Here is a 72089-nt window from a genome sequence, read left to right as displayed (position 1 = left end):
AAATAATTGTTGGCAAGAATGTGATGAAAGGGGAAGCCTTATAACCTGATGTGGAATATAAATTGGTGTTGTCATTATGTAAAACTTTACAGAAATTCCTGAAAAAAATTAAATATAGATCTGGGCATATATACAAAGTGATCTGGGCATATATACAAAGTATATGAAATCAGCATCTCATAGAGATGTCTGCATTTTGGTGTTAATTTTCACCATTACTCATAACATCCCAGATTAATAAACAAGTTAAGTATCTGAAAACAGATAAATGAATAAAGAAATCCTCATCTGTACATATGGCAGAGTGTTATTCATCCTTAAAGAGATCCTGATATTTGTAACACCATAGATGAAGTTTCAGGACAATATTTTAAGTGAAATAAATCAGACACAGAACAAAGCTTCTACATGATCTCTCTTTTATGTGAAATTGAAAAAAAATAAGCTTGATATATAGATAATAAGACTGTGGTTACTAGAGTATGGGGTGTAAGAGAAATGGATAGATTCAATAAAAAGTAACAAAACTGCAGGTTTATGGAATGAATAACTATAGCAATCTAAAGTGCAGCTCAAGAACTGTAGTTAATAACATTGTATTATATACTGGAAATTTCCTAACAGAGTAGATTTCAGGTGATCTTATACTGGCACCCCCTTTCTCCACAGAAAAATCTTAGCTGGGTTTCTCCAGAAGTCTTCACCATGGCTGATTTTAGGACTTTCAGCAAAAGAGTCTCTGCAAAGGAGTTCAACGTAGATAAACTTCCTATTTTTGTGTTGCCCTGTTTTTCTTGGTCACTGGCCAGGAAGAAACCTGCACTTCAGGTTCTGGACAGCCCCTTACTAGTGTTTCACAAACGTATCCAGACTAGAAGTTCGAAGAAATGTGCAAACAAGGCCTCTGGCCTTGAGTTTTGCTTCACAGAGATATCCACATTTTTAAGATAAGTGACCAATTGGGCTCCATGGTAACAGCTGGTGGGGGGGTGAAGAAAGGAGAGAAGAAATTCTCCCCTTTTCAGGTATTTTCCTTGAAGGTTAACTGGCCCAAAATAGTTAAAGAAAAGCTGCTTTTATGTGTACTTTTGCAGACTGTGAACTTCTGAGTCCCTCTCCTTACATGCTGGGTATAAAACTCTGAAACTATCTGAACTCGGGGCTCAGGGGTATTGGTTAACTCCAGCAAAAGCTGTCCCCTCAGAACTTGCCTTCAGCCAAATAAAACTGTTTTTCTACTATCTTTGATGCCTTGCCTCATTTCTCCATACAACAATATAAAACTTAAAAAACTGTAATTGTACTAAGTGAGGGATATGTTAATTAGATTGACTATAGCAACCATATACAATATATACGTATATCAAAACATTGTACACCCTAAATATATACTATAAAAATATATTTAAAAAAAAGACTACCTCAGCATCACATAAAAATAAAAAAAATAAATAAAGATATTGTGTCTATCTTTAAGAAAATCTTAAGTAATAATAAGTTAAAAGGCTATCCATGTATTTCAGAGGGTAATTAGATGAAGTTGAGTGGTGAACATCTGCATTCATTGACATACAACTGTTAAATCATGCACACAACCGACACTCAGAGATATCTTTTTTATGTGTTTTTTTATTATATTTACAAAATGGACTGAAAAATGGTAAATGATATTGCTGTGAAATGATACTGGCCAAATTATATTGTTATATTGTTTGTATGTACAAATACATAACAACAAATCCCACCATTATGTGCAATTATAAGGCACCAATAAAAATGTGGAAAGAGAAATAAAAAAGAATGGTGAGCACATCTTTTCACTGAGATAATATTGTTCTGATTCACCTGCACAACTTAAATTCTGAGACAACTTTTGTACTTGAATTAGCAGAATGCATTATGCAGAGATAATAGTGCTGAAATTTTCCATTTACCAAAATAACACTGTTCTGAATCATCTGCACTATTTGTATTCACTTAAACATCTTTTCATGTATTTATTAGAATACAATGTCATAGGAGACTCAAACAAGAACCACTCAGATAAATCATTCCCCAAATTTAATTCATAGTGACTTTGAAGAAATTGAGGACTAGAGCAGTTATAGTTATTAGTTGATTTATACAAAGAGAATCTAATTAGAAGGACAAAGGCAAGAAAAAAGTATTAGTGAAATGAAATCATTCTCCCATCCCTTCCTCCTACTTTTATTAGGAATAGGGAGAAAATTTAAACAAATTCTTTATCTCCTCTTAACCAGTTCATGAGAAATAACATCAGTTTTGTCCTGTGAGAGTTCTTCTTCTGCCCCTGGAGTGAATCTCAGAAGTTAGGGTAGGAATTGTCTCCATCATGGAAGCTATTATGAAGCTCATTTTGTAAGTTCTTCTATACTCAGGAACAGATGGCTTTATTCCCTGTGGGCCAAGGGTTCAAAAGAACATCTTTTCCTCTGACTCTCAATGTTATGCCATCTTCTATTTACCATGTCAATGCTAGGTGCTATGTGGGAATGGGGTTTAAATCCCAATTTCCTCCACTTTTCTTCTATACTCCTTCCATCTCCACTCCCCCCCATACCTTAGTCCATAGTGTACCTCCCTTACCACTGAGACCTTTTATTGCCAAAGAAAAGATATTTGGAGAAGGAGGACTATGAATCCACCTATATGTTGGAAACATGTTTTTCTCTATAGAAACAAAATCCAATTTTGACCCCCAGAGTTAAGGTCAAAGACTAGGAAAACAAAGACTTTGTTCCCTTTTTATTCAATGACTCGCTCTTATCTGTGGACTTCTAAGAAATACAACTAGAAAATCCCATTGATCATGCAAAACTAATTTTACTATACATAATGCAGTAAGAGAAAACACCACCTTAGCATTAGGAGAGGAAAGTCAAGGGAAAACATTCATAGTGTTTTATCAGCTGAGCTATATTTTGTCAAGGTAAAGCAAAGGTCATGAAATGAGTCTTAAAGAATAAGCTGTCAGCTGTTATAAATAACCTATTTTAGTTGGTTTTCAATATTATCTTCTGGAAGCAGTATTTCCTTGGGTAAATATGTTCTACTTCCACTTGTTTTCAGTATGGTTGAATCCAAGAAAGTACATCTAATTCCATAGACAGACAACTATTTTGCTTTCTGTTTCCATAATATTAAAAATATATTCAAACATATCTCAGCAATTGTCCTGCCAGGGAAGGAAAGCATCATTCCCAGTTCATGTAGCCTTTCTCTGAATGATACTGTTACCACTTTCAGCTTCAAATTTCTATAATTGCATTTCTACAAAATAAACTTGCTATTAATAAAATGTACTGGAGTCAGTAAATAATTCTCTAAATTATTGAACTGAGAAGGAAAGAAATAGTTTTGAACCAGAAGCCAAACTGTCACTTCACTTCTCTCAGCTGTTTTTCTTACTTATATTACTATGATCACCACTGTAAGCATTAAATAGATTAATTCTGTTTGGCAAAATTTGGGGTTACCTCAATGTATTTTCCACTTTAAGAATTACTAGCTCCAAATTATTCCCACAACTCACAGTGATGTCATTAAGTTTCTAATTATTTTGCATAATGAAGCAAGGATCCCCCTAACATTATGATGGCTCACCAAGAGGTTTTTTGCTTTATGGAAGAAGGAGGAAATGAAGCAGCAGAAGAAAGGGAACCCTATCCTTTTAGAATAAGAGGTTATACAGGGAGATACAGGTCGGAATGAGAGCTAAGACTTGGACACTTCTTCAAATTTTTAAAAAATCTACATGGAAATGAGAGATTTTCAGAGAGAGAGGAAGGAGTGAGTTGAAGAAAGAAAGAAAAGTAGGTGAAAAATGAAAGAGGAAATCACTATGTGAGGTAATTGATGTGTTCACCTGTTTGTCATGATTATTTCACAATGTATATTAAGTCAACAAGTTGTCCACCTTAAATGTATACAATTTTAATTGCCAATAATAACACAGTATGCTAAGAAAGAAACAATTTGGGAGTGGCTTAGCTGGTCCCGAGTTTGTCTCAGGCTTACTTATGAGAATGTAGTCAAGATGCCAACCAAAACTAGCCATCTGGAGACATGATTGGGCTGGAAAATCCAATTCCAAGATGACTCACTCACATGGCTAGTAAGTCTGTTGGCAGGAGGTCTCTGTTCCCTCACTATATGGATTGTTTCATGGAGCAACTTGAATGACCTCACAACTTGGCAAATGCTTCCCCCAGAGGAAGTGACAATCACAATGTCTTTTATGACCTACACTTTCAAGTCACACGGTGTGTGGGGACAAGTGCATGGAGTTCTGTATACATGGCACATATTATGAGCATCTGAGTGGTGAACCACTCCCCTCGTGCTAGCTGTGTGAGCAGCAAAACACTTACCCAGTAGACAAAGCCCTGGGCATGAGGCCATATGTTGCAGTCCCTGCTCTTGCTTGGTAGCCCACTCCCCAGTTGGTCACTGAAAAGACAGCAAGAAATTGTATCGGTGGCTGCCTAAAATCTGCTTAGCTACTGCCTGAGTATATATACATGGTAACTGCACAATAAAATCAGAACTGCTTCCTGCTTGGTCTCCAGAGGTCTTGATTAGACACTCTGTAGCCACACTCTCCTCTACCCTGTTCCATGGACCTTGTCACTGGATGAGAGAGAGCCCCCCCACACACAGTGTTAGTTAACAAATCATACTAATTGTACACAGCATTCCTATTCACTGTATATTATAGGGTCTATGAAAGGTATAACAAAGGTATTTAAAACATTAATGAATATGTAATTATTAATAATTACTGTATTAAGGACTTAATTAGTTAATTAATATAATAAGGACTATACAAATGTATTGACAACAGGTAATGAGAATCACTGGGATTCATCCTGCAGACTGGCTACCCTCCTCCTGTACAATTTCAAAATATGCCCACAAGTCATTTCCAGACCTCACTTCCAAATGGAGATTAATCACCTTTCCTTAAAGTTAGTTTGACTTAAGAATTCATTTCCAAACACTAGAATATGGCAAAAGAGAAAGTGTGATTAGATTATGAAAACATGGTTTCCTCCCAACTCTCTCCTTCTTAGATCTTTTATTCTGGAAGAAGTCCGCAGACACATTGGGTGGACACTAACTGTTATCAGGTGACATTCACATGTCAGGTTACTAATTCCTATCGCCAAAAGCTTCCCTGAAAGTGAGGCCTTCAATCAACAGTCATATGAGTAAGTCATCTTTGGGATTGATTCTCCACTCCAGCCAAATCTTCAAGTGATTGTAACTCTAACCAACAGTTTATCTGCAACATTTTGAGGGATTCTGGGCAAGAATCACCCAGTTACACCACTCCTAGATTCCTTACTCACAGAAACTGTGAGATAATAAACATGTGTTGTTTAAGCCATATAATTTTAGTGCCATTTTTAATACAGCAATAGAAAAATGTATTTCTAGCATATATCAGGCTACCATCATACATAGGAATAACATTGGATGGGCATTTGTCTGGATCATCTTTACAGAGATTAATTTACCTAAGGGGACAGGTAATATTAATAAATCAAGCTAATATTACAATAGTTTAAGTCTAAGCTTCCAATCTTCACTGCAAATTCTAGTGGGTAGGAACTTACGAAAAAGACCAGTTATAAAGAAGTTAAAAACATTCATTTTCTTTACACAGAATGTTATGTGAATTAATTTTCTACCTTTCTATACATTTGAGACACTTAGCCTAATGCCTGTCAGATAATGAGTACTCAGTACAAATAAATACTTTTAATATCCATAAAGATGTATATTCTACATGACCATGGTCTATATTGGTTTTTGTGGTGTTGCTTGGATACTAACTTGTCCTTTTCAATACAAAAGGAAATAATGCTTAGTAGGGTTTACTCTGTGCTCTTCAGAGAAGATCTGGTCCTGTGGATCTCAACCTAGATCTTAATGATCATTCAGGCGCATTCTGGAAAATCATAGGGGCATATCTGTCATTGAGTAAGTGAGGATCAGGATGATAGATATTCCATAGTATTGGGGGACAGTATCTTTATTAGTTATCTACTGCTGCATAACATTACTTTAAAATTTAATGTTTTAAGGGACAATAAAATCTGATTATCTTATATTTCTATAGGCCAGGAATGTGGGAGCTGCTTAGGTGGGTGGTTCTGACTCAGGATCTATCAACATGTACTCATGTTGGCTGTGCCTAAAAGAAGACTTGACTGGGAACAGAATATCAATTTCCATAGACTCATTCACATGCTTGGAAAGTTGTTACTAGCTGTTGATAGGTAACTTTAGTTCCTCATCTTGCAAGACCTTTCTGGGGAGCTTCCTGAATATCCTCACCATCTGATAGCTGGCTTCTCCTAGACAGAGTGATGCATTCTTTACTAATCTGAAGAATCATACCATGTAACTTTTTAAAAATCAGACTGGAGCTATAGCTTAGTAGAGTGCTTGCTAGCATCTGAGGCCCTGGGTTCAACTACCAGCACCACAAATCAATGACAAAATTTACCTTTCTACTGAAATAGTCACAGTATTTAGAAATGTGGAAAGCCAGATACATAATAGGAAAATAAATGCTTACCCCCAATTTTCTTCCTTTTTAAAAAATTTAAATGAACAGTCATGAGAAACAGGGGTGGGCCTGTCTTTAACTTTTGGCCTGCCCTGATTGATCACTCCAGATTTTCATGCTTTTAAGGTATATTCTCTCCTCCTTCCTTGTTGCTCGTGTGAGATCTTCTCAATGATATGCAAGTTACTCACCACTGACAAAGTTTCTCTGGCTTCTGTTTCTAGTGCACAAAGGCCAAAAAACATTGCTGGTATTTTGAAGGACTCCATCCAACATATTAAATGTAAGTTTTGCCTCTCTGATGATTTGATTCTGGGTTCATCTCGTTTTCTGAGAATTATTTCTTTAATAAATAGTTGCCTGGGTTATGGGATGGGGAAAGCCCAGGCATGGCCCAACTTCCACCCCAGGATTTAGCCCTGCCTCAGCTCATGGACACCAGGTAGCCTCCCTGAGGGCATTCAGCCTACTCAGACCAGTCACTCTGAACACATGAAGTAATACTACATGCTCTGTTTGTGAGGTATCTGAGCTCCTCCTAAATGATTGGTTAAAAAGGTGCAAGGTGTTTTGGGAAGGCAAAACTTATGTCGGTTTATATTTTCCTAAGCAAAGGGAGAAGAACAATTGGAATAGATTTATGTCTTGAGCAAGACAAGAAGCAGTTTTCAGCTGAGCTCATGCTCATGTAGTATGTGCACTTGTATGGGGAGGAGGGATGAAAGAGAGAGAAGAGAGAGAGACAGAGAGAGAAAGAAAGACGAGAGAGAGAGAGAGAGAGAGAGAGGGAGAGAGAGAGAGAGAGAGAGAGAGAGAAATCACAACTTCAACTCCCTGAAACCCTGCCCTAGACAGGTGCAGCTGTAGGTCTGCTCTGCATAGCTCTCCCCTCAGGTGGCAGGGACTGTTCCTTCCAGTGCCCTCCTCAGTGTCTGTCAGGCTTATTCTTATGAAAGTATTGCTGGGCTTTCTCCCTATTACTATTATTAATATCTGCTGGGTTAGCCACAAACTACACAGCCACCTGCCTAGGTAACTGGATTACCTCTCCAGGATATCAATTACTGTTTTTTTTTTGTGTGTGTGTATTTTGAAATTCCATAGGTTTTGTGTGGACTGTTCCAAATAATTTTTTTTGCCAAAAGCTCTGATATCTTAATATAATTCTGTAAAACATCACATTTTTCAATAATATACATAAATTATATTATAGCAGAAGCACAGTACACTCCAGTATATAGACTAATTATACAGGAAATTCATACTACAGCCAGCCAGACATAGCCAGCCAAATTGTGTCTATTTTAAACTAATAGACATTTTCCTTGTCATTTTTTCCTAAACAATAGAGTGTAACTACTATTTACATAGAATTTGCATCAAATTTGGTATTATAAGCAATCCAGAGATGATTCAGAGAGATATGCATGACCTCTGTAAAAGTGCTAGGGTATTTTTTACGAGGGAGTTGAGCATCCTTCGATTTTGGTATCTGCAGGGATACTAGGATCAATCCCCTTAGGTTTCCGGAGACAACTGTAATAACTAAAAGTGTTGTTTCTTAATTTGTCCAGCTTGTACATTGTTTTATGTTATTCTTTCCTGTCTAGGGAGATCAATCTGAAAGGAGGAAGGCTTATGCATATGTAAAGCACAGGGAAATAGGCAATGTCTGACTTGGTTTCATACTGAAAAGCAGGAGTCCTTAACACCCCGTGTTGCATTGGTCCTGGCATAAAGCCTTTGCAACTGTAGAAAGACAAAGCCCACTTGTAAAATAAAGCAGCAGCATAAGGACTTTGATTCTAGTTACAGAGCTATCAGGTTGAAGAAAAACTATAATGAGATAACAGAGAGATCAAATATTTTGTTTCTTCTCTGTTTAATGAATATCCTTTAGTCTTCCTTTTTTCCTTGATACAGCTTCTTGCATCAAGGTGCATTACCTGCTTCTTCAAATGTGTTCTTCATTGAAAACAGATATTTCTCCAGTTGTTTTGTAGATCAATTTGTGAGAGTCAGCAGCTATTCTTATACTCATTCATTTATTTCTTTCTTTATTTTTACTACATATTTTGAGAGTGTTTTTGCATTGAGAGAGAACACAAAGACAAGTCCTGCTTTTATCATTCAGACCTGCTGTTTGGTTTCCTTTCCTCTTCTCCAGTGGTGAGAAGCACCCAGATGTACTATCTCAAAAGATGAAAAGTCAATTCACTTTAATGATTTAGGATACTGACAATAAAATACTGACACTCAACATAGAAATAATAGCAAGTAATACTTATTGCACCTAATATAGGCTAGGCATACCCTAGACTTGAATTAATGCCATTAATCTCATAGCCATTGGAAAATCCCAGCCACAACCACTCATCCTCTTGATTCTACCTCTGATCTTCCTGTATTTATATTGCCCTCATTTGAATCCAGTCCTCTCTAAATGCTCATGTGAATCAATACAGAAATTTTTGAATGTACCTTCTCTCCTCCAGATCTCATATCTTTTAAATTTTCATGTTCCTTTTATGAACATAAACATTAGGGACAAAGTTCAATTTTTTATCCTTATTTAAAACAGTAGATTTCCAAGATAATTGATACTTGTCTAGCTTGATCTATCTTTCTTCTGTCTTCTTTCTTTCTTTCTTTCTTTCTTTCTTTCTTTCTTTCTTTATTTCACATCTTCTTTCTTTATTTTGAATTCCATGAGAGCTATGACTTCACTTTTTGGAATTTCCTGTGCCTAGAATAGTGCCTGGAACATTCCTAAATGTTGAGGCAATGCCTGTCCTTCCAGTCCCCACTATGCACTTAGCAAGTGACTTTTTATTGAAGTCTTGGATGATTCAATTTCCCTTCTCCCAAGTCAGAACTTCTTCCTCGTTTCCCATTTGGCTCTGATATAGCACCCTGAATAGTCCTCACTAACATTAGTCCAACACATTGTGTGTTCCCTGAGTGCTCCCAGGAAGTGGCAGTGACATGTAAACTTATTTTACATACATAACTTTGTCCAATGCCTGACACAAGTCAATGTTTGTCCTCTTATTTGTGCAGCTTTCTATTCCTGTTATTATTTCTTATATGCTGGTATCCTTTCCCTAAGCATAGATTTTAAGTAGGTAAATAAGATCAGGAGTCAAATATTTGCTCATTTTTTTTTGAGGTGAAACTCACATAGCAAAATTAACCCTTTTAAGGTGAACTATGCAGTAGCACAGAGGAATATCCTCTGTGCTACTGTTCACCACCTCTATCCAGTTCTAAATAGTTCCATTACTTCATCCTATAATTTACCAACTCTTTGACCTTATTGATTTCCTCCTTTCTAAAACGTGAAGACAAGTTCTCACCTTCTGGATCATGGTCAAAATTGAAATCACATGTGAATATCTACATACTCAATGTTAATATACATTTCTATTATGTAGGTTCATGTGATTAATTCTTCCACAGACTAAATTTGCTACTTCTGTGCACATTTAAGGAATGTCAGAGTCCTGATATAATCTTGAGCCCATCATGATGCCAAGAAGAAGAGCTACTTAACTTCAGGCAACCAGCACTTGGGATAGTTAACACTCAAAAGGTGTTTTCCCTGATCTCTGACAAGTTGAATAATGAAACATTTTTATCCAAGGGGAGTGAGAAGAAATTTCTTATCTTCTATATCAAAGCTGGTCTTGCCCAAGGATAGATTTGCTGCAGGTCATGTGGTAGCCACAAAAGGCTCACAACACATACTAAAAGTGCTTGGGATTTCAGAAGACATGGCTATCCAATTAAGCCAATTCTGTTGATTCTGTGGAGCTGAAAGTGACAGGGGTGCAGGTAATGGAAGACTCCTAGCCAGTCTGGACTGATGGTGTTGTTCAGCACCAGGACAGGATCAAGCCTCTGGACTAGTGATATGTTTTTTTTACACTGCCCCTGACCTGGCCTCTCTACACATTTATGTGTAAGGTGCTCTCCTGAAGCAGTGACAGCTACTCTTCATTCTCTCAAACCCAAGTATTTGTTGAGTGTCTGCCACATGTCATTTGTGTGTTGCTGTGCTATACAGGGCAGGGAAGGTACTTGGGCCTCAGGGTTATTGTGTAATACTGTGAGACTGACTGGTTATTTCTGAAGCAACTCTAACATTACATTTAAAAACCTAAAAGTTATAGCAGATCTCATTTTAAAAATACATTTCCAATGTATTATTCCTTTCATTTCTTCTGGGTAAAGTGCTTTATATAAGACTCTCCAAAATGGATAATTCCTTAAAGATATGTTGATTCAAGTTGGGATAATTCCATGCTGTTAGAGATCAATTTTTGTCCCATGCAGGAAATATATTTCAAATAACACTGCTGTTTTGTGACTGTCACTTACCATGTAGAATTCACTGAGGGAAAGAACATCTAGGTTGCAAACTTGTCTTGGAAACTTTGCTTTTATATTTGAAAATCTAATTTCTTTTTGTCTCACCAGAAATCCCTTCTGACATTCTTCCTTCTTGCCTCTCTGCATGTCTCTTAATTTCATTTCAGTATTCTAAGCTCATAGAGGCTAATTTTTTATGATACTTAAGTTTCCATTGGAGATACCTAGACATATATCACTCTCACCTGTTCCTGATTTCATTATGCTAAATGTATCATTACTCTTTCTGCCCTCTCCTTTATATAGTTTTATTTCCATTTGATATTTTACCAGACTTGAGCTGAGAGACTACATATGTATATGTACCACCAAAAATCTTATTTTTGAAGAAAAAATTTGTCCTTTGGGATCCATAGAGAAACATATTTCAAGCCTCTCTCCTCTTTTTTTTCTTTCCCTACTTTTCACTTCATAACCTTTCTTTGCTGTTGCAGCTGCCCTTTAGAGAGCTCTTAATTAAAATGGGTATTTTTTTTGTACTTTTGTCCAGGGCTTACTAGATGTCTCCTCTTAGCAACAGTATGGTTTAAAAATAGCAACTGGTCATGTGGCTTCACCAAATTCTGTTTCTTTGCTCAAGTTTTGTACTTGAGTTTTCCTTCCACACAGGATTCCCTCACCCAACCCCTTGTGTGCAAGGCTTAGAACACAGTGTGAGCTGCCAAGAGGCAGGATATTAGAAGATAAAAATGGCCCTGCCAAGGAGCACAGCCAAGGACCCTGCAGGCATGGATCCAAAGGAGTACTCTTTCCTCCACGTCCAGAAAGTATAGCAGACAAAAGTGGCATTCATCAGAGAAGAGGCTAAATACAGTTTCATATCTGGGAGCTCACTTCCACACCCAAGTAGCTGAGGAAGCACTGTGACCTTCTCCCTCATCAGGCAATAGGGAGCTCCCACCCCTTGCAGGTTCTGCATCTGGTGCTTCTGCATGTGCAGAGCAGAAGCCATGTGGCACAGGGAGCAGTAGTCCCAGCTCCTTTTGTTGCTGTCACTGACTGAGTGATTGGCAGATTACTTAATCTATTTGAGTCACTTCTCTCTATAAGGTACTATGTGTCCATAGTACCTATCATCTTGGGTTGTTGTGCAGTGTATCATCAAGTTTGTGACCTATAGAGGAAGGACTCAGTAATAGTGTGTAATATTTGTACTGTGGGTAACACTTGTGATTTCATTATAGCAGATTCTCACACACACTGAATCTTGGAGAGGCAGGGTTTGTGAAGAGGAAAGGATGGAATTCTGACTGTTAAGAAAATCGGGGACTACCGCCCCGAGGACAGACCTGCATCATTGTAGGGAACTGATAATTCCGAGAGATCCCTGCCATTTACAGCATCTGCCAGAGGTTATTTGGAAGTCCCCTGGGTGCCTGAATTGATACCACATGGCAGTAACTGACCCCTTCACAAGAGTGGATAGATAAAGAGCAGTGTCTCTTGTCTACAAGAAATACACTTTCTAAAAGCTGAAGTTTGTGGTCTCAATTCACCAGAGGATGTCCTGTCCATAGTCATAATTAGGGAAAGATCTGGTGTCTGGAAGATGGCTTGGAAACAGCAGCAGGCAGAAGTGATCTGATCCATTTCAGTATTTCAGGCATATGATATGACACACAGCCCAGGAATAAGAAGAGGTGATGTTTACAGAGCGCCAACTCTGTGCAATGTACCTTCCTACTGATCATAAATATGTAATGCTCTTTAGAAATCCTTTGACAAGGGTCTTTCTCTCTTCCTTTCTCCCTGTTCTAGCTGAGGATTGTGTGTGTCTAAGAAGACCTCAGACCATGTTTCTTCATACGACTCACTGTTGATGAAATGAAAGTCTGTTGTCTCCTCCCTAGACTGGGAGTTCATCAAGGGCACAGGTTCAGTCTTGCTGAGTTGCCTATCTTCTGCACTAACATAGGACAGGCCCATAGAAAATATTCAATATATATTTAATAACTCAGGCAAATGGTAGCCTAGAGGAAGGATGGAAAATGGAGATGTGATTCAGGCAGCAGTCTTGGGTGTTGGAGAATGTTTTAGGGGCTGGAAATTAAGAGACTTTTGTGGTTCGGCTCTGCCATCAGGTTGCTTTGTGGTATTGGGCAAATCTCCTAACCTTTCTGGGCCCCAGTTCCCTATGCTGCATAGTCCTCAAGGATTCCTTGTGCTTGTTCCATGACACTCTAGCTGGCTGCTCACAATAATTTATAGACTAGAGATTAAAAGACAAATGATAGAAATGGTGCATGTGTTATAGCTGAGACCAGGAGCAAATGTGAGATGGATTTTTAGCTCATTAAGGGTCCACAAAATTACAAATTTCTTATATTTGATAAAGGGGCTAAAAACATGCAATGGAGGAAGGATAGCATCTTCAACAAATGGTGCTGGGAAAATTGGAAATCCATATGCAACAAAATGAAACTGAATCCCTTTCTCTCGCCATGCACAAAAGTTAACTCAAAATGGATCAAGGAGCTTGATATCAAAGCAGAGACCCTGCACCTGATAGAAGAAAAAGTTGGCTCCGATCTACATATTGTGGGATCAGGATCCAAATTCCTTAATATGACGCCCATAGCCCAAGAGTTAATAACAAGAATAAACAAATGGGACTTACTTAAACTAAAAAGTTTTTTCTCAGCAAGAGAAACAATAAAAGAAGTGAATAGGGAGCCTACATCCTGGGAACAAATCTTTACTCCTCACACTTCAGATAGAGCCCTAATTTCCAGAATATACAAAGAACTCAAAAAATTAAACAATAAGATAACAAATAACCCAATCAACAAATGGGCCAAGGACCTGAACAGACACTTCTCAGAAGAAGACATACAGTCAATTAATAAGTACATGAAAAAATGCTCACCTTCTCTAGCAGTCAGAGAAATGCAAATCAAAACCACCCTAAGATACCATCTCACTCCAGTAAGATTGGCAGCCATTAGGAAGTCAAACAACAATAAGTGCTGGCGAGGATGTGGGGAAAAGGGTACACTTGTACATTGCTGGTGGGACTGCAAAAGGGTGCAGCCAATATGGAAAGCAGTATGGAGATTCCTGGGAAAGCTGGGAATGGAACCACCATTTGACCCAGCTATCGCCCTCCTCGGACTATTCCCTGAGGACCTTAAAAGAGCATGCTATAGGGATACTGCCACATCCATGTTCATAGCAGCACAATTCACAATAGCCAGACTGTGGAACCAACCCAGATGCCCTTCAATAGATGAATGGATAAAAAAAATGTGGCATCTATACACAATGGAGTATTATGCAGCAATAAAAAATGACAAAATCATTGAATTTTCAGGGAAGTGGATGGCATTAGAGCAGATTATACTAAGTGAAGCTAGCCAATCCTTAAAAAACAAATGCCAAATGTCTTCTTTGATTTAAGGAGAGCAACTAAGAACTGAACAGAGGAAAAGAGCATGAGGAAAATATTAACATTAAACTGAGACGAGTGATAGGAGGGAAAGGGAGAGAGAAGGGAAAGTGCATGGAAACGGAAGGACACCCTCATTTTATACGAAATCACATATACAAGATTGTGAGGGGAAAGGGGGGGAAGGGAGAGAATGGAACAACAACAGATGAGATAGAGAGGGAAGATGAGAGGGGAGGGGAGGGGGGATAGTAGGGGATAGGAAAGTTAGCAGAATACAACAGTCACTAATATGGTATTATGTAAACATTGTGAATGTGTAACTGATGTGATTCTGCAATCTGTATTTGGGGTAAAAATGGAAATGCATAACTCATTTAAATCAAATGTATGGAAGATGAAAAAATAAAAAAAAAAATAAAAAAAAAATGTAAAAAAAAAAAAAAAAAAAAAAAGGGTCCAACCTACTTGCCAAATACAAATCTAGCACCGCATATTTTCCTTTCAAAGCTGTGAGTCTTCTGCAGGTCTGCATACTGACACAACTGTAGGAAAGGGTGTGAATTCCACAATTGGGTAGTTGGGTGGATCTGTGAGCCTGTGCCCACTCATTGGTCCAGATGTTGAAGTTCCTTAAACATCATATTAGATCTGAATTGGAGCTTTCAAACTATCAGGTACATAAATATTAATTTGAACAACAACTTTTCTTCATGCCAGAGAATGCTGATGATTTAGATGTGCAAGTTCCTTGTTCTCTTAATGAAATAGAAGAGATTCTGTCATCACCCAGACAATCAAGGGTAGATTAGAAATGGTTGAGCTTTTTGGACTGGACATCAGTGATTTAAAACAGTGAATAAACCCTAATCCCTTCTAAGGAGCTGGCAGGTAGAAAAGATTTTACCACGAAGATGATGCCTAACTTACCTTTATTCTCAGAATGCTGGGGATACCTTAAGACCATCACAATCTAATTTTTACTAACAAATGACACCAAGATACGCTCACCATTTCCCTGAATTTGAAGTATAATCAGTAGTCTTACATGACTGGACCACATCTTTGGTTGCCACGTGGATGGAGAAGAGGTACAGGGCTCAAATGAATTCTTGGTGTTCTGTTGGCTCACATATCTTAGTTGTTGGTTCAGCTATAAGTGCCCTGAAAAAAAAGAATGTGGAGAATCATTTTTGAAGTTAGCTTCATTGAGACTATAGGGAATCTGCATGTTCTGTTTTTGAAGGGAGAGAATGGAAGGGAACAAACAGGTGGACAATGCTTTAGTAAAGATAACAAATAGATAGTGTACATGAAGCAAATGAGGAATAGGTCCATCAAGGTCCTGCATTTCTGAGACCTGTTATTTCCAGATTACCATTAAAAGGGAGAGAGCCAGCAGAGATGGTGTGGAGTCAAAGACCAGGAAGGCAGGGCCTGCCCTTGGGGCACTCCTGGTCCCTGGCTTATTCAGCAGTGGACAGAGGCTCTTCTTTCTAGTATTACTCTTCTCCACTTATTAATTTCAACCAAACCATTCTCAGACCGTATTTCTAAATGGCTTGTTGGAGTGTGAAACTTCTTTTAAAGGACTTATATTACCCTATGTGGTTGTCTCTCTCTGGATTCATTTCTCTGCTGTGAATAAATAATGTCATGAGTGGCTAAAGTGATGTTCACAGGTATTAAATTAGGTTCCCCAAACAAGCTTTGCAGAGCCAGTGCCCTGCTGGGTCACTTTGCCTAGAATAGGAGGTGCCAGGATCAGATCCAGTGTCCCCAGATACAAGGCCACCTTTGACCAGTAGGAAACAGGTGTGAGCTCCCTCAGGGTCCCATAGTCAAAAACTGGGGCCTGATGGGTGCCATCTGCCAGGCTCTCCTTCTAGTGTGGAGAACTTTGGGGATGTACAGGGTGGAAAAGGTGGGTGGGGGAGGGGAGGAGTGCTTGCTTCACTCTGCACTCTTCCACGTGTCCCTTTTCAAACCTCTGCTGTTCTGTTCTAAGTGAGGAAAGGGTTAAGCAGTCTGGAGAGGCAGGATGGGAAACAGATATTCTAAATCAGAAATTCATTTCTCACTTTCAAGCTCTTATTGAGCTTATCAATGAAGATTCTTGGTATAAGATATATTTTCTGCTTCATAACAGAGAGAAACATTTTACTTGTAATCTTCCACTCAAGAGCAATAACTTGACGCCTAAAATGTGAACATTATATATATATATATATTGATTTTTTAAATTAATGATGCATAATACAATTCTTCTAATTCTGTATGCAAAGCAACCTCATCTTTTTTGGTAGTGATAGAGATATACCATGATTTATTTTCACATTCCCCTATGATTATTGTCAATTCAGGAAGAAACAGCTTTGGGGTTTTTTGTTTGCTTGTTTGTTTTATAGTGTTAGAGGTTCACATTTCCTTAACTGTATTCCTGAATTTAAAGCAGTGCTCATAAGTGAATTTTCAGTATTCTCTTGGCAGCAAGAACAGATTCAAACATACATGAAGCTTTTCAAAATTCTATTTAGAATGATGTTTTCTGTATCTCAAGGAAGATCCTGCTGGTGGTATTATATAACACATGGAGTTTCATCTCTTATCATTTGTGAATCAGTTCTGAGTCCAAGAAGTTGGAAAAGGATTACAGTATGCCCCAGTACTTAATAAAGGCATCTTCCTACATACTGTCTTTATGTACTAGAACTTATTTTTTGTCATGGGTTAGGTTGGCAGAAGTTGAATTGCTGAATCAAATATTATGCTTATTTTATCTCTGAATAAATACTGCCAGATTATTCTCCCTGAAGGTTGTCATGAGGTAATGAGCCATCCTTGTGTGAAAGCACCTGTATCAAATCGTCCTCACCAGCTTTGTGTATTAACATTGTAATCGCAGTGTGCTTTATACTCTTTGAGTTCATGTAAATTAATGAAGTGTTTCCATCTGTAGTGACTCTCTTTTCTGCTACAATATCACTTGTGCTTAAGGCAAAGCAGTTATGATGTGCCATGAACGATGGTAGGCCCCTGACTAGACAGAGAGGAGTGAGACAAGCTAGCTCTTCAGCTTGTGTCTGGTGTGGATGACGGATGCCTTTAACAATTCATGACAAAATCGTGCATGGTGAAAATTATAAATTGGAATTCTGAAAAGGAAACAAAAAACAAAAAACAAACAAACAAACAAAAACATAATGAATGAGGGAGGACATATGGCTTATGAGAAAGACCTCACAGACCTGATTTATATATATATATATATATATATATATATATATATATATATATATATATATATATATATATATATATATTTTTTTTTTTTTTCCCAGTGCTGGGCAAGGTTAGGCATGCTCTACCACTGAGCTAAACTCCCAGGTCACAGAGCTGACCTTTGAAGCATGAGGGGCACTTTCAGAGCATGTAAGAAACATGGAAGGCATGAAGTATGGAGACATATGGTATTTTGGGAGAATCATAGGCTAGATTGGTTGCAGGGTGATGGAGGAGAATGGAAAGTGAGGCTTAACCAGAAGGGTCTTGAGTGGCCTTCTGAGGAAACAGTACTTCCTTTTGCACTGAGCAAGGCAACACTTTCAGCTTGGTTTTTGATAAGGGTGTTTGGAAACAGGGTGGTACATATTACAAAATATGGAGAGTCTGATCTTTCAGTAGAAGGGAGCTGAGGAAGAGGGCTGTGGTTTGAAAAGTATTTCTTAAGATAACTGATATGAAGATACAGGGAGTCAAGTAATTCAGAAGTCTCTGGTTGGGCAGTTGAGAGAAATCTTGAAAAAAGCATGATGAGGGAATGCTTTAGCAGAACAGTGAGCAGAGAGAATATCATTTGTGTTTATGATGTTGAAGTTCTTGAAGAATATCATGGAAGTGGATCCATTGGAGAATTTGCTTTTGTAGCTCAGGAGAGAGTCAAAGCTAGTATGTGGATTTAAGAGTTCTTGGCAGGTAAATAATAGCTAAATAACTGCTATTCTCTGAGTGTATGTCCCTCCAAATTTACACATTGGAACCTAGTATTTAGTATAATACATCAACAGTTGGGCCTTTGGGAAGTGATAAGTGCCTTGAGAGTTACCTTGTCTTCTGCCTTGTGAAGTCAGAGCAATAAGATATCATCTATGAAGACCTCACCAGATAGGAATTTGCTAATGCCTCATCTTAGACTTTTCAGCCTCCAGAACTGTCAGCAATAAGTTTCTGTTATTTGCACAACACCCAGCCTGTGGTGTTGGTTAAAACAGCCTGAAAGGGCAAAGACATTGACCCAAACAGAAGTAGAGTTAAGAAAGTAAGCCAGGTGTCAACCTGATTATAAATTCACAGATTTGGGGGTACTAGACTCTGTCTCCCTTGCAGATCTCATTGCTAAACTCATATCATTCGGTTCATATTTATCATGCCTGTATGATTTCAAATATAGGAACATTACAGTCCAATTAAAATATTGTAAGATCATAGAATGACTGTTTTGTTGTTGTTTGTTTGGTTTTTTGTCATTGTTGTTTTTTACTATATTATCTTACTATTCTGGCCAGGGTTTATTTTTTTAATCTTATATGTAATCAGCTGAAAATTAGAAGGATTTTTTTTTCAGAATAGAATTAGATAGAACTGATTTTTACATGAAACCAACAATTTACTGAAACAACAACAACAACAACAAAATCTGTACCCCAGAAACACTAGGGTAGAATTTCAAAAACTGGAGTTAGCAAAGTACAGCTATAGTTTAAAAGCATGCCAGTCCATCTTGTCTCATCTCCTCACCTTGACTCTGGCTGCAGCTGGGCTATTCAAATGGTTAAAATGGCATGAAAATGAGCACTTTCTAATCTACTTGGTTTGTTAATTATAGGGTTTCTAATAAGCATTTATAGTACTTTCTTCCATGGTAGAAATAAAAAATAAAATTTTCCTAAATAAATCCAATATTCCACTATAAATACAGGCAGTTTGGGTTTATATTAGTTTGAGAAAGTGTCTTCTGTAATAAAGATATCTTCAAAGGAAGGACTGGCAGGGAAGCCTTATCTCCCCTCAAAGTTACTGTCAGGCCTCATCAGAGTCACTGTTGTTTCCTCCTAGAGCTCAGAGGTATTTAACTTTTCCGTGGGACATGTTGACCAAATAAAAATTAAAAGTTCATCAAAATATGTCTGTATGTCTATATAAACAAGCACACTTCTGCCTGTCAGGGAAACCACATCAAACTAGGAAGCAAGATTCTAATGTATGCATTGTCAAAGTTGAGAGAGAAAAAAAAGTGTCAGTTCATCCTTAGTCTGCAAAACTTTAGACTAATAGATAAAATGTCTAAAACTTTGTGTCTGCCAAAGTCTTTTAAAAATGTACCCTTTAACTTGGTGCAGTGGTGCACACCTGTAATCCCAGCAGCTGGAGAGGCTGAGGCAGGAGGATTATGAGTTCAAAGGCAGCTTCAGCAAAAGCGAGGCACCAAGCAACTCAATGAGACCCTGCCTCCAAATAAAACACACAAAAAAGTCTGGGGATGAGGTTCAGTAGTCCAAAGCCCCTAAATGTAATCCTCCTATAATATATATATATATATATATATATATATATATATATATATATATATATATATATACATTAAATATGCACAAATGCTGTGGTATCATGGCATTTGTATATATTCAAGCTCTTGGTATACTAATTATATCTTAATAAAGCTTAAAAAAATTGATCAGAAAAGAAAAACAACATTCCACACCTCAAACCCCACATATACCTACTGGGTATCCTGAGAAGAATAATGGGCAATAACCTCCAAATTTAGGTAATTTATTTTCAGCCCTGATGTGTAGTAGGATTGAGGAATGATTCCCAATCAACAGGCACCAGTTTTTTTTTTTTTTTTTTTTTTTTTTTTTTTTTTTACTGTGGAATTAGGATGAACAAAGGCCTCACATATGCTGGGCAATTGCTGTATCACTATGCACCATCCTTAGCCCTTTTTATGTTTTATTTTGAGACAGAAGTTTACTGTGATTCCCAGGTTGGCCTTGAACTTATGGTCATCCTCCCTCAGCCTCCCAAGTAACTGGGATGACAGGCATATGCCACTCAGCCAGCCTAGGCAGAGGTGTTTTGTAAAGCTCCCTGGTGATTCTAATGTGTCTTCAATGCTGAGAACACCACTTTCCAGAGTGCTCATCATGGAGCAAGAACATCTGAAGCTGCTGAGGTCTCACCTGACCTCCTTCTCCCTACTTGAGCTATGTCCACATATAAAGGATTCTGCAGGGGTGAGATTCACTGCTGCCTGGTTCAAATGGAGAGAACCTTCCTATGGTAGATTGGAATTCTAAAAGAAACACTGGAGATGTACTGTACAAGTGATGCCCTAATAAGACTAGAAATAATTACATTTTTGTGTAATGAAAAAGCTTGTAATAAAAAGTCAGAATTGATAGTAAGTGGTAGATTTTTGAGTAATAGACTCAGTATTAGGGAAGATTTGGGTGTGACTCTTTGATGTACATCTGAAAGAAAAGAGCTTAAGCTAGTTAGTGGGTAAATGTCACAATGCTGACAAATAACCTTTCTGTCGGATGGAAAAGACAGGAATACCCAGGACACCAGTATGCTCAGGAAGCAAGCAGCACACCATGCTGACTTTTCAGAAGTATATGTGTGAAAGATGGAATTCAAGCTCTTTGCTGTGGGAATTCAGGGGAGTGGTGGGGACCACTACAAAAGGGATGCTTTGTGATCATTTAAAACTAATTATGGTTTGCCCCTCTAGTCTTAAATCAAGTTGGTCATTTTTTTTCCCACCCCAATGGGACCACAAGACTGGGACATCTGTGACATGGCATGGAGTTATTTGATATTGTCTTATTCAAATCTCAGCTGATAGATAGAAATTCTAGTTTAAACAACTAGGCTAGTTAGGTGGATAGGTAACAGCAAATGACAATAAGTAAAATCCCAACATGGCAGGAAGATCTCTAATGGAATTCACCATCGGCTCCATCATTAACATTTTACCATTGATTTTAATACTGTGGGTTATCGATGATGAGTCCCACTTCCCCACATGTTGAGGCTTGAACATTAGAGAAGCACGCCAAGGCAAGCATATAGAGCAGGGTTTATTTAAAAGGGATACATAGACTTCTCCCAGGAGGTAGAAGCGGGCCATAGCTGGTATCCTGGTATCCGAAGAAATGAGGTGTTCTGCCCTTTTTATATGTCCTAGGATTGCTTTGTTCTCCTGCCTTTTCCCACTTACCTTTCTCCTTCCTGCATACCTGACTAGGCCCTGCACTAGACCCAGGAATGCTTGCTGGGTTGGCCCAAAAGTGAGAAACTAGTGGGATGAAGGGGGAAGGGCAGGATGGAGTAGAGAAGAACACATTAACAACCTTATAGCTCCTAGTAGGGAGGGGCAATTCCTGGAACAGGTTACCTTGTCAACAGGTAGGAGCAGGGGGAGGTTCTTGATAAGGGTGGAGGAAGAACTCAGAAGGAATTCACATTTCAATCTCTCAGGGAACAATCTCCAACTTCCCAGACTCAGTCAAAATTGGCCTCCTTGATCCGACCTGATTCTATTTACCTATTTATACTGACTGTGTTTCTAATTCTGGCTTCAATTTGAATGAAAATATGGAAGGCATGCTATGGCAGTCATCAGGAAAAGAGGTCTTGTCCATCATTCCTTCCCTCCCCCTCCTTCCCTCTCTCTTTTTCTTCCCTTTTTGTTTCTTCCTTCCTAAATTGAGATATAATTCACATTCCATAGAATTTATTTCCCCATTCATTTTACCAAGGTGAGACTTTACAAATGGTTTGCTCCATTTGCAGAGAAGACATCTAGCTGTGGGCTAGGCTGGGTTTTGTGAACTCATCTTCCTCTTCCTGTCTCACCCTCCCTTGCCATCTACACTCCTGGTGTCTTCCTCTCTGATACTTCATACAGCTAAGTGGACTCACTCTGTTATGTGGCATCTTTCTTTGATTTTGTTTCTACAGGTAACCTGCTTGACTTTAGGAAGCTCTCCTATTTTGTACCCCAGCTTTAGGTCAGGGAAAGATTCTACTTCATTTTCAGGCCCAAGTCTCATGTCCATCTGACTAGACTCTGGAGGCTTCAGACATTGTGCTAAGGCATCTGCCACAGAATCACTGCTGAAAGAGGAACAGAATTGACTGAGTGGCATTTGGAATTCCTGGCTCCCAACAAAACCTTAACTCTTATCCTTAAATGACAGAAATTGTAAGAAAAAGTGAATGTTTGAGTGACAGAATAGGATCCAAAAACTGTTGACAGGTGAAAATAATTGGTTAGATTTAATACATCAAAAAAATATGGAGAAGTGTAAGATACTAAACCTTACTGGATCAGTACAGGATGGGAGATAAAGATTATGGAGAAAATCTTGGATATTTTAGCTGATAGAAGGCTCATTACAATTCACCTATGTCATCGTTGATTAAAAAAAAAAAGTTAATACTGTCTGAGGCTGAAATAAATGTGGAAATGGAAGCCAACTGGTATTCTTCCTGATGATGGAAAACCTATATTGTACCCAAACTTGACAGTTTCTTTGGGGAGAAAACACTGAGGAAATCATGAGAGTCTCTTCAGACACTAAGAGGAATGGCTTTGTGTGTTGAGAATCAGACCAATTGTTGGCCAGTCTTGGATTCTGAACAAGAGGAATGCCCATTGACACAAGGCCTTGGGGATTCTCTGTCTGGCAGTGGACAGTCTCTGTGTGGGTAAGTTGAAAGTTCCTTCACTGAATGTAGTTGGAATAGATTCCTTGTTCCAAGGATGATGCAGAGTTCTTTAGGGTCTCATTATTTTTTCCCAGGCTGAAGAGATTTTCCTAGTATGTTAGATGAGCTAAGGATCGTCCTTTCTCCAAACTGTGGCTTTCCCTTTGGAATTTTCTACTGAAACATAACAGGGCTCTGTGTTTCATTTTTCCAGAACACTCAGTTTCTTATAGGTACTTAATTGATAATCCTATGGTAAACCTCATTGTATTTCCTGATCCTAACTCAAGAAGCATGGAAACATCTGACATAGGCCTACTTCTGTGGGAAATTCAGATGTTAATAAGAATAATGTAGATGATAGGCCCAGATATCAAACTAAAAAATCTTGATATTAGGCAGGAAAAGAAAAGTATTGTCCTGGCAGGAACACAAAGGAACATAGTATTCTATTTAGACTTAATCCTGCAGACAGGAGAAAGGATTGGAGTCTCGCTGTTGTTTGTTTGTTTGTTTAAACTGGGTCTCAGTATTTTGCCCATGCTGTCCTGGAACTGGGCTTAAATGAATCTCCTGCCTCATCCTCCTAAGAAATTGAGGCTACAGGTACATGGTACCATCCTGGCTCAAGATTAGATAGTAAATGGAATGATGTTGAAAGGAATTCACTTGAAATTCTAAGTTTTTTCCTTTTAGCCATACCTTCTTATTTAACACAAATAATATTAATGATTGTAATTATAATTATTATTATAATTATTTACAATCCTCACAAACCCTATCACTAGATATGCACGTTGAATACTTACATTATAGTTGTTCCATCAGATGCAGAATAAATTTCTTACTGATCAGTTTAAATATGACTGATTACTATTTAACATTGTCTTGTTCTGGACTACTGTAAGAATACCAAAGGATAAATAGCTTAAACAACACTCATTTATTTCTCACCATTCTGGAAGATGGAAGCCTGCAATCCAGGTACTGGTAGCTTGGGGTCCTGGGTTGAAGATACTGTAACTTCATAAGGTAGAGAGCAGAGAGATAAGGAAGCCCTTTTCTGCCTCTTGTTATAAAGCACTTCACTCTCATGACCTAATCACCTCCCAAGGCTCTTCCTCTTTATACTATTCGACTGGGGATTAGTGTTTCAACAAGTGAATCTGGCAGAAGGTGAGTGTACAGAAGCATTCAGTCCACAATGATATCTCATGAAACTGTTTACATGTCAACATTTGACTGTTATTAAAATAGAAATATTTTGTGACTTTATTAACATTGAAATTCCCTGACCTAATCTGTTTTTCTTTTCTTTTCTATGATTGTTTTTCTTTTCTACGTACTTATTTCTCAGGCTCCAAAATTTCCCAAAGGACCATCCAGTTATGTTTGCCTCTAATCATTGCTGTGACACATTTCTAACTTGTAGCTCATATGCTTCCAGACATGTGCTTCCTTGTACATTGTGCATCTTAAGGATTACCTATCGTTTATGAGAAAGGGGCTAGACACTTCTAATTTTATCTTTGTAATATACTGAGTTACAAATTAACACCTAAACACAGTGGACCTGACCCATTCTCTGACCTTATCCAAAATCTACATTTGGATCCTGGCATACAGTCAGGAGTACTTGGTTAACAGAAAGCAGTTCCAGAGACCATTTCCACTGAAGTACATACTCTTTCCACTCTTTTTAAGGATCATGTGCATTTCAGAGTCACAGACCTATAATTAGATGTGCTGAAGGGCAGATTTGGTTATGAGTGATGTTGGTTCTTTTGTATTGTGAGCATGAGAATTTTTACATCTGGCACATAGTAGAACAAGAAGGAAAATCCCAGTCTGTTTCCTCCATCCTCATTTGTTCTGCAACCAGCTTTTTTGCAGAAGTCCATTGAAATTACAAGTGCCTTTTGGAGGCTTACAGCACTAGGAGCACTGGACTTGAAATGTTGAATGATGGGCTTATTTAGTGTGCTAGATGGCCTGTAAATGTTTACTACTTTTAACTAAGCTCAATGTTACAGTTAAAGTTTTGTTTATAATTTCAGTTAGTTACAATGTCAGTAGGTGTGTGCTTTGGGCCCCAATTTACCAGCAGCTTCATTGGAAGAAAGCAGCCAAGGGTAAAGGGGTAAGAATGTCACTCCATGAGTAATGGTGTGGTCCCTCGAATGCCTGGCACTTGCCAAAATCCACACTGGGAGCTGGGCCAGAACTACAGATGAGCCTCAAGGATGCTTATAGTAAACAGGTCTTCAGCTGAACAAGGGAGCATAAAGCATGCTCTGTGTTTTGAGAGAAGAGAGCAGATAATCAGTTGACAATATGTATTTGCTGCTGGTGTTTGAAAATTGGATCCTGAAAAGTGAGCTCAAGCACTTATGTGTTGAATCTTGCCAACAAGGAGGAGTTTCAGTTAGGAACTCCCAATCCATTATACTTGTAGTATAGAGTACTTTCAGGCTGAAGGGTGAGTGTATGTGTGTGTGCGTGTACATATGCATCCTAGAATCTAAGTCAAGGGGCTCTAAATGTGTTTAAAAGCTTTGACAGATTTTGGTCTGCTTCTTCTCATATGGGAAATAGGATGCTGCAGAACTTAGGTCTCAAAGCAGCAAATGATTCTATATAAGTGTAACTGTGAAAGTGAAGTATTTTAGCAAATTCCGCTCTGGAAAGATGATTCAGTTACTAAATTTAGTACTGTATATCTGCTGTCCTTTTTTATACCAGGTTATGATAATCAGTATTGGATGTACTCCAAGCCCTGAAATTTTGAAGTTTCCTGAAATGCTAGCCAAGTTTATTCTTGGTATCAGCAGGCAGTGACTTGGATTGAGGGGTACAACATCCCCAGTGTCTTGTTTTCTAAACTTATTTAAAACACGGCACTAATAATATTTACCTTGCATATGAATTACAGACATTTGTGATGCACTTAACCTGGGGTCTGTTATATAAGAAGACTCATAACTTGTAATCGTTTTTATTTATTCAGTTGCTGTTTAATAAATTACTAAAAGATTAGCAGATTGGAATAACATTCATAATTATTATCTCACAGATTCTTTAAGTCACAAATGTGGACACAGCATAGATGGATTCTCTGCTCAGGATCTCATAAGGCAGAAATCAAGTTGTGTTCTCATATGGCCATTGGAGTCCTTCTTCAAGTTACTTCACTTCCTTCAGTTTGTTGGCAGGGTTCAGTTCCTTATGGTTTCAGGACAGCTGGGATTATTCACAGCTACTAGAAATCACATTCAGTTCTAGCCACATGGCTCTCCTATAACATGGCAGCTACTCCTCAAACCAACAGGATAATTCTCCCGTCTATACTATATCAAATATATATATATATATGTGCTTATTTACCATTCCATAAACATGGAAGTGGCCCAATGTGTGCCTGGGACGGGAGATTTAAGGGGAGGGGATCATGCAGGGCATATACAATAAGGAGGGAGAATCATCTTGGGGCCATCTTTGAATTCTGCCTGTCATAATATCATATCATCATGAGTCTAACTTGCTAAAACACTCACCTTGCAAATCCGTGATAGGGAACAGTCTCTTAGTTTACAGTGAAATGTCTGAATACCACTTACCCTCACAGCAAGAAATCCTATATCTCCCTTGAATGCTCCCCTTCTCCCTCCACACACATATGTGCACATGTGCACACACACACACACACACACACACACACACATACAGTGTATACACCCTTCAGTCATTCACCAAATGACAAATGTTTTTTGAGCAGGTGTCCTGTGTGTTGGCACTGTGCTTAGCCATGGGGCATACAGTAGTGTTAAAGAGCAGCAGCCCCTTCCCCCAGGTTCTGACCTTTTCTTCTAATAAAAACTTCTAACTGCTTTTCTCTATTAGAAAAGTATAGATGCTAATAAAGCCCAAAATAAAAACTGAATTTTGAAATCCTTTATATTTCATTTATATGTTCAGATTATCTGTGATAAATATGTATTTTCCAGTTTATCTTCCTTTTTCTTCTTAGTTCATAAGCTATAGTTTTTTATGCTGTATTTTCTCTTTTTAAAAAGACTTTTAGTGACTTGAGAAGATACTTCAAAAAGATAGGAAGTCCTGTTTTTTATCTGCTATATGTTGTGTATTAATATTTTAGACCTTGCTTCTCTATGGAGGAAAAGCTGCCCAGTGGAAAACTGGCCTGGCTACTCATATGAGACCTGTAAAGATTATTATTATTTTTGAAAACAAAGAGGGAGAGAGAGAGCTTTCAGCTGGGAATGTAGCTGACAGAGATGTTTTCTTAATTCCCTTTGATGTATCATAGACAGAAGGAGAGGGAAAAATATTATAGAATCATTTAGGACTGGTCCTAAACAAACAAAAAGAAGCCCTACAAATTGTTTAAATTATTAACTAAATTTTTGTTAGCATTATTGGTATTTTGATAGTGCTACCTGTGCATGTTGTAGGCTAGGAAAGCTTGTGTTATAGGTCATTGGGAAGAAGAAGATACATGTTGTGTTAATTTCGTTAGATTGCTCTAACAAATTACTATAAACATGGTGGATTAGAACAACAGAAATGTATTTCCCACAGTTCTAGAGCCAGAAGTCCAAAAGCAGGGTGTCAGTTAAGTTGGTTCTGTTTGCAGACTCTAAGAAAATTAACATGTACTTGTCTATACTATTCTGTAAGTCATTTAAAAAACAGTTACCTTTTTAGATATTTCTCCCTTTTCTTTTTGCTTTAAGGTACCTTTTTGTCTCCCTTTTTCTTAGTTTTGCTGCATGTTAATCTTGTTAAATATTTCAAAGAAAAAAATTTTAAAGGAATCTCAGGGCTGGATGGGATTCTGACGGAACCAGTAGGACTTACTAAAGTGTTGGGGTGAAAGGGAGGTACCTGATATTCTTTTAATTCAGATATCTCTTCTGTAAGGAGTAATGCTAATAATATTATGTCATGAGGATCAGTAGGCACTTATGAAGTTTCTTTCTCTTGCTACTCAAAGTGTGGGCCACAGACATACATGGTCTCTGGGAGCTTGTTATACAGGCAGACTCTCTGGAAAAACCCCCAGCCCTGCCCAGACCTGCTGAATTAGAATCTATATTTTAACACAATCCCCCAATAATGAAGAATAGTGTCTGTACAGATAAAGTTTTGATAAAGAACAAAAGGAATAAAGAAAGGATGGGCCTTGGTGGCAATAGTAACATATCCTGCAGGTTAAGCATTAAAAATAAAATGAGAACCTTTGAAAACCCACAGGATCAATGTGGAATTTAGTCTTTGTATATGTTGGAGTAACATTATTGCTATAGTTTTAAGTCATGGAATATACTTCCTGATCTGTTCCATGGAATTATTTTTATTAGCATAGTTATTTTTGCTTCTGTTTTGAAACATCATCAGTAGCGAATAAAACTAAAGCTGTTTTTTTAATTCAACTTCTGATTTATAAAACCAGGAATGAAAAAGTGAAACTCTTCTTGGGGGGTTTTATGGGATATTAGAAGGACCTTGGTATCTTAAAACAACGTCCATGTGTGTCTCAGCAGTATTTCAAATGTGTAACATCTACAGACATTGATGAGCCAGCCATAAAGGCCTGCAACCTAACACAGATATGCCATTTCACTCTCTTCCTCTTCTCTTCCCCCAAAAGCAATAGAATAAGGTCTTTTTCTCTAGTGCATAATCTATGCACCTTAAGAGCAAACAAACAAAGTCTCTTTTTCCCAGTTCCCTTCCTCAGCATTCTACCCTTTCTGCACTCAGTCTCCCCATCTCACTAAATACACCTCTACTCTTCCTAACTGGTCCTGTCTTTTTGTGCTCACCTTTCCCTGCTTTCATCTATTTCCTACAAAGCACCCAGAGTCAAAAACTTAGTCAGAGTTTCTACTTCCTGGTGTCCAGAGGTTACCCATAGCATCAACATCAAAAGTTCTTTGCATGGCTAGCATCCTTCTCAGCTTCATGTCCTCCCAAGCTGCCTGGCAGGCTTGGACCTCTCCCACTGCTCCCCATCTGGCCCATTCCACTCACTTGGACCTCTCCCACTGCTTCCACACACTGGCCTCTTGTTTTCCAGAATGTCATATAGTTGAAGCATGTAGTAGTTAGACTTTTCAGATTGGCTTTTTTTAAGTAGTAATATGCATTTAAAGTTCTATTATTTCTCTGGATTGATAGATCATATCTTTTTAGTGCTAAATGATATTATGTTGTCTAGATGTAGTTTATTTTTCCATTCCCTTACTATTGGACACCTTGATTGCTCCCAATTTTTTACAGTTAAGCATAAAACTGCTCTAAATATTCTTGTGCCAGTTTTTGTGTGGATGGACACAAGTGTTTAACACTTTGTGGTAGATAGAAAGGAACATTATTGTTGGATCATTTTATAAAAATGTTAGTTTTTAACAGAGCACTGAACTGTATTCCAAAGTGGCTGTACCATTTGCATCCCACTTGGGAATGATCAGAGTTCTTGCTGCTCTAAATTTTCACTGGTATTTCGTGTTACAGGTGCTCAGTGTTCAGGTCATTATAATAGATATAGAGTGACATCTTGTTTTAATTTACATTTTCTCATATGATATGGAGCATCTTTTTACATGCTTACTTGTTATATCTTTTCATATATATCTTCCTTGGCACAGTGCTTGTATGTTTGGCTCATTTTAAATTCAACTTCTTTTGTTATTGGTGAATTGTAAGAGTTTGTGTTATATTTGGGATATACAGAAATTCACAAACTAGCTGGTCATTCAACTACTTCTTTAAGACTACCAGCCCTGTTGCTCAAGTTGGAGACCTATGACTCATGACCAACTCCTCTGGCTCCAGATACTCTGTGCCCACCTAAAACCCTCTCTAACCCCTTTTATCCAGTTTTCACAACCCCTCTCTCTCTTCCTAGGAATGAGAACTACTCTCCAGCAGGTCCACTCTGCTTATTATGTCTGCTCTACAGTGTCCCCACAAGGAAGCATTATACCTAAACTCCCCACACTTTCAGATGAGGAGCCACCAGCCAGGCAAAGATTGGTAGATCAACTTCACTCATGTACCTAGGCACAAAAGCTTCACTACCTACTTACTTTGGTGGATAATTTTTCAGGTTGGATAGAAGCCTTTTCTATACCCAGGGAAACTGCTGACACTGTTACCTCCATCCTCATTGAGCAGATCATTCCAAGGTTCGAAATTCCCGCCTCCATCCAGTTAGACAACAGTCTGGCCTTCACTTCTCAGGTTGTTCAACTAGTCTCCAAAGGCCTCAACATCAATTTGAAGCTCCACATCCCCTACCAACCCCAATCCTCGGGTAAGGTTGAGAGGCCTAACTGCATTCTTAAGGATCATCTCACTAAACTTGCCATTGAACTCAGGCTCTGCTGGCCCAGTCTCCTACCATTGACCCTCACTTGAATTCAGGTGGCCCCTAAAGCTCCCTCAGGCCTTAGCCCCTTTGAGCAACTCTGAGTGTGCCCTTTCTTAACCACCCAAAGCTTTTCAATCACTCCTCCTCCCCTTGTGTCCTACCTGTCCTATCTCACACTTCTACACAAACTCCTAAGGGAACACACAGACTGGTGCCTTCCTGCGCCATTCATTGCCTCAGTACCAACACAACCAACCAACAAGCAGAACTTATAGCTGCCACAAGAGCATGTGAAGTAGCAAAAAGGAAAAAGCTTTCTCTATACACTGATTCCAAATATGTCTTTCATATACTGGTTTCTTATGCGGCTATCTGGAAGGAGAGGGGAATCCTAACTACTAAAGGAACTGCTATTATAAATGTGAGCCTTATTTCTAATCTGCTATGAGCTTCCATGCTGCCTTTACAGCTAGAAATAGTCCACTGTAAAGCCCATCAGACTGACTCTTCTGTCACAGTGGGCAACTCTAAAGCTGACCAGGCAGCCTGGTCAGCCGCCCTATAGGCCCCATCCTCTTCCTCATTACTCCATCTTTCCTCTGAGGAGTGACCTCCTGACCCTCATCAGCTCATTAGATTTCTCTATTCACTGTTTCATTCTAGCCCCCAGAGCTTATTGATGTTCCTTCAATCTTTTTTCCCTCTTTCCTCCAACAATCGGACCTTTCTGCAACAGGATACATCCACATGCTAGATCTGCCAGAGGACCAATACCAACACCCCCTTAAAATCCAGACCCTATCCTTCTCATCAAGCCTGTGGTCAAACCCAGGGAGCTGATTGGCACATTGATTTCACAAACATGCCCAGGGTAAAAAACATCAAATATCTCTTAGTACTGGTGGACACATTCTCACCCTATCACTATCGCTCCCTTGGCATTTCCATTGCCCTTACCGTCCCCAAGCTTCCAGGAAAGTTGAAAGAACTAATCGGTCTCTCAAAGAAACTCTCGCCAAATTCACCATGGAATTAAGCTTAGACTGGACTAAGGTCCTCCCCTTGGCCCTGTTGCATCTCAGGGCTTTACCAAAGAAACCACCCAACCATTTGAGATTATGTACGGCTGTTCATTCTTACCCTCCAGAATACAGACTGAACAATTACCTATATCTGATTCCTATGCTCTACCTCTCCTTTTCCATCTACGCTCTTAACTTTGGAAATATCAGGACTGGATTTTACCTAACCCAACCATTACTCAAAACCTCCTCATCCTAACACCTGGCCAACAGGTATATTACTGCCCCCCAGGTGAAAGACCCCAACTAAACCCCAAATGGGAGGGCCCCACCTCAGTTATCATGTGCACTCCCTTGGCAGCAAAACTCAGACTAACAAATAATCAATTAACTCCATGGATTCACATTTCCAGGCTCAAACTATACATCCAGGAAACTGATTCTGGAAACATCAGGCCAGAGGACTCGCAAGAATCCATACCTACATACTCTTGCTCTCCCCACCCTACTGACCCTTTAAAAATTCGTCTCTCTCATGTTTCTGCCCTTACACCCATAGCTGAGAACATATCTGAAAATGTACCTTAACTTTCTGATCCTCATCCTCAACCTCACCCCAAGGGTAATGCCTTCACCATCGTATGTCTGGAGATTCAAGGTGAGAGAAACATACATACAAAAAAACACCCAGACCACCCACTTGGCTACCACTTCTGACTGTTCCCTAACAGGGTGCTCCTCAACCATCTATATTGTACTCTCTTCCTCTTCCTCTGAGCTTATTAAGCAAGCCAGGTGCCCTTACTTATGTTTTTTATATGACCAAAATAAGGATTACTGCAAACAGTGACCGGAAACCTATGGAAGCTACCCGTATTGGTCATGAAGAATTCATGATGCATATTCAGGGCAATTAAATATAGGAAAATTCAAATTTTAGTCTGCCTCCCACCAATACAAGCTGACCATCCCAGACCCTGGGAACCCATGTTGGGCAACAGGAGTAAAATCTTTCTTTTGTTGCGGTGGGTATGCTTCCACTCCCTGAGGTTCCTTACCCATTACCTGGGAATACATTTTCATAGAGTCCCCAGTCTCTCTTGTCTCAACCAACATAAAACACTCAGAACAACAGCTGCTCGCATCCCTAGAAAGCCAATACACTTCTGACTCTCAGGCTTAACTGATCTATTCCTGGTTACAAATCATCACTGACACATTGTCCTCCCCACTGCAAGTCCAGCAAATTGCTTTCTGAGCATTTCCCTAGCACGGCCCTTACTTGCTGCAGTTCCAATAAAAGTTCCTAGCATGGATGTTTCCAGCTTGCCCAACTTATCCTACAAAAAGGATCCTATTAAACCCCTACAGAATGTTCCTTTATGGGAACCTGAGGAAAATAATCACACCATAATTCCTCGGGTTTGCCTTCTGGAATCAGCAACTCCCAATTCCCTTCTGGCAGGTTTTTGCCACCGTAACCTAACCATCAACCACACCACTTATTCCCCACTGAGTCTCTTCTTCTGGTGCAATGGCACTCTCACCGCCATTATACTCTCCAACATGTGTAGCCCATTTTTATTAGTCACCATAGTTCCACAACTCACTCTCTGTAGCAACTCTGAAGTGAAATCCATACTTAACCCTCTAAAATGTGGAAAATACGCTGCATACTGCCGCAGTCTGGCTGGGAACAATTCAGGAGCCACTTGTCAAAAGAAACTAACTTTATTTTTAGAACCACACAAGATAAACAAAACAGCTCCTCAGGAAAAAACCCTCAGAGCTCAACTGCCACCACCGTCTTCCCACACCACACACCCCAACAACCTCCTCCTCCCACAATCCTCCTGCTCTTGAGGCCGATTGGCTGGGTCGCATGGGCGGAGCCAAAAAAGTCCCCCAATGAGCAGCTCCATGGTCTAAAAGGGCAGTGAAACAGCCCAATGAGCATCACCACAGAGGAGCCAATCAGCTAGATGTTGCTAGATGTTGCTGGGGCCGCTGTGAGCCAATCATCAGCTGGCAGTCTGAAAGTTTGCTGGAGCCCCTTCGGCTGTGGCTCTCAACATCTCCCCCTCTCTGTTTGAACAACAAGCATGTGGCTTAGGGACCGTGCCTGCCTTAGGTTGTCCAATGGTACATATGGTCCTAACCCGTTATCGGATGAGCTGACCTCAAGGCGTCAGCCTCCTGTCTTAGGTTGGTACCATAGTAATTGGATCTTACCCGTCACTGACTACCGGTCCAGTATACAGCCACACCTGTGTGGAGGTCTTCATACCAGCGGGGGGGTGAGGTTCTTTGCCTCACCTCTGTTGGCCCCCAAATTTTAGCTGAACGATCATGACAAGCAGAAGGGAGGAAGATACACCAAGCCAATTGATGGCTCCTTTTGGAAAAAATGTACCACCGATGACATCATCAGCAAAAATACCCCAACACTACCACAAGTTGCTGCACTAACAGATAGTTCACAATGCATATAGGTGAGTTCACAATGCATACAAGTGATCCAGGTAAGTTCTGCAAGCAGTTCAGTGATGGCTATTGCAGAAGCTATAGATTAGTTTTATCTTTGTCTTCATGCACTGGGATGAAGATAGGAATTCTGCAATAATGGCTAAAGAAAAAATTATGTAACATTCCAGAAGGCATTAAAAGAAAACAATTTTCTTAATAATTTACATTATCTTTAAGAGAATTATTAAATATAATGAAAAGGAAAGGTGAAAGTAAACAAACAGATCTGTTAACCTCCTTTTTTGTTCACATTTTAAAACAATCCTCAACAGCTGTTTACCCAATTTAAATTAAACCATTTAAATCACGTGAATAAAAAAAAATTATTTGGATCCATTTTTTCATGAGCGCTTATCATATATGATATATGGACATACATTCAAACATATAGCACAAAACACAAGTGTGCACACATACATACGACACATAACATAATATTAAAGGTCTTATAACTTTTTACAGGTGAAATCTCCATTGCAATGTTTAAAAACTCTATAGTCAAAAATAGAACTGATCAGCAAAACATTAACCTAGGTCTGTATGAGCCCAAAAAACAAAATCTGGGAAAGGGCAATAATAAAATAGATATTGCAAAAAAGCATTCTGGTTCTGTCACAGATGTAAGAATAACCAAACTGGAGTTCTGGATATCACATCTTCTTTTTGGTCTGTAGAAATTGCTTTAGTTAATCTGTCTGGAAACCAAATCAGCTGCTGTTCTCCCTGTGGAAACACATAAACAGACGCCCGACTCCAGGAAATCACTGGGTCAGGACCTTAGTTAATCTCTCTGGAATCCAAATCGGCTGCTGTTCTCCCTGTGGAAACACACAAACAGACCCCCGACTCCAGACAATTACTGGGTCAGGACCTTTCCATTGTCCAGTGAGAATATCCTTCCAAAGTACCTTGGGCTTATGTACATTTTTTGGACACATATGCCTTTCTGCAGCACTAAGCCCTGATGAATCCAAATTTAAAAAGTTTAGAGTAAAAAGGGTTATTTTAATTTTATCTTTGGGGAATATATACCCCTTCCCAATTCCTTCTTTTTGCTTTAATAAGTACATTTTAATAGATTGATGAGCTCTTTCAACTATGCCTTGTCCCTGTGGATTGTATGGGATTCCTGTTATATGAGTAATGCCAAATGATGAGCAAAATTGTTTAAAAGAGGTAGAAGTATAACCAGGGGCATTATCTGTTTTTAACTGTTTTGGAACGCCCACAGTGGCAAAATTTGGTAAGCAATGAGCTATAACATCTTTAGTTTTTTCTCCGGCATGAAGGGAGCCCATCAAAAATCCAGAAGAAGTATCAACTGTAACATGCAAATATTTTAATTTTCCAAATTCTGGCAAGTGTGTGACGTCCATCTGCCAAATATGGTTAGGTATCAATCCTTTAGGATTGACTCCAAGATTAACTTGTGGTAAAAAGGTCACACAATTTTGACATTGTTTTATTATTTGTCTAGCTTGTTCCTTAGTTATTTTAAAACGCTTTTGTAAAGTATTAGCATTGACATGGAACTTTTTATGAAAATTTATAGCTTCTTCTAGTGTAGAGAAAATATGTATGTCATGTGTAGTTTTATCTGCTAAATCATTGCCCAAACTAAGGGCTCCAGGCAATCCTGTATGTGCCCTGATATGTCCTATAAAGAATGGATATTTTCTGTCCCAGATTAGACTTTGTATAGTGGAAAGCAAAAAGAAAAGAGTAGAGGAAGGGGAAATCCTACCAGCATCTTCAAGGGATACTATAGCATTAACTATATACTGACTATCGGAAAATAAATTAAATACAGAATTTTAAAACATCACAAAAGCCTTTAATACTGCCTTAAGCTCTACCTTTTTAGCTGACTGTTTGGGTACTAAAAATATAAAAGTTTGATCAGGTGTAACTATTGCTGCTGTACCATTATTTGATCCATCAGTGAATATATTTGGAGCATTCCCGATAGGTGTTTTTCTTGTCATTTTTGGAAAAATTACAGGATGCGATGATCAAAAAGACAATAAAGGATTAGATGGTAAGTGGTTATCAAATGAAACATTAGATTTGCACATGATTATTGCCCAAGTATTTAACTCATTAGTTAACTCATCAATTTGATTTATAGTATATGGATTAATAATTTTATTGGGAAAAATTCCAAACACTCCCTTTGCTGCTTTTATTCCTTTGAGTAATAATTGTCCTACAGACTCAGGATACCTAGTAAGAATAGTGTTAAGAGAATAAGATAAATGTATCCATAATAGTGGGCCTTCTTGCCAAAATACTCCTGTAGGAATATTTTTTGTTGGTAGTACAATAAATAATAAAGGCAAACTTATATCAATTCTATCCAAATGCATATTTTCCATATATGTTTCAATGATTTTTAATGCCTTTCTTGCTTCAGGCGTTAACATTCGGGGTGAATTTGGATCTGATGGACCTTTTAGGATATCAAATAAAGGTCCCAACTCTCCTGTTGGTATACCTAGATAAGGCCTTATCCAATTTATGTCTCCTAATAACTTTTGAAAGTCATTAAGTGATTTGAGTTGATCTACTCGTATTTGAATTTTTGGTGGACGGACCATGGTTGAGGATAATAGAACTCCTAAATAATTAATTCGAAAATTTAATTGCACTTTATCTATTGCTATCTCTAGATTATTTTTTAATAAGTTTGTAAGTGTGGCATAACATTCTAGCAATGTGTTTTTAGCTTTGTGTGCTAATAGTACATCATCCATATACTGAAATATTTGTAGTTCAGGATTTTGATTTCTAAGTGGCTGGATTGCTTTGTTAACATAAATTTGACACATAGTTGGGCTGTTAGCCATCCCTTGAGGGAGTACTTTCCATTCATATCTCTGATCAGGACCTTCATGATTCAGTGCAGGGATAGTAAATGCAAAACGTGAACTATCCTTAGGATGAATTGGAATTGAAAAAAACCAATCTTTAATATCTATAACAAAAACATACCAAGTTTTTGGCAAAGCATACAATTTAGGAATCCCCGATTGAGCAGGTCCCATAATAACCATCTCATTATTAATGGCTCTTAAATCTTGCAATAATCTCCATTTACCAGATTTCTTTTTGATGACAAAAATGGGAGTATTATGGGGAGATACAGAAGGTTGTATATGTCCTTCTGCTAATTGTTGTTTGACCAGATCATTGGCTGCTAGTATCTTTTCTTTAGTCAGGGTCCACTGAGGAACCCATACTGGTCTTTCTGATTTCCAAGTATTTTTTATTGTCTCAGTGGCACTTTCTGAAAATCCAACCCATGTCTTTCTGTTCCTTGATCTATTTGTATTGATGCTGCTATACCTTGTTCTTGTTTTCCTAATCTTTTTCCTTTCCTAAAACCTTGTCTAGTCATAATAGTGGGTGCATTTTGGTTGATGTTATTTGTTAATGTCAAACCTAATTGATCTAGGACATCTCGTCCCCATAAATTTATAGGAAGATGATCCAATACATATGGCTGTATAGTTCCTTCTCATCCTTCAGGATCCTTCCAATCTAATACCATTGCACTTCTATGGGGATTAGTCGCCACCCCTAGGCCTCAAAGCGTTTGAGTGGCTTGTTGTAATGGCCAATGTTTTGGCCATTCTTGACGAGAGATGATGCTAAGTTCTGCACCTGTATCCAGTAGCCCATTAAATTCATGTCCTTGAATATTTAGTTTTAGCATGGGGCGAGAATCTAAATTTAAAGACAGCATAGCCCAATCTACACCTGTGGAGCCTAATCCCTTGGAACCTCTTTCTATAGCACGACTGGAAAATTTATTACGTAGGCTTGGTATTATTAGTAACTGTGCTATTCTATCTCCTGGTGAAATTACTGATATACCATTTGGAGAACTGGCTATAATTTTTATTTCACCTTCATAATCGGGATCAATTACCCCAGGACTTATCATAAGCCCTTTTAGAGTAGAAGGGCTGCGTCCCAATAATAAGCCTACTGTTCCTTTGGGAAGAGGTCCTTTCACCCCTGTGGGAATGATTTGAACTCCCATCTCTGGAGTTAGTACTGATCTGGCGGAGGCGCAGATGTCCAACACTGCGCTCCCTCTGGTTTGTCTGATGAGGGATCTGATGGACAATGTGTCCTGGGCACTACCCTGATGGGGTTGCTGGGTTCCTCCAGTGCTCCGTATATTTGTGGTTTTGGGCCCCGGAGCATTGGGCCCCCCTGTCCATTTATTGGCAATGGAGCCCAATGCCTTTCTCCACGATATCGTGGATAAACACTTGGTCCTCGTTCGTTTTTTGATAATGGAGTACCCTCTATGGTGGTTTGAGGACGGCATTCGTTAGCCCAATGTCTCCCTCTACGGCATCGTGGGCAAATACCCGGTATTCTATTCCTTTGGTACCTAGTTTTTTTAAACCCTCCTCCTATGGGGCAATTCCTTTTAAAATGTCCTGTTTGTTCACAATTGTAGCATGTTCTTGGCCTGGAATCTAAAGCCTGTTTCACTGCAGCTGCCACAATTTGCCCTTGTTCATTATGTCTCTGGCATCTAAAGCCTGTTTTACTGCAGCTGCCACAATTTTCCCTTGTTCATTAATGTCTCTGGCATCTAAAGCCTGTTTTACTGCAGCTGCCATGACTTGCTCTTGTTCATTAATGTCTCTACATAATTTAATATATGTGTTTAAATCTTCATGTTTCCATGGTCTAATGATATCTCTGCACCAACGATTCGCTTGGTCATAAGCCAGTTGTTTTATTAATGGCATTGCTTGTTCTGTATTCCCAAAAACTCTGCTAGCTGTTTGAATAAGCCTATCTACAAATTCAGCATAAGATTCATTAGTTCCTTGTATTATCTTAGATAATTGACCTTGTAAACCTCCATGTCCTTGTAAAGTCTTCCATGCCTTAACTGCATCTACAGCAATTTGTAAATATACACCAGGATCATATGCAATTTGTTGCTGCTGATCCTCATAAGGTCCCTTTCCTAACAACATATCTAGATTTCTCTGAGGATAACCAGCTGCTGCATTTCACCTAGCTGTCTCCTTGCAAAATTCCTCATTGGCAACCTTCCATAACAGGTATTGTCCTCCATTTAGCACAGCTTTACACATATTAGCCCAATCTGCTGGCGTCATGTTCAAGTTGGTAAAGGATTCGATCAAGCTTACAGTGAAGGGTGCTTGAGGACCATAGGTTGTTACAGCCTCTTTTAGCTGTAACAACACCCAGGATACAGGGGCACCCTCATCAGGGGATAGACTCCTCAAACCTGTGTGTCAAGGGGAGCTGCCACCACACCCAGGGTTGAGGGAACTCTGACCTCCAGGGGAGACACCTCTCGAACCTCGGTGTCAAGGGGCACTACCACTGCCTCCAGGCTCGAGGGGACTCTGCCCTCCAAGGGTGATTCACCTCTAACCTGGGTGAGAGGATAGGTCCTACCACACACAGGATTGTCGGAACTCCACCCACCATGGGAGATACCCCTCGAACCTGGGTGTCGATTGGAGACCTCCCACCAACCTAGGGCTGAGGGGACTTCACCCTCCAGGGAGGACACTGCTCAAATCTGGATGTTGGATGGTGCACCCACTGCACCCAGGGTCTCGGGAATTCCCCCCTCCAGGTTGGAGACCCCTCAAACATGGGTGTCTGGGGGAGCTCCCTCCTCACCCAGGGTCCAGCGGACCCCCCTTCCAGGAGGGACACCTTTCAAACCTGGGTGTTGGAGGGAGCAGCCACTGTACCCAGGAGGGAAAACTTCGAACCTGGGTGTCAGGGGAAGTTGCCACTGCACCCATGGTCGAGGGGACCTTATGTCTCCAAAGGAGACACCCTTCAAACCTGGGTGTTGAGGGAAGCTGCCACCACACCCTGGGTCGAGGGAACCTCAACTCTCCGAGGGGGACACCCCTCAAACTTGGGTGTCAGGGTGAGCTGCCACCACATCCAGGATCATGGGGAACCCACCATCCAGGGGGGACACCCCTTGAAACTGAGTGTCAAGGGGAGCTGACACAGCAACCATGGCCGAGGGGATCCCTTCTCCAGGGGGGGCCATCCCTCAAACCTGTTTGTCTTGGGGAAGTGCCACCGCACCCAGGGTCGAGGAGATCCCCATCCAGGGGTGAAACCTTTCAAAACTGGGTGTCAGGAAGAACTGCCACTGCACCCTGAGTCGAGGGGATCCCTCCCCTCCAGGGGACAACCCTCGAACCTAAGTTTTGGGTGCACTTGCAACCATATCCTTGGTCCTGGGATGCCAACCTCCAGTGAGGACATCCTTGAAACTCTTTTTTGAAGGTAGCCGCCACTGCACCCAGGATCCAGTTGACCCCCTGCTCCATGGGTAACATCCCTCTAAACTGGGTGTTGGTGGTTGCCGTCTATGCACCCAGGGACCAGGGGACCCCCCCTCCTGGGGGAGCACCCCTTGAACCTGGGCATCAGGGGGAGCTGCCAACACACACTGGTTCCAGGGGACACCCCCTCCAGGGGTGACACCTCTCCAACCTAGGTTTTGGGGGAAGCTGCCACCACAACCATGGTTGAGGGGACCCTGCTTCCAGGAAGTACACACCTCAAACCTGGGTTTCGTGAGGAGCTTTCACCACACCCAACATCGAGGAAACACCCAACGTACAGGGGGACACCCTTTGAACCTGAGTATTGGGGGAGCTGCCACCGCTCCAAGGGTCGAGGTGACCCCCAACCTCAGGGGGATACCACTCGAACCTGGATGTTGGGGGAGCTGCCACCACACCCAGGGTTGAGGGGACCCATCATCACCAGTCAGGACACCCCTCTAACCAGGGTATCGTATCGGGGGGTGCTGCCACCGCACTCTGGGTCAAGAAAACACCCCACCTACAGGGGGACAACCTTTGTACCTGGGTGTTGGAAGGAGCTCCCACCACACCCAGGGGTGAGGGGACCTTCCCACCTCCAGGAGGGACACCTTCCAAACCTTGATGTCAGTGGGAGCTGCCACCACACCCAAGGTCAAAGGGACCCCTCTCCAGGGGGGTCAACAATTGTACCTGTGTTTCAGAGGGAGCTGCCACTGCATCCAGGGTACAGAGGCCTCCTGCTCCAGGGGGGACACACCTTGAACCTGGGTGTTGGGGAGAGCTGCCACTGTACCCAGGGTGCAGGGGACCCACCTCCTTCGGGGGGACACCTCTTGAACATGGGTGACAGGGGAAGGTACCACCAAACCCAGGGTCCAGGTTATCCCCAACCTCTGGGGGGACACACCTCAAACCTGGTTGTCATGAGGAGCTTCTACCACACCATATGTCGAGGGGACCTTCCCCCCTCCATGGGGGACATGGCTCAAACTGTGGTGTTGGGGAAATCTGCCACCACACCATGGATCCAGGGGACCTTCCCCCCTCCAGGAGGGACAACTCTTGAATCTGTGTTTTGGGGGGAGCTCCCACCTCAAACAGGGTCCAGGTGAACTTCCCCTCTCCATTGGGGATGCCTCTTGAGCCTGGGGGTGTCAGTGGAAGCTGCCACCGCACCGTGGATCCAGGGGATCTTCCTTCCTCCAGGGGACAGTATCTGCGATCCTGGGATTCAGGAAGAACTCCCATTGCAAACAGGGTCCAGGGAGCCTTCCCCTCTACACAGTGGACAACCCTCAAACCTGGATGTTGAGGGAAGCTCGAACTGCACCCAGGGTCCAAGGGTCTGCCTCCTCCAGTGGGAAGACACCATGAATGTGGGTGTTGGGGGAGCTCTCACTGCACATAGGGCCCAGGGGATACTCCAACAGGACAAACACCCCTCAACCCTGGGTGTCGGGGCAAACCCCCAATGAACCCAGGGTGGAGGGACTCCGACCTCCAGGGAGGACACACCTTGAACCTGGGTATTGGGGGAGCTCCCTCCTCACCCAGGGTTGAAGGGACTCCACCCTCCATGGGGGACATGGCTCAAACCTGTGTGTCAGGGGTAGTTTTTACTACACCCAGGTTGAGGGCACTCTGCCCTTCAGGGGAGGCATCCCTTGAACCTGCGTGTGCAGGGCACTCCCACCGCACCCAGGTTCAAGGAGACTCCGCTCTCCAATGTTGATACCCCCTGGAACCTTGGTGTGGGGGGAAGTGCTACAGCACCGGGGTCGACAGGACTCAACCCTCTAGGGGGGACACCCCTCGAACCTGGGTGTTGGGGGAGCTGCCACCACACCCAGGGTTAGGGGACCCCTCCAGCCAGGAAGGACACCCCTCAAACCTGAATGTTGAAGGTAGCTGCCACCTCACCCAGGGTCCAGGGGACCCCAACTCCAGCGGGGACACCCCTCAAACCTAGGTATAGGGGGAGCTGCCACTGCACACAGGGTCCAAGAGACCCCGCACCCAGGGGCAACACCTCTGGAACCTGAGTTTCAGGGGTATCCACCACTGCACTCAGGGTCCACTCCCCACCAGGGTTGACACCTATCAAATCTGGGTGTCTGGGGAGCCACCATTATACCCAGAGTCCAGGGGACCCAACACCTCCAGGGAAGACACCCCTCAGATGTGGGTCACTGGGAGAGCCACCACCACACCCAGGTTTCAAGGGACCCTTTTTTTCCAGGGGGGACTCCCCTTGAACCCGGATTTTGGAAGGAGCTGCCACTGCAACCAGGGATCAGAGGACCCCTTCATTCAGGGAAGACACCACTCGAACCTGGGTGTTAGGGGGAGCTGCCACCGCATCCAGGATCAGGGAACCAACCCCTTCAGAGGGGACACCCCCCCTAACCTGGGTGTCGGGGGTAGCCGCCACCACACCCAGGATCGAGGACCCTCCTTCCTCCATGGGGAAGGCACCTAGAGCCTGGATGTCCAAAGGATCTCCAACTGCACCCAGGTTCCTGGGACCCACCATCCAGGGGGGACACCTTTCGAACCTGGGTGTCGGGAGGAGCTGCCACTGCACCAAGGGTCAAGGGGACCCCAGCTTCCAGGGGGGACACCCCTCAAACCTGGGTGTTGGGCAAAGCTGCCACCACACCTAAGGTAGGGGACTCTGCACTCCATGGAGGACACCCCTTGAACCTGGGTGTCTTTGGGAGCTCCCACCACACCTGGGTCGAGGGGACTCTGCCCTCCAGGGGGATACCCTTCAAACCTGGGTGTCGGGGGAGTTTTCACACTCACCTGGGATTGAGGAAACTCTGCCCTTCAGGAGAGAACACCCCTGGAACCTGGGAGTCAGGGAATGTTCCCACCACACCCAGGTACGAGGGGACTCCACCCTCCAACAGTGATATCCAGGAAACTGAGAGTGTGGGCAAGGTCCTACCACACCCAGGGTCAACGGGATTCCACTCTCTAGAGGGACACCCCTCAAACTTGGGTGTTGGGGGAAGCTCCCAGCACACCCAGGGTTGAGGGAACTCTGCTCTCCAGAGGGGCATCCCTCGAACCTGGGTTTCAGGGAAGCTCCCAGCACAACCTGGGTGGATGGTACCCCTACCCTCAGAGGAATACCCCTCAAAACTGGGGTCTGGTGGTACTCTCACTGCACCCAGGGGTGAGGGGACCCCTTTTCTCCAGGAGGGAAATTCATTGAACCTGAGGGTTTAGGGTAGCTTCCACCACACCCAGTGGCAAGGGGACCCCCTCTCAGGGGGGACATCCCTAGATCCTGTGTGTCAGGGGGTGCTGCCAATGTACTCAGAGTCGAGGAGACCCTCCCTCAGGAGGGATGCCCCACAAATCTGGGTATTGAGGGGAGCTCCTGCCATACCCAGGGTCCAGGGGATGCCCCTCAATAGGGGACACCCCTCGAAGATGGGTGTTGTGGGTAGCTGCCACCATACTCAGGGTTGAGGGAACCCCTGCTCCAAGGAAAACACCCCTAGAACCTGAGTTTTGAAGGAGCCACCAACTCACCCAGGTTTGAGGGGAGCCCCCCAAATCCAGGGGGCACACCTATCCAACTTGGGGGTCTGTGGTAGCCACCACCACACCCAGGGGCAAGGAAACTCCTTCTTCCAGTGGGGAGACCCCTTGAGTCTGGGTTTCAGGAGGAGCTCTCACTGCAACCAGGGTCCAGGGGACCCTTCCACTTAGGGGGGACACCTTTCAAAACTGAGCATAGTGGGGAGCTGCCATATCACACAGGGTCAAGCGGAAACTCCCCTTAAAGGGGGGCACCCCAAAAACCTGGGTGTCAGGGGGGAATCTGCCATCATAACCAGTGTCGAGGGGATTCCCACCTCTGCTTTGGTGACACCCCTCAAACATTGGAATCAGGGAAGCTTCTACTGAACCCAGGGTCAAGAGGAACCCTTTCACCTCTAGGAGGGACACTCCTCCTAACTGGGTGTCAGGGGAGCTGCCATGGCACCCAGGGTTGAGAATATCCTCACATCTCAAGGAAAAAAAAAAGCCTCAAATCAGAATGTCGAGGAAAGCTGCCATGGCACGCAAAAGTGAGGGGACCCAGTTCCAGATGGGACACCCTTAGAACCTGAGTGTCAAGGGGAGCTGCCACCACTCACAGGGTCGTGAGTACCCTCATCCAGGGAAGACACTTCTCAAACTGGGTGTCGGGGGTGCAGTCACTGCACCTAGGGTTGAGGGAATCCCCCACTTCCAAGGGGGAAACCCCTCGAACATGGGTGTTGGGGGATCCACCAACCCACCCAGTGTCCAAGGGATCCCCCTCCAGGAGGGACATCCCTTGAACCTGGATGTTTGGAGTAGCTGTCACCACACCCAGGATTGAGGGGACCCCAACATCTCCAGTGAGGATACTCCTCGAACCTGGGTGTCAGGGGGAGCGGTCACCATTTCAAGGGTGGAAGGGACTCCAGCCTCCAGGTGGAGACCCCTCAAACCTGAGTGTGTGGGGGCACTGCCACTACACCTATGGTCCAGGGGAACCTCTGCTCCAGGGGGTACACCCCTTGAACCTGGGTGTCGGGGGGAGCTGCATCCACACCCACCCAGGGTCGAGGAAACCCCTCCTCCTGAAGGAACACTCCTCAAACCTGGGTGTTGGGGGAGCTGCCACTGCACCCAGGGTTGAGGGGACCCACTCCAGTGGGGACACAACTCAAACCTGAATGTCGGGGCAAGCTGCCACCTCACCCAGAGTCCAGGGGACCCCCCCAATCCAGTGGGGATACCCCTTGTACCTGGGTGTCAGAGGGAGCCACCACCGCACCCAGGGTCCAAAGAACTGCCTCTATCCCGGGGGGATACCCATCAAACCTATGTGTTGGGGGGACCCACTACCACAACCAGGGTCCAAGGGACAACCCCTCAACAGGGACACCCCTAGAACGAGGGTGTCAGGGGTAGCCTACACTGCACCCAGGTTCCAGGGGACCACCCCACTCCAGTGGGGACACCCCTCAAGCCTGAGTGTCGGGGGAAGCTGCCATGGCACCCTGGGCCCAGGGGACACCCTCTTCTATGGGGGACACCCTCTTCTATGGGGGATACCCCTCGAACCTGGTTGCCTGGGCAAGTTGCCACCACACCCAGTTCCAGGGGATATCCCCCCCTCCAGGGAAGACACTCTCGAACCTGGGTGTCAGGGGGACCTTACACTGCACCCAGGGCCAAGGGACCCTCACTCTCCAGTGGGGACACATCTTGAACCTGTGAGATAAGGTGAGCTGCAAATGCACTTAGAGTTGAGGGTACTCCCACAATCTAGAAGGGTCATCCTTTGAACTTGGGTGTTGGGGGGAGGCACCACTACACCCACGGACCAGTGGACCCACACTTAAGCAGGGACACCCCCTGAACCTAGGTGTCAGGGGAAGCCACAACCACATCCAGGGTTCAAGGGACCTCCTCCCTCCAGGCATGACACTTCTCGAACCTCATTGTCAGGAGGAGCCACCACTGTATGCAGGCTCCAGAGGACCCCACATCCAGGGTTGACACCACTGGAACATGGAGGTTGAAGAAAGCCACCACCACACCCAGAGTCCAGGGGACGCCTCCTCAGGGGGGACAACCCTCAAACCTGGGTGCTGAGAAGAGCCACACCACATTCAGGGTCCAGGGGACCTCCTTCCAGGGGGGTGTCTTCTTGAATCTAATTGTCACGGGCAGCCACCACCGCACCCAGGATCCAGAGGACCACCACCTCCAGGGGTGACACCACTGGAACATGGGGGTTGGAGAGAGCTGCCACCACACTCAGGGTCCAGGGGACCCTCCTACTCCAGGAGGGATACCCCTCAAAACTGGGTGTTGGGGAGAGCCGCCACCACACACAGATTCCAGGGGACCCCTCCTCAGGGGCGACACCCCTCAAACCTGGGTGTCTTGGGGAGCTTCCACTGCACCCAGGGTTGAGGGCCCCACTCCAGGGGAACACTCCTTGAACCTGGGTGTCAGGGGGAGCTGGCAACACACCCAGGGTCCACGGAGCCTTCTCCAATTTAAGGGGGACACCCCTCGAATCTGGGTGTTAGGGGGAGATGCCACCGCACACAGGGTCAAAGGGACCCATCATCCAGAAGAAACACCCCTCAATCCTTGGTGTCAGGGAGAGCTGCCTTGGCACCCAGGTTTGAGAGGAACTGCACACTCCAGGGGGGACCCTGCAGCAGTCTGGCTGGGCACAAATCATGAGTCACTGAAGCAGGAACAAACTTTATTTCTGAACTCCACCAGCACACTCCACACACGCTCCTGGGTTCTACCCCCGAATGCCACGCGGCTCCTCCAGGAACCAGCAACCAGAAATATCCCTCCTCCGGCACTTCCCCAACCAATGGGAACTCTCCGGGAATCCCTACGAGAGCTTAAGCAAAACTCAACAGAAACTCCGCCAGAACTCAAAAGTCATCATCTTAATGGCTTGCTAGCTTCACCTCTCAACCACTACTTCTGTCAAAAATGCCATGGATCATCTCAACTTGGAAGTGGCCCTCAACATCTCCCCCCTTCTGTTTAATTAAACAACAAGCAATGTGGCTTAGGGACCGTACCTGTTAGGCTGTCCAATACTACATATGGTTCTTACCCATCATCAGATGAGCTGACCCCAAGGGTGATGTAATTGGATCATACCCGTCACTGACTACCGGTCCAGCACACAGCCATACTTCTGGATAGGCCTCTGCACCAGTGGCGGGCTTGAGATTATTTGCCTCACCTCTGTTGGCCCCAAATTTGGCCTTGGTGCCAGTGTGGGGGGGTGAGGTTCTTTGCTCACCTTTGTTGGCCCCCAAATTTTAGACCATCACTAGCAGAAGGGAGGAGGATGCAAAATGCCATGACACCAAGCCAAATAACGGCTCTTTTTGGAAAAATTGTACCACCAATGACACCATCTGCAAAGATACGCCAACAGTACCACAATTCGCTGCATCAAACAGATAGTTCACAATGCATACAAGTGATACATAGTCCAGGCAAGTTCTGCAAGCAGTTCAAAGCAGAGGAATCCATCAATATGTCCATTTCCTCCCAAAGTAAATTGACTCCTTGATTGAGCATTACAAGTTGAGTTATTATACATTGATTCATTAGTTTATATAGTTTGTTGTGATAACATTGAAGAAGCTGTAGTTTGGTTTTATCTTTCTCTTCACTGGCACTGTGATGAAGATAGCAATTCTGACAACGATAGCTAAAAAAAAAATTATGTAACACTCCAACAGGTACTAAGAAAACAATTTTCTGAACAATTTACATTATCGTGAACAGAACTATTAAATATAATGAAAAGGAAAGGTGAAAGTAAACAAACAGATCTGTTAACCTCCTTTTTTGTTCACATATTAAAACATTCCTCAACAGCTATTTACCCAATTTAAATTAAACCATTTAAATCACGTGAATAAAAAATATTTGGATCCATTTTTTCAGGAGCGCTCCTCATATATGATATATGGACATACGCACATACAGACATACAACACAAAACACAAGTGTGCACACATAACATACAACACATAAGATAATAGTAAAGGCCTTGTAGCTTTACACAGGTGAAATCTCCATTGCAATGTTAAAAACTCCAGTCAAAAAAAATAAAACTAATCAGAAAAAGATTAACCTAGAACTGTATGAGCTCAAAAAATAAAATAGAAAATTATGATGTCGGAAAAGGCAATAATAAATTAGATATTGAAAAAAGCATCCTGGTTTCATTAGCCTGCAGGTGTGGGAGAGCCACTATCGCAGATGTAAGGATAGCCAAATTAGAGTTCTGGATATCAGCTGTTATGTATTTGAGTCAAATCATCTTCTTTTTTGTCTGTAGAAATTGCTTTGATTAGTCTCTCTGGAATTCAAATCAGCAGCTGTTCTCCTTGTGGAAACACACAAACAGAACCCTGACTCCAGAGAATCACTAGGTCAGGACCTTTCCATTGTCCTGATAAAATATCCTTCCAAAGTACCTCAGGCTTATGTACATTTTTGGATATATATGTCTTTCCACAGCACTAAGCCCTGATGAATCCAAATTTAAAAGGTTTAGAGTAAAAAGGGTTATTTTATCTTTGGGGGATATATACCCCTTTCCAATTTTCTCTTTTTGCTTTAATAAGTACATTTTAATAGTTTGATGAGCTCTTTCAAATATGCCTTGTCACTGTGGATTGTATGGGATTCCTGTTATATGAGTAATGCCAAATGATGAGCAAAATTGTTTAAAAGAGGTAGAAGTATAATCAGGGGCATTATCTGTTTTTAACTGTTTTGGAACTCCCACATCGGCAAAATTTTATAAGCAATGAGCTATAATTTCTTTAGGTTTTTCTCCAGCATGAAGGAAGCCCATAAAAAATCCGGAAGAAGAATCAACTGTAACATGCAAATATTTTAATTTTCCAAATTCTGGCAAGTGTGTGATGTCCATCTGCCAAATATGGTTAGGTATCAGTCCTCTAGGATTGACTCCAAGATTAACTTGTGGTAAAAGGTTCACACAATTTTGACATTATTTTATTATTTGTCTAGCTTATTCCTTAGTTATTTTATAATATTTTTGTAAAGTTTTAGCATTGACATGGAACCTTTTATGAAAATTTATAGCTTCTTCTAGTGTAGAGAAAATATGGATGTCATGTGTAGTTTTATCTGCTAAATCATTGCCCATACTAAGGGCTCCAGGCAATTCTGTATATGCTCTGATATGTCCTATAAAGAATGGATATTTTCTGTCCCAGATTAGACTTTGTATAGTGGAAAACAAAGAAAAAACAGTAGAGGAAGGGGAAATCCTACCAGCATCTTCAAGGGATACTATAGAATTAACTATATACTGAGTATCAGAAAATAAATTAAATACAGAATCTTTAAATATCACAAAAGCTTGTAATACTGCATTAAGCTCCACCCTTTGAGCTGATTGTTTGGGTACTAAAAATGTAAAAGTTTGATGACTGGAAACTACTGCTGCTGTACCATTATTTGACCCATCAGTGAATATATTTGGAGCATTCCCGATAGGTGTTTTTCTTGTCATTTTTGGAAAAATTACAGGATGCGAAGACCAAAAAGACAATAAAGGATTAGATGGTAAGTGGTTATCAAATGAAACATTAGTTTTACACATGATTATTGCCCAAGTATTTAACTCATTAGCTAACTCATCAATTTGATCCATAGTATACGGAGTAATAATTTTATTGGAGATATTCCAAACACTCCCTTTGCTGCTTTTATTCTTTTGAGTATTAATTGTCTTACAGCCTCAGGATACGTAGTAAGAATAGTGTTAGGAGAATAAGATAAATGTATCCATAATAATGGACCTTCTTGCCAAAATACTCCTGTAGGAATATTTTTTGTTGGTAGTACAATAAATAATAAATGCAAACTTATATCAATTCTATCCAAATGCATATTTTCCATATATGTTTCAATGATTTTTAATGTCTTTCTTGCTTTAGGCGTTAACATGTGGTGTGAATTTGGATCTGATGAACATTTTAGGATATCAAATAAAGGTCCAAACTCTCCTGTTGGTATACCTAGATAAGGCCTTATCCAATTTATGTCTCCTAATAACTTTTGAAAGTCGTTAAGTAATTTGAGTTGATCTACTCGTATTTGAATTTTTGTTGGATGGACCATGTTCGAGGATAATAAAACTCCTAAATAGTTAATTGGAAAATTTAATTGTACTTTATTGCTATCTCTAGATTATAATTTTTAATAAGTTTGTAAGTGTGGCATAACATTCTAGCAATGTGTTTTTATCTTTATGTGCTGATAATACATTATCTATATAGTGAAATATTTGTAGTTCAGGATTTTGATTTCTAAGTGGCTGGATTGCTTTGTTAACATAAATTTAACACATAGTTGGGCTGTTAGCCATCCCTTGAGGGAGTACTCTCCATTCATATCTGTGATCAGGACCTTCATGATTTAGTGCAGGGATAGTAAATGCAAAACGTGGACTATCCTCAGGATGAATTGGAATTGAAAAAAGAAAAACAATCTTTAATATCTATAGCTAAAACGTACCAGGTTTTTGGCAAAGCAGACAATTGATGAATCCCCAATTTAGCAGGTCCCATAATAACCATCTCATTATTAATGGCTCTTAAATCTTGCAATAGTCTCCATTTATCAGATTTCTTTTGATGATAAAAATGGGAGTATTATGGTGATATATGGAAGGTTGTTTATGTCCCTCCGCTAATTGTTGCTTGACCAGGTCATGGGCTGCTTGTATCTTTTCTTTAGCCAGGGGCCACTGAGGAACCCATACTGGTCTTTCTGATTTCCAAGTAATATTTATTGTCTCAGTGACCCCTTCTGAAAACCCAATCCATGTCTATCTATTTCTTGATCTCTTTGTATTGGTGCTGATATACCTTGTTCTTGTTCTCCTAGTCTTTTTTCTTTCCTAAAACCTTGTCTAGCCATAATAGTGGGTGCATTTGGATTGATGTTATTTCTTAATGTCAAACCTAATTGTTCTAGGACATCTCATCCCCATAAATTTATAGGAAGATCATCCAATACATATGGCTGTATATTTCCTTCACATCCTTCAGGATCCTTCCAATCTAATTCCATTGCACTTCTATGGGGATTTGTTGCCACTCCTAGGCCTCGAATCATTTCAGTGGCTTGTTGTAATGGTCAATGTTTTGGCCATTCTTGACGAGATATGATGCTAAGGTCTGCACCTGTGTCCAGTAACCCATTAAATTTATGTCCTTGATATTTTGTTTTAGCATTGGACATAATCTAAATTTAAAGACAACATAGCCCAATTACACCTGTGGAGTCTAATCCCCTGGAACCTCTTTCTATAGTACTACTGGAAAATTCGTCATGTAAGCTGGGTATTATTAATAACTGTGCTATTCTATCTTCTGGTGAAATTACTGATATACCTTTTGAAGAACTAGCTAAAATTTTTATTTCACCTTCATAATAGGGATCAATTACCCCAGGATTTATCATCAGTCCTTTTAGAGTAGAATAACTGCATCCTAACAATAAGCCTAGAGTTCCTTGGGGAAGAGGTCCTTTTACTCCTGTGGGAATGATTTGAACTCCCATCTCTGGAGATAGTACTGCTCTGGCGGAGGCACAGAGGTCCAACCCTGTGGTCCCTCTGGTTTGTCTGATGAGAGATCTGATGGATAATGTGTCCTGGGCAGTACTCTGATGGTGATGCTGGGTTCCTCCATGGTGTTTCTGGGTTCCTTCAGTGTCTCGTATATTTGTGGTTGTGGGACCCAGAACATTGGGCCTCCCTGACTGTTTTTTGGCAAAGGAGCCTGATGCTTTTCTCCACATATCGTGGGTAAACATCTGGTCCTTGTCCGATTTTTGAAAATGGAGTAGCCTCTATGGTGGTTTGAGAATGGCATTCATTAGCCCAATGTCTCCCTCTACAGCATCATGGGCAAATACCCATTATTCTACCCCTTTGATACCTAGCTTTGTTAAACCCTCCTCCTATGGGGCAATTCCTTTTAAAATGTCCTGTTTTTTCACAACTGTAGCATGTTTTTGGCCTGGAATCTAAAGCCTGTTGTACTGCAGCTGCCAAGACTTGCTCTTGTTCATTAATGTCTCTACATAATTTAATATATGTGTTTAAATCTCCTTATTTCCATGGTCTAATGACCTCTCTGCACCAACGATTTGCTTGCTCATAAGCCAGTTGTTTTATTAATGGCATTGCTTCTTTTGTATCCCCAAAAATTCTGATAGCTGTTTGAATAAGCCTATCCACAAATTCAGCGTAAGGTTCATTAGCTCCCTGTATTACCATAGATAATTAACCTTGTAAATCTCCATGCTGCATTTCGCCTAGCTGTCTCAATGCAAAATTCCTCATTGACAATCTTCCATAACAAATATTGTCCTCCATTTAGCACAGATTTACACATGATAGCCCAGTCTGCTGGCATCATGTCCAAGTTGGTAATGGATTCAACGATGCTTACAGTGAAGGGTGCTTGGAAACCATTGGTTGTTTTAGCCTCCTTTAACTGCTTCACTGTTTTGGAATCTAAAGCACGTTGAATTTGCTGCCCTCCTGCCTGCTCAAGTACAGGGCATGCTAATCTTTGAGGTCCTGTCTCAGGATCCCTTCTATCAACTATGGGGGTTGAGGGCCACTCAGCTGTCTCCATAGGTGGAGCTGTTGGTTGAATTATGCCCTCTGGTTTTAGAACAGAGTTAGTAGAAGCCTCCTTTTGTAGCTTCCCCTCTGATAGCTGTTTTTCCTCTAAGCTTTCTTCCTTTAAATTTTCTTCCTCTATCTGACTAGCTCGAGAGACCTTCTATTTTGCTTGATCTAACATGTTTTCTACCATAGTATGGACCTCTAACAATTTACTTAACACTGTTTCAGTTTGTTTTTACTAATTTCTAATCTACTATAAAGATAATGCCACCCAACAAGATTCAACAAAACAAAACTGAAACAGAATGAAACAAAAACGGAACAAAAAATCGTTGTATCAATTTTCCTGTTTTCTTGACATGTGCTTTTGTGGTCTATTTCTATCTCTTCCTCAGGGGTGAACAACTTCAAACCTTGAGCCAACCGTTTTTCCCAGTTTGCCTGAAAAATCTCTAGGGATAAGCAGCTTGAAACAAAAACAAAGCAAATCAAAACAAGAACACATTGTTTTATGAAATGGTCACCTATTCTCTCGCCTTCCCTCAGGGGCGAGCACTTTCACCCACCTCCGAGCTTCAGGTGTTCCACATATGGGCCACCAAATGCCTCAGTCTGGCTGGGCACAAATTACAAGCCACTGAAGCAGGAGCAAACTTTATTTCTGAACTCCACCAGCACACTCCACACACGCTCCAAGGAACTACCCCCGAATGCCATGCGGCTCCTCCAGGAACCAGCAACCAGAAATATTCCTCCTCCGGCACTTCCCCAACCAATGGGAACTCTCCAGGAATCCCCACGAGAGCTCAAGCAGAACTCAACGGGAACTCCGCCAGAACTCAAAAGTCATCATCTTAATGGCTTGCTAGTGTCACCTCTCAATCACTACTTCTGGGCAAAAATGCCATGCATCATCCCGACTCGTCTGTGACCCTCAACAGGATCCCCCACGGACCTGCATGTGGGGGAAGCTGCCACTTCACCCAGGGTTGAGTGGACTCACTTTAAGGGGGGACACCACAAGAATCTGGTTGTTGGGGGCTGCGGCCAACATACCCAGGGTCGACCCTCCTCAGGGGGGATACCCCTTGAACCTGGGTGTCCACCACACAAAGGGTCCAAGGGACTGCCCTCATCCATGGGGGACAACCCTAGAACCTGGGTGTTGGGGGGAATCGCCTCCGAAACCAGCGTCTAGGGGAACACCAGCGTCTAGGGTTACACCCCTCAAACCTGGGTGTCCGGGAGAGCTGCCACCACATTGAGGATTCAGAGTACCCCCCCATTCTCCAGGGGGGGAAACTCCTTGAACTTTGGTGTCTGGGGGTGATGCTACTGCACTCAAGGTCCAGAAGACGTGACCCCTCAGGGAAAACTCACCTGGAACCTTGGTGTCGGGGGACCTGCCATGGCACCCAGAATCAAGGGAACCCCCTCCTTCAGGAGAGACACCCATTTTTCCTGTGTGTCCTGGGGAGGTGCCACCACACTAGTATCAAGGGGAACCCACATCCAGGGGAGACACCCCTCGAACCCGTGTGTCAGGTGGAACTGCCACCCCACCCAGGATTGAGGGGAATTCCCCCAGGGGCGACATCCCTGGGTTTCGGGGGAAGCTGCAACCACTCCCAGGGTCGAGGGGATCCCCACACTCAAGGGGGATACCCCTCCAACCTGGGTGTGTGTGGGGGAGCTGTCATTGCAAACAAGGTCACGAGGACCCCCCACCTCCAGGCAGGACACCTCTTGAACCTGGTTGTTGGGGGTCTCTGCCACCACACCCAGGGCCAAGGACACTTCCCACCTCCAGTGGGGACAACCCTCGAACCTGGGTGTCGGGGGAGCTGCCACCACACTCTGAGTTCAGGGGACACCTCCCATGAGGGGGGACACCTCTCGAACCTGGGTGTCAGTGGAAGCTCCCAGCACACCCAGTGTCGAGTGGACTATGCACTCCGGGGGAGACACCTCTAGAACCTAGGTGTTGGGAGGAGTTTTCACAGCACCTGGGGTCGAGGGGACTCTGTCCTCCAAGGGTGATACACCTTGAACCTTGGTGTGAGGGGTGGTTCTACCGCACCAAGGATGGTCGGGACTCCACCCTACAGGAGGGACATTCCTTGAACCTGGGTGTTGGGTGGAGCTTCCACCATACCCAGTGTCAAAGGAACTTCACGGTCCAGAGGGACACCATTTGAATATGGGTGTTGGAGTGTGAACCCACTACACCCAGGGTCTAGGGGACTCCCCCCTCCATAATGGAGACCCCTCAAACCTTGGTGTTGGGGGGAACATCCACTGCACCCAGGGTCGAAGGACTCCACCCTCCAATGGTGATACTTCTGGAACCTGGTTGTAGGGGGGAGGTCCTACTGAACCCTGTGTCAACAGGACTCCACCCTCTAGGGGGGACACCCCGTGAACCTGGGTGTTGGGGAGAGCTCCCACCACACCAAGGGTCGAGAGGACTCTGCCCTCCAGGGGGTACTCCCTCGAATATGGATTTTGGAGTATGCACCCACCACACCCAGGCTCTAGGGGACTCTTCCATCCAGTTTGGAGACCCCTCGAACCTGGGTTTTGGGGTTTTACCACCATACCCTGGGTTGATGGGACCCTAACTCTCCAGGGAGGACACCCCTCAAACCTGGGGTCTGGGGTTGCTCTCACCACACCCAGGGGTGAGGGGATGCCCCTTCTCCAGGAGCAAAACACCTTTTACATGGTTGTTGAGGGAAGCTTCACCACACCCAGAGTTGAGGGGACCCCCTCTCAAAAGGCAACACCAAAAGAACATGGGTGTTGGGGTTGCTGCCAACATATCAAGGGTTGAGGGTACCCTCCTCAGGGGATATATCCCTTGAATCTGGGTGTTAGAGGGAGCTCTTACCACACCCAGGGTCCAGGGGACCCCCCATCAAGGAGGAACACCCCATCAAAGTTGGGTGTTGGGGTGCGCTGCCACCACACACAGATTCAAGGGGACACCCCCAACATCCAAAGTGGACACCCCTTGAACCTTGGTTTCGGGTGAGCTGTCACTGCACCCATGGTAGAAAAGACCCTCCCTCCAGGGGAGACACCACTTGAACCTGAATATCGGGGGGGCTTTCACCGCACTCAGGGTCAGAGGGAACCCCCACTCAAGCAGGGATACCCCTTTAATCTGTTTGTCTGTGGGAGATGCCACTGCACCCAGGGTCCTGGTGACCCCTACCTCCAGGGAGGACACCCCTCCAACTTGGGTGTTGGGAGGAGCTGTCACTGCACGCAGAGTCGAGGTAAACCTTCCCATCAGAAGGAACAATCCTGGAACCTGTGTGTTCGGGGGAGCTGCCTCCCCATTCAGGGTCAAAGGCCCCCCTCCACTGGGTCAACTCTCTTCAAGCCTGGGTGTCGGGAGAAGCTGCCACAGCACCCAGGGTCAAGGCCACATACGCCCCTCAGAGGGACATCTCTCAAACCTGGGTTTTGGAAGGAGCTGACAACACTTTCAGGGTAGAGGGGACCTCAACCCTCAAGGGGGATACCCCTCATGCCTGAGTGTCAGGGGGAGCTGTTACTGCACCCATGATTGTGGGGATACCCCCAACTCCAAAGGGAACACTTCTTAAAACTGGGGTGTGTGTGGGGGAGCTGCCACCACACCCAGGGTTGAGGGTATCCACCCATCTTAATGGGGGACACCCCTCAAACCTGGGTTTTGGGGGGAGCTGCCACCACACTAAGGGTCGAGGGGATCCCGCATCTCCAAGGGGTATAACCCTCAAACCTGGGTGTCAGAGGAAGCTGCCACTGCTCCCAGAATTGAGGGAAACCCACTCCAGGGGGAACACCACTAAAACTTGTGTGTCTGGAAAAGCTGCCACATCACCCAGGGTTCAGGGAACACTCTCCTCAAAGGGGGACACCCCTCAAACATAGGTTTTGGAGGGAGCTGAGACTGCAACTAGGGTCCAAGGGATACCCCTCCAGCGGGGACACCCCTTGAAACTGGGTGTCGGGGGCAGCTGCCACTGTACTTAGGGTCCAAGGGAACTTTCCCCCACTAGGGTGGACATCCCCTCTAACCTGGGTGTTGGCAGGAGCTCCCACCACTCCCACGGTCCAGGGGCTTTCCTCTACATGGGGTAAACCCCTCAAACCTGGGTGTCGGGGCAACCTTTGACCACACCCAGGGTCGAGGGTACTTCTCACTCCAGAGGGGACACCCCTCAAACCTGGATGTCAGGGGGAGCACCCACCACACCCAGGGTCAAGGGTATTATGCCATCCATAGGGGACACCCCTTGAACCTAGGTGTTAGGGGACTCTTCCACCGCACCCAGGTTCGAGGGAACTCCACCCTCCATGGGGAAATCCCTCAATCCTGGGTGTCTGGTTGAGCTCCCAACGCATCCAGGGTCAAAGGTACTCTGCCCTCCAGGGGGCACACATCTTGAACGTGGATGACAGGGGGAGCTCCCACTGCACCCCAGGGTCGAGGTGACTCCGCCTTCCAGGTGACTCTGGGTGGGCAACACTCGAACTTGTGTGTCGGGGGGATCTTGCACTTGCACCCTGGGTTAAGTGTACTCTGCCATTCAGGGGTGATGTCCCTCTAATGTGGATGTCACGGGGAGCTCCCACCACACACTGTTTTGACAAGACTCCGCACTCCAGGGGGACACTACTCAAACCTGGGTGTCAAGGGAGTTCCCACCACACCCAGGGTTGAGGGGATTTCTCACTCCAGGGGGGCAACACTCTAATCTGGGTATAGGGGGGAGCCGACACTACACCCAGGGTGGAGGGAACCTTCCCCCTTCCAGGGGGAGACCCCTCATACCTGGGTGTCAGGGGGAGCTTCCATCACACCCAGGGTGTAGGGGACCTTCCTCTTTCCAGGTGGCACACCCCTCAAATGGGGGTGTTGGTGGGGGCTCCCACCTCACACAGGGTCCAGGGGAACTTTCCCTCTCCTGGGAGGACACCACTTGTATCTGGGGGTAAGGCGAAGCTGCCACTGAACCCAGGGGCAAGGGGACCCCCACCTCCAGAGGGGGCATCTCTCAAACTGGGTGTTGGGGGATGTTGCCACCACACCTAGGTCCAAGGATCACCCCCAATTTAGGGCGAATACTCCTCAAACCTGAGTGTCATGGGAGTCTCCACCTCACCCAGGGTCAAAGGGACCACTTCTCCAGTGGGAAAAATCCTTCAAACCTGAGTGTTGTGGGTATGCGCCACTGCACCCAGGGTCCAGTGGACCATCCTTTTCCACGGGGAATACCCCTGGAACCTGGGTGTCAGTGGGAGTCACCACCACAGTTAGGGTCTAGATGACCTTCCCTCCATAGGTGACACCTCTCGAACCTGGGTGTCAGGGGGAGCCGCCAAAGCAACCAGGGTCAATGGACCCATTCCTCCATGGGTGACACCCCTCAAATGTGGGTGTCAGGAAGAGCTGCCATAACCCCCAGGCTCCAGGGGACGTTCCTTTCTCCAGGGGGGACACTCCGCAAACCTGGGTATGAAAGGAGCCACCACTGCACCCAGGGTCAAGGAGACATCCCCTCTGTGGGGACACCCCTCGAACCTGGTGTAGGTGGGAGCTGCCACTGCACCCAGGGTCGGGAGGATCCCCTGCTTCAGGGGGAACACCCCCTCGAACCTTGGTGTCTTGGGGAGATGCCACCATATGCAGGGTCTAAGGGACCCCCCACTGAATGAGGAACACCCCTCGAACCTGGGTGTCAGGGAGAGTTTCCACCACCCACAAGGTCCAGGAAACCTTCCCCTCTCAAAGGGAGATACTCCTCAAATCGAACCGTGGTGTCTTGGGGAGATGCCACCATATGCAAGGTCAAAGGGACCCCCCACTGAATGAGGAACCTGGTTGTCAAGGAGAACTGCTACCACACCTTGAACCTGGGTGTCAAGGTGAGCTGCTACCATACCCAGGTCAAGGGGATCACCCTTGAGTGGGAACACTCCTCAAACCTCTTTTCAGGGGAAGCTCTCACTGCACTCAGGGTCCAAGGGACCCCTGCTCCCTCGAAACAGGGTGTCAGGGGAAGCTTCCACTGAACCCAGGGTCCAGAGGACCACCCCTTCAGGGGGTCACTCTTCGAACCTGGGTGTCGGGGGAAACTCCCACCACACCCAGGTTCAAGGAGAGTCCACCCTCCAGGAAGGACACCCCTCAAACCTGGATGTCGGGCAAAGCTGCCATGGCATCCAGGATCGTGTAGACCCCTTCGTCCAGGGGGGTCCCCTTGACCCTGGTTGTTGGGCAAAAATGTCACAGCACCTAGGGTCCTGGGGACCAACCACATCCAGGGGCGACACCTTTTGAAACTGGTTTGTCCATAGGAGCTGCGACCAAACCAGGGTCGAGGGAACCCCTCCTATCTAAGGGGGACACCCCTCAAACCAGGATGTCAGGGGCAGCTGTCACTGCACCCAGGGTCCAAGGGACCCTCCCACTAGGGGGGACAATTTGAAATTGGGTGTCAGGGGGAGTCACCACCACACCCAGGGTACAGGAGAACCCCTCACTCCAGGGGGGACCACCCTCGACCTGGATGTTGGGGGCAGCCACCACCTCACCCAGGGTCCAGGGGACCTTCTCTACAGGGGGACACCCCTTGAACTTGGGTGTTGGGGGGAGCCGACTCTGCACCCAGGGGACACCCTGGAGGGGACACACATCAAACCTGAGTTTCAGGGGAAGCCGTCACCACACCCAGGTTCCAGGGGACCACCCTTCTAAAGGGGGAACACCCCTCGAAACTGGGTGTCAAGGGAACTTCTACCACACCCAGGGTCCAAGGGACTGCCTCATCCAGGGATGACAACCCTCAAATCAGGGTGTTGGGGGGAGCTGCCACCACACGAAGGTCTATGAGAAACTCCCTCCATGGGGGACACCCCTTGAACCTGGGTGTCAGGGGGAGCCGCCACTGCACCCGGCATTCAGGGGACCACCCTTTTCCTCGGGAAGCACCCCTGGAACCTGGGTGTCAGTGGGAGCCACCACCACACTTAGGGTCCAGATGACCTTTCCTCCAGAGGTGACAACCCTCAAACCTGGGTGTCGGGGGGAGCCACAAATGCACCCAGGGTTCAGAGTACCCATTCCTCCCTGGGTGATACCACTCGAACATGGGTGTCTGGGAGAACTGCCATCACACTCAGGGTTCAGGTGACCTTCTCTTCTCTATGGGGGACACTCAGCGAACCTGGGTATGAAAGGACCCGCCACTGCAGTCAGGGTCAAGGAGACCCCACCTCTGTTGGGACACCTCTCCAACCTGGGTGTTGAGAGGAGCTGCCACTGCACCCAGGATCATTGGGACCCCCCTGCCTCAGGGGGGACACCCTCGAACCTGGGTGTCTTGGGGAGCTGCCACTGCATGCAGGGTCAAAGGGACCCCCTACACAGGGGACACCCCTTGAACCTGTTGAGGGGAGCTGCTACCACACCTAGGGTCGAGGGGACCGCCCTCAAAAGTGTACACCCCTCAAACCTCTGTGTCAGGAGGAGCTCTCACCACACCCAGGGTCCAGGGGTCACTCCGCTATAAGGGGCCCACCCATCAAATCTGGATGTCAAGGGGAGCAGCCACCGCACCCAGGGTCCATGGGTCCCCCCGATCCAGGGGGGGCATACCTCCAAACTGAGTGCCGGGGGAACAGCCAAAGCACCCAGGGTCCAGGGGACCTTCCCCCCTTCAGCGAGACACCCCTCAAACCTTGGTGTCAGGGGGAGTGGCCAACACACCCAGGGTCCAGTGGACCTTCCCCTCTCTAGGGGGACACCCCTCAAACCTGAGTGTTAGAAGAGTTCTCACCACCCACAGGGTCCAGTGAACCTTCCACTCTCAAGGAGGGATACCCCTCAAACCCGGGTGTCAGGAAAATCTCCCACTGAACCCAGGCTCTAGGGGACACCCCCTCCAGGTGTCACCTCTCGAACTTGGGTGTTGGGGGGAGCTCCCACAACACATAGGGTCCACAGGACAACCCCTCCAGTGGGGACAGTCATTAAACCTGGGTGTCGGGGGGAGCTCCCACCACATCCAGGTTCAAGGGGACTCCGCACTCCAGGAAGGACACCCCTCAAGACTGGGTGACAGGGGAGGCTGCCACAGCACCCAGGGTAAAGGAGATCCCCCTCCAGGGGAGATACACTTGAACCTGGGTGTTGGGTGAAGATGCCACTGACCCAGGGTCCAGGGGACCCCCCACCTCCAGGGAGAACACCCTTCAAACGTGGGTGTCGGTAGGAGCTGCCACCAAACCAGCATCGAGGGAACCCCTCCCTTCCAGGGGTCACCATTGTAACCAAGATGTTGGGGGAAGCTATCACCGCACCCAGGATACAAGGGAAACTCCCATTCCAGGGAGGAATGACCTCGAACCTGGGTGTTGCGGGCAGCCACCACCTCACCCAGGGTACAGGGGACCTTTCCTCCAAGGAGGACACCCCTCAAACTTGGGTGTTGGGGGGAGCAAACTCTGCACCCAGGGCACTGGGGATCTTCCCCCTCCAGGGGGACACCTTGAACTTGGGTGTTGAGAGAAGCCACCACTGCACCCAGGTTCCCGGGGACCACCATTCTACAGGAGAAACACCCCTCAAAATTGGATGTCGGGGGAATCACCACCAAACCCAGGGTCCAAGGGACACCCCCCTCCAGGGGTGACACCCCTCAAATCAGTTTATCAGGGGAGCTAAAACCACACCCAAGATGACACCTAAACTCCAGGATGACACCCCTCAAATATGGGTGTCATGGAGAACTGCCACAAACCCAGGGTCCAGGGGAACCCCTCTTCAGGGGAGACACCCCTCAGACCTGGGTGCAGGGAGCAGCTATCACCGCATGCAGGGTCCAAAGGACACCCCACACCAGGAGAGACACCACTGGAACCAGAGTGTCAGGGGGAGCCGCCACCTCACCCAGGGTCCAGGGACCCCTTTCTACTGAGGGGACACCTCTTGAACCTGGGTGTAAGCGGGAGCCACTACTACCCAGGGTCCAGGGGACACACCCCTCCAGGGGGAACACCCCCATACCTGGGTGTCTGGGTTAGCTGCCACAGCACACAGGGTGGAGGGAACCCCCCCATCTTAGAGGACACTCTTTGAACCTGTGTGTAAGGGGGAGCTGCCAACGCACCCTGGGTCGAGGGTTCCAACCTCAAGGGGGTCATCCCTCAAACCTGGGTGTTGGGGGGAGATGCCACCATACCCAGGGTCGAGGGTACCCACCATAACTTATGGGGTATATCCCTCAAACTGCGTGTCGGGGGAGATGCCACAGCTCCTAGGGTCGAGGGGACCCTAACACTTAGGGGGAATACCACTCCAACCTGAGTGTCAGAGGGAGCTGCCACTGCACCCAGGGTCATGAGGACCCCCCACCTCCAGGAAGTACAACCCTCAAACCTGGGTGTTGAGGGGAGCTGCCACCACACCCAGGGTTGACAGAATGCCCTCACCTTTAGGGGGTCACCCTCTAACCTGGGTGTCGGGGGGTGCTGCCACCACAGCAAGGATCAAGGGAATCCCCCAAGTCCAGGGGGACACTCCTTGAATCTGGGTGTTGGGGGGAGCTGCCACCACACCCAGTGTTGAGGGGACAACCCCTTCCAGGGGAGACACTTCTCAAACCTGGGTGTGGGGGGAGATGCCACTGCGCTCAGTGTCCAGGGGAACCCTCCCCTCTAGGGGGGACACTCACAAACCTGGGTGTTAACGGGAGCTGCCACCACACCTAGGGTCCAGTGGACCTCCACAGTGCAAGAGGGACACCTCTTTAAGCTGTGTTACAAGGGAAGCCGCCACCGAACCCAGGGTCTGAGGAATCAGACCTCTCCATGGGGGATACCACTCAAAGCTTGGTGTCCAGGGGAGCTACCACTTCATCCAGGGTCCAGGGGACTCCCCAACTTCTGGGGGCACACCACTCGATCTTGGTGTCGAGGGGAGTTGCCAGTGAACCCAGAGTGCAGGAAACCCCCCACTTCAATGGTGACACCCATCGAACCTGGGTGTCAGGTCGTGCTGCCACCACACCCATGGTAAAGGGGACTCTGTCTTCTCCAGGAGGGTCACCCCTCAAACCTGGGTGTCAGGGGGAAGCCTACACTGCACCCAGAGTCCAGAAGACCCTCCCTTCATAGCGACACCTCTCAAACCTGGCTGTCGGGGGAGCTATCACTGCACCCAGTGTCAAGGGGATCCCCCCAATCTGGGGGACATTCCTTGAACCTGTGGGGGGGGGAAGCTGCCACCACACCCAGGATTGAGGGGACCCCTCTCCAGGGGTCATCCCTTGAACCTGGGTGTCCAGGGGAGCTGCCTGCATTCCTTTGGTCAAGCGGACCCACCACCCATCAGGGGTGACACCCCTAAAACCTGGGTGTTGGGGGGCGCTGACACTGCACCCAGTGTCGAGGGGACAATCCACTTCAAGGAGAACACTCCTTTAATATGTGTGTCTGGGGGAGCTGCCATCGCACTCAGGGTCCAGGGGACCATCCCACCAGGGGGGACACCCCTCAAATCTAGGTTTCGAGGGAGCTGCCACTACACCCAGGGTCAAAGGGACCTATGCCTCTCAGGGGGCACACCTCTGAACCTAGGTGTTCTGAGGGAGCTTCCACCGCTCCCAGAATTGAAGGGAGCCCTACACTCAAGGGGGAAACCTCTCGAACTTGGTGGTAGGTAGAGCTGCCAACGCACTCAGGGTCAAGGGGATTCCCCAATTCCAAGGGGGACACCCCTTGAACCAGGTGTCAGGGGAGTGTCAACCGTAACCACGGTCGAGGGGACCCCCCACCCTCCACCGCGACAACCAGTGGGTGTCAAGAGGAGCTACTACTGCACCCAGGGTTGAGAGGACCCCAAACCTCTAAGGGGACACCCCTGTGAACCTGGGTGTCAAGGGGAGCTGCCACCACTTCCAGGGTCAAGGGGACATCCTCAACTCTAGGGCGACACACTCATCAAACCAGGGTGTTGGGGGAGCTGCCACCACACCCAGGAAGGAGGGAACCCCACTATAGGGGGAACACTCCTCAAACCTTCATTTCAGGGGGAGGTGCTACCGCACCCAGGGTCGAGTGGGCCCGAATCTCCAGGGGGAACACCCCATGAACCTGGGTGTCTGGGGGAGCTGCCACAGCAACCAGGGATGAAGGGACCTCCCCACCTCCAGGGAAATACCCCTCGATGCTGGGTATCAGGGGCAGCAGCCACCACACCCAGGGTCCAGGGGATACCCCCCTCATCTAGGGGGGACTCCCTTAGAACCTAGATGTCAGAGGAAGCTGCCACAGCCCTCAGGGTCCAGCAGAACCCCCTTATAGGGGGGACACTCCTCGAACCTGGTTGTTGGCCAAAGATGCCACCACACCCAGAGTCCAGGGGACTCCCCATCTCCAGGTGGGATATCCTTCAAACCTGGGTGTCGATAGGAGCTGCATCAAACCAGGGTTGAGGGAACCCTCCTGTCCAGGGAGGACACCCCTCAAACCAGGATGTCGGAGGCAGCTGCCACCACACCCAGGCTCCAGGGGACACCCCCACCAATAGTGACAACTTAAACCTAGGTGTCGGTGGGAGCCACCAATGCACCCAGGGTACAGGGGACCTCCAAACTCCAGGGGGGATCGCCCTCGAACCTATGTGTTGGAGGCAACCGCCACCTCATCCAGGGTCCAGGGGACCTTCCCTCCATGGGGGAAACCCATAGAACCTAGGTGTTAGGGGGAGCCGGCTCTGCACCCAGGGTCCAGGGAACCCTCTCCCTCCAGAGGGGACATACCTTGAACGTGAATGTCGGGGAGAGCCTCCACAACACCCAGGGTCCAGGGGACCCTTCCAGGGGGGACACCCCTTGAACCTGGGTGTCAGGGGGAGCTTCCATCACACCAGGGTCCAGGGAACCCCCTTCTTCAGGGGGACACCCCTCAAACCTGGGTGTCAGTGGGAGCCATCACAGCACCCATGGTTCCAAACCTGGGTGTCAGGGGCAGCTGCCACTGCACCTAGGGTTGAGTGAACGCCCCCATAAGGGGGGTCATCCTTCAAACCTGAGTGTCAGGGGAAGCTGCCACTGCATCAAGGGTTGAGGGAATCCACCCACCTTCAGGGGGACAACCCTCAAAGTTGGGTGTTGGTGGGGAGATTCCATAGCTACCAAGTTCGAGGGGACCCTAAACCTCAAGAGGGATAACCCTCCAACCTGGTTGTCAGAGGGAGCTGCCACTGCACTCAGGGTCATGGGGACCCTCCACCTCCAGGGGGTACAAACTTCAAACCTGGGATTCGATGAGAGCTGCCACCACACCCAGGGTCATGGGGAACCCCAACCTTCAATGGGTCACACTCAAACCTGTGTGTCAGGGGCTGCTGCCACCTCACCCATGGTCGAAGGGACCCTCCAACGCCAGGGGGACACCTCTTGAACCTTGGTGTTGGGGAGAGCTGCCACCGCACCCAGTGTCGAGGGGACAACAGCCTCCAGGGAGGAAATCCCTCGAACCTATATGTCTGTGAGAGATAACACTGCACCCAGGATCCAGGGAACCCCTAAATCCGGGGGGACACCCCTCAAACCTGGGTGTCAGGGGGAGACACCACCACACCCAGTGTACAGGAGAACCCTCCCCTCCAGGGGGACACCCTTCATCCTGGATGTCAGGGGAAGCCGCCACCACACCCAGGCTTCAGAGACCCCCCACAGCAGGGGGGACACCCCTTTAAACTGGGTTTTGAGAAGAGCAAGTACCAAACTCAGGGTCTGAGGCAAACCCCCCTCCAGGGGGAACACCCCTCATAGCTGAGTGTCTGAGAGAGCCTTCACTGCACGCAGGGTTGAGGGGTCTCCCCTACAGGGAGAAAACTCTTTGAACCTTGGTGTTGGGGGAAGCTGCCACCGTACCCACAGTCGAGGGGACCCCCAAACTCCAGGAGTGACACCCATCGAACCTAGGTGTCAGGGGTAGCAGCCACCACATCCAGGATTGGGGGAACCTCCAGACTCTAAGGGGGACACCCAGTGAACCTGGATTTCGAGGGGAGCTGCCACCACACCTAGGATCAAGGGGAACCCCCAATGCTAGGGGGGACACTCATTAAACCTGTGTATAGGGGGAAGCTGCCACCGCACCCAAGGTCAAGGGGACCCCCCTCCATGTGTCATCCCTCTAACCTGGTGTCCGGAGGAGCTTCCAGCACTCCCAGGGTCAAGGGGCCACACCCCCCTTAGTGGGGACACCCCTCAAACTTGGGTGTTGGGGGGATCTGCCACCATTCCCAGGGTCGAGGTGACCCCCCACCTCCAGGGCAGACACCACGTGAACCTGGGTGTCTGGGGGAGATGCCACCACACCCAGGTTCAAGTGGCCCCCCCAACTCTAGGGGAACACCCCTCAAACCTGAGTGTTGAGGGGAGCTGCTACTGCACCCAATGTCAAGGGGTCAACCCCCTCCAGGGGGGATACCCTTCAAACCTGTGTTTGGAGAAGCTGCCACAGCACTCAGCATCCAGGGGACCCCAACACCAGGGGGGACACCTATTAAACCTGTTTTTTTGGGGGAAGTGCTACCACACCCAGTGTCAAGGGGACCCATACCTGTCAGGGAGGACATTCCACAAAACTGGATGTTTGCGGGGAACTGCCACCACTCCCAGGGTTGAGGAGACCCCAATCTTCAAGGGGAATGACCCTTGAACCTGGGTGGTGATGGGGAGCTGCCACCACACCCAGGGTTGAGGGGATCCCCGACCTCCAAGGTGGATACCCCACAGATCGGGGTGTCAGGGAGAGCTGCCACCACATGCAGAGTTGAGGGGATCACCCAACATCCAGGGGGTACACCCATTGAACCTGGGTGTCTGCGGGAGCTGCCACCACACTCAGGATAGAGGGGACCCCCAACATCTAATGGGGACACCCCATGGACCTGGGTGTCTGGGGAAACTTCCACCACACCCAGGGTCGAGGTGACCCCCCCACATCTAATGGGGACACCAATCGAACCTGAGTGTCAGGAGGAGCTTACACCACACCCAGGTTGAGTGGACCCTGCCTTCAGGGGGACACTCCTCAAACCTGAGTGTAGGGGGAATCTGCCACCGCACTCAGAGTGAAGTGGGCCTCCCATCTACAGGGGGAACACACCACAAACCTGGGTGTCTGGGGGAGCTGCCACTGCACCCAGGGATGAGGAGACCCCCAACCTCCAAGTGGGACAACCCTAGATACTGGGTGTCGGAGGCAGCCACCACCACATCCAGGGTCCAGGGTACCCTCCTTATCTAGTGGGGACACTCTTCAAACCTGGGTGTCTAGGGAAGCTGTTACAGCCCGCAGGTTCCAGGGGACTCGCCCTGTATAGGGGGCCATGCCTCAACCTGGGTGTTGGGGGGAGCACCCACCACACCCAGAATTGAGGAGAGTCCCCTCTCCAGGATGGACACCCCTCGAACCTGGGTTTTGGGCAAAGATGCCACCGTGCCCAGGGTCAGGGGATCTCCCACCTCCAGGGAAAACACCTTTGAACCTGGGTGTTGGTAGGAGCCACCACCAAACAAGGGTTGAGGGAACCCCTCACATCCGGGGGGACACCCCTCTAACCAGAATATTGGGGGCAGCTGCCACCACACCCAGGGTCCAAAGAAACCCACACTGCAGGAGAGATACCCGTTGAAACTGGGTGTCAGTGGGAGCAGCTACCACACCTATGGCCAGGGGACACCCACTTCCTTGAGGGATACCCCCACACCTGGGTGTTGGGGGAAACTGCCACTTTATGCAGAGTTGAGATAACCCCCTTATCAGTGGTGACAACCCTCAAACCTGTGTGTAGTGGGGAGCTGCCTCCTTATTCAGGGTGGAAGGTACCCCTATCTAGGGTGTCACCCCTCGATCCTGGGTGTCGTGGGAAGCTGCCACCACACCCAGGGTTGAGGAGACACCCCCTCAAGGGGGGTCATCTCTCGAACCTGTGTATTGTGGGGAGCTGCCACTGCACCCAGGTTTGAGGGCACCCACCTCCCCTCAGGAAGGACACCCCTCAAACCTGCGTGTTAGGGGGAGATGCTGCAGCTCCCAGGGTGGAGGGGACCCTAACAGTCAGGGGGGATACACCTCCAACCTGAGTGTCAAAAGGAGCTGCCACCGCACCCAGGGTCATGGGCACCCCCCAACCTCCAGGGGGTACAACCCTTGAACCTGGGTGTTGGAGGTTACTGTCACCATACCCAGGGTTGATGGGACCCCCCTACTTCAGAGGGATACCCCTCAAACCTGGGTGTTGGTGGGAGTTGCCACAGCACCCAGTGTTGAGAGGACAACCCTTCCAGGGGGGACACCTCTCAAACCTGTGTGCCTTTGGGAATTGCCGCCACACCTGGGGTCCACAGAACCCCTACCTCTAGGGGGGACACCCCTTAAACCTGGGTTTTGGGGGGATTTTCCATTGCACCAGTGTCCAGGGAATGCTCTTCTCTAGGGGGGACACTTCTCGAACCTGAGTGTCGGGGGGAGACACCACCACACCCAGTGTCCAGGGGAACCCTCACCTCCAGGAAGAAACCCTCGAACCTGTGTGTCGGGGGGAGCTGCCACCATACTCAGGGTCCAGGGGAACCCCCCCACTGCAGGGGGACACCACTTTAAGCTGGGTTTCGAGGGGAGCCACCACTGAACCCAGAGTCCGAGGGGCAGTCCCCTTGCAGGGGGGAACCCCCCTCGAAGCTGGGTGTTCAAGGGAGACGTCATAGCACCCAGGGCCCACGGGAACCCCCCCCACTCTAGGGGGGACATTGCTTGAACCTGGGTGTTGGGGGTAACCACCACTGCACCCAGGGTTCAGGGGACCCCCCATGCCAGTGGTGACACCCATCGTATCTGGGGGTTGGGGGATTCACCACCGCACACACAGTCCAAGAAACACTATCTTCTCCAGAGGAGACACCCCTCAAACCTGGGTATCAGTGGGAGACCACACCACACCCAGAGTCCAGATTTCCCTCCCCTCAGGGGGATACCCCTCAAGCCTGCCACTGCACCCAGGGTCGAGGGGACCCTCCACCTCCACCAATCAAACCTGGGTGTCAGGGGTAGCTGCCACCACACCCAGTATCAAGGGGACAACCCCCTCCAGGGAGGACACCCCTTGAACCTGTGTATCTGGGTGAGCTGCTACCACACTGAGGGTCCAAGGGACCCCCACCACCAGGGGTGACACCCCTTGAACCTGGGTGCTGGGGGAGCTGCCACCAAAACCAGGGTCAAGGGGACCCAGGTCTCTCAGGGAGTACACACCTGGAACCTGGGTGTTCAGGTTTACCTGCCACTGCTCCCAGGGTTGAGGGAATCCCAGCTTCAAGGACAATACCCTCACACATTTGTGGTCGGGGGAGCTGCCACCACACCCAGGGTCGAGAGGACCTCCCATCTCCAAGGGACACCCCTCAAACTGGAATGTTGGGGGAGCTGCCACAGCACCCATAGTTGAGAGGACCCCCCAACCTCCATGGGGACAGCCATTGAATCTCTTGGTCAGGAGGAGTTGCCACTGCACCCAGGTTTGAGGGGATTTTCAAAGTCTAGGGGGACACCCTGTGAACTGGGGTGTTTGGGGGAGCTGCCACCATACCCAGGGTTGAGGGGACTCCATCAAAAAGGATGAGGACACTCCTCAAAACTGGGTGTCGGGTGGAACTCTCACAGCACCCAAGGACCAGGGGACCCCACACCTCCAGGGGGGACACCGCTCAATCCTGGGTGTCAGGGTCAGCTGCCACCATACTCAGGTTCCTGGGGACCCCTATCATCCAGAGGGGACCCTCTTTAAACCTGGGTGTCAGGGGAAGCTGCCACCATCTCTAGGCATCAGGGGACCCCACCAACAGGGGGGACACTCCTCGAACCTGGGTGCCGAGGGGAGCGGCTACTGCACCCAGGGTCGAGGGGACCTCCAACCTATAGAGAGAATACCCCATGAACCTGGGTGTTGGCGGGAGCTGCAACCTCACCCAGGGACAAGGGGACCAACTCATTTCCAGTGGAGATACCCCTCAAACCTAGATGTCCGGGGGAGCTTCCACCACACCCAGGGATAAGGGGTCCCCTCCACCTGCAGGGGGACATTCCTTGAACCTGGGTGTCAGGGCCATCCGCCAACACACCCAGGGTACAGGGGACACTCCCTTCTGCAGAGGGGACATCCTTCAAACCTGGATTTCAGGAAAGGCTGCCACCGCAAGCAGGGTTGAGGGGACTCCTTCTTCAGGGAGGACATCCCTCAAACCTGGGGGTCGAGGGGAGCTTCTCTACACCCAGGGTCATGGGGACTCTGCCCTCCAGAGTGGACACTAATCAAACCTGGGTGTCGGGGGAAGTGCCCACAGCACCCAGGATTGAGGGGACTCCAACCTCCATGGGGGAAACCTATCGAACCTGGATGTCATGGGGAGCCGCCACCACACCCAGGGTCCAGGGGATCCTCCCACTTCAGGGAGGACACCCCTTGAAACTGGGTGTTAAGGGGATCCACCACAGCACTCAGGATCCAGTGGACACCCCTCTCCATCAGGGACACCCCTCAAACTTGGGTGGTGGGGGGAGTTGCCACTGCACCCAGGGTCCAGGTGACTCCTCCCCTCCATGAGGGACACCCTCGAATCTGGGTGTCGAGGGAGCTGCCACCGCACCCAGGGTCAAATTGACCCCCCTATTCTAGGGGTGACAACCCTAGAACCTGGGTGTCAGGGGAGCTGTGATTACTTCCAGGGTCCAGGGGCCTCCCCTCCAGGGGTGACACCCCTCAAACCTGGTTTTCAGGGAGAGCCACCACCGCACCTAGAGTCAAGGTGACTCCCCATTGTCCAGGCAGTACACCCCTCAAACCTGGTTGTCGGGGGGAGCCGTCACCACACCCAGGGTCCAGAATGCCCCCCCCTCAAAGGGGAAACCCATCGAATCTGGGTGTCTAGAGGAGCTGCCACTCCATCCAGGGTTGAAGGGACCCCTTCCATTAGGGGGAACACCCCTTGAACCTATATGCTGGGGGAGCTGCCACCCCATTCAGGATTGAGGTGACCAACTCTCTAAGGCATCACCCCTCGATCCTAGATGCCAAGAGGAGCTGCCACAGCACCCAGGGTCGAGGGGATATGCCCACCTCCAGAGGGGACACCCTTCAAACATGGGTGTTTGGGGAAAGCTTCCACCACACCAAGGATCGAGAGGATACCCCCACCTCCAGGGGGGACACCCCTTGAACCTGAGTGTTGGGGGTAGCCTTCACCAAAACCAGATTCCAGGGGACTGACCTTCTCCAGAGGAACACCCCTCAAACCTGGGTGTTGGGGGGAGATACCACTGCACACAGTGTCCAGTAGACCCTCCTCCAGGGGAGACACCCCTCAAACCTGTGTGTCGGATGGACCTGCCTCCTCATCCAGGTTCCAGGGGAATGCCCCTTCAGGAGAGACACCTCTCAAACCTGGTGTCAGGGGGAGCTGCCACCCCACCCAGGTACCAGGGGACCTACCCCTCCAGGGGGGACACACTTCGAACCTGGGTGTCGGAGAAAGCTGCCACCATACCCAGGGTCCAGGGGACCATCCCCCTTTCAGGGAGGACACCCCTCAAAAATGGGATTTGGGGATAGCTTCCACCTCACCCAGAATTCACAGGACCTTTCCCCCACCAGGGGTGATACCCCTTGAACCTAGGAGTCAGGGGGAGATCACATTGACAGAGAATCCAGGGGTACTTCCACCCTCCAAGAAGAACACCCCTCGAACCTGGTGTCAGGGGAAGCTACCACAGCACCAAGGGTCCAGGGAATGCCCGCTCAGAGAGGACACCCCTCAAACCTGGGTGTCGGGGGGAACTGCCACCACACCCAGGTTCCAGGGCACCATCCCTACAGGTGGGACACCCTCGAATATGGGTGTCAGAGGGAGCCACGACAGCACCCAGGGTTCTGAAAACCTTTACACTCCAGGTGTGACACACCTTGAACCTTGGTGTCGGGGGGAGCTGAAACCACAATCAGGGACCAGGGGACTCCCCCTTCTCCAGGGGGGACACCCCTTGAAACTGAGTGTCTGGGGGAGCTCCCTCCACTCTCAGAGTCTAGGGAACCCCCTTTAGGAGGGATACCTCTCAAACATGGGTAACAGGGGGAGCTCCCACCACACCCAGAACCCAGGGGATGCCCCCCCCCCAGTGAGGACACCGCATGAAACTAGATATCAGGTGTTAGAGTCTGTAAACAAGTCAGGATGGCGCCTGGCATTTTGCCAGGGGGAGTGGTTTGTGAGGTGGCGCCAGCGAGCC

Source organism: Callospermophilus lateralis, chromosome 8 (assembly GCF_048772815.1).
Source record: "Callospermophilus lateralis isolate mCalLat2 chromosome 8, mCalLat2.hap1, whole genome shotgun sequence".
Taxonomy (NCBI): Eukaryota; Metazoa; Chordata; class Mammalia; order Rodentia; family Sciuridae; genus Callospermophilus; species Callospermophilus lateralis.
This window is presented reverse-complemented; position numbering follows the sequence as displayed.